Consider the following 60162-nt stretch of genomic DNA (forward strand, 5'->3'; position numbering starts at 1 on the left):
TTTGTTCGTTGAGTGGCCTAATTGCATTTTCAGGTTACGTTCAGTGGCCAATTTGAACCTTATTCCTTAGTTTTTTGATCATTCATAATCGCTAACAAGAATTCATTTCGGTCAATTGAACTTTCTCGAATTCTTTTTCAAAACCAAAAAGATTTGTGTCAAAATACTATTTCTGTGTCCCCCATTAGGATTACTAGTTCAATAGATCCGTATCAACCCCCGATGCATCTGCTATGTTTATCTCATACCCCTTTTTTCTTTTCATATGATTTTGCTTATCTAATCAGTCCAATCATTTATCGTGCAATTTGAAAATTTTGCACTGAACAATAGGTTTACTCCCTATAAATATGCACGGCAACCTCTTCAGAATATCTATGTAGTACAAAAAAAATGAAAATAAAACTATGTCAAACTTTACAATATGAAATATACTTAATTTTTTTTACTGCCAACAATGTGAAATTTCCATCATTTAGTCACCTTTTGAAGGTCTTTAAAATATTATATGACAAAAGTTAATAATTTTAATTATATTTTATCTAAATATAACACTTCCACTATGTCAATGATATTGATAAATCACACCATTTGATATTAAATTAGTGTTGGAGTGTGCTTATTTAATAACCCATATAAATCCACCATTTTTTCTGCGAAAAAGCAATTTTAAGAAAATCCAAAGCAAATCAAAACAGATGAAGCTCATCAATAATGTAAAACAGTATATCATTTTTAACCTTAACATACAAAATTAACTCCATAATCTCTTCAGAAAATTTGAATAGTGACAATCCACTACCAATACAATTCTCAACATAAAGTAGGGGATATGTAAGAAACACAGCTCTATCAAGGCTCAGGAACAACAAATATGGAAAAGAAAGCCTAAGCCTTCCTGGATTTGGTGGTTGCTATTTGTGACTCAGGCTGCAAAAGAAGAAAAAAAAAAAGAAACTGAGTTAAACTGAACACTACCATAAGCAAGAAAATAGATAGAGTTCTATGTTGTAATGACTTGCCTCCTTCTTGACAGGTTCTTCCTTCTCAGAAAGGATTAACTCAATGTGGCAAGGGGAAGACATGTAAGCTGCAAACGAATCAGAAATGGCAATTTAGTAATTTGTATGGAGAGGTGAAAGATGGTGAATCAAAAAGAATGAAGAATGGCACGTACGGTTAATTCTTCCGTGAGCACGGTATGTGCGCCGCCTCTGCTTCTGGGCTTGGTTAACCTGGACGTGGGAGATGTAAAGTGTATCCACATCGAGCCCTTTCACCTGCAAAACAGCTTCACGTGTTAAATAGTGCCAAGGAGAACATGGTATATTGGTTTGAATTACTAATGGGCTAAATGATGACACCTCAGCATTGCTTTCAGCATTCTTGAGCAAATCGAGAATGAACTTGGCAGATTTCACGGGCCACCTTCCCTGTCCATTGGGATGCCTGTTCTTAGCCTGAGCAGTCCTTCCAACACCACGGCAGAAGCGGGTAAAGGGAATGGCCTGCTTGTGGGCCAAAACATCTTCTAGATACCTTTTAGCCTTTACCAAAGGAAGCTTCCTGATAGCATGTGCTGTTTCCCTAGTGTTCTGAAAAAATACAGACAAAACTAGTTTTAAACAAAACCCAGACGTAACCTGTTTACTAACATGCAATTGTGCCTAAGCAACAACGCGAAACATCAAAAAAAAAAAAAGTAATGAATTGGTTCAAAAATAATAATATATATCAAGAAATGGAAGACAGCAAAACAAAAGATGAAGTCCTAAAAGAATTTAAGGAAGATGATTGTTGAAATCTCAACAAGAGGATGAAACACAACTGCCCATCTTCCCCAATATATAGTTTTGCAGAGAACTCTTTCGATCAAAGTACATTTATTAAGAGGCACAAAGTCGATACACACAATCTCTGCTTACAATAGACAAACAATACAAAAAAAAAAAACATATCTATAGCACACCTGAAAATATGCATTTCAAGTATAGCAAAGGAAACTAATGATCATAAATAACACTAAACACACAGTGGAAGAGTTCCAAGCCTTACATCTAGAGACAAGCAACTCTCAAATAATTAAAACTTCTTCACTAATTCAAATGCAAATTTATAACTTGGATGCAAAAAAACACTAAATAGTCAAACAAGCCGTAGAATGGAATAGTACATTAGACAGAAGATTGCTCAAGTAAAATGTAAGGAAGATGATTGTTGAAAGATTTCAACTAAGGATAAAACACAACTGCCCATCTTCCCCAATACACAATTTAGCAGAGAACTCTTTCGGTCAAAGTGCATTACTTAAGTGTCACAAAGCCGATACACACATATCCCTGCGTAACTAAGATAAGCCTACCATAAGCAAAAACAGGAGCGCCAAAATTCCTACTAACTAATAATTTGATTAAAAAAATACAACACAAATATCAGTAAGGGTATTTAAAGAAAAGATGTCAAAATAACATATCATATATAACATGTAACATCATTTACTGAACCATCTATCCTTGTCCACAAAGGACTCCAGAGGTTCACCCAATAACAATGCAAATTTATTTCCCTGGCTTATACGAGAGACCCATTCACAGAAGGCAACAGGTCCCTGCTTTTAAATCAGGTAACCACAACACAATAAATTGATTAAAAAGCCAATCCAACATGGAGAATGCACACTTTGATCTCAGTGCATTTAAAGAAATAATGTCAAAATCAAATAACATATACTACATGTAGCATCATTTACTGAACCATCTATCGTTGTCCACAAAGCACTCCAGAGGTTCACCCAAGAACAATGCAAATTTATTTCCCTGACTTCTACGAGAGACCCATTCACGGATGGCAAAAGGTCCCTGCTTTTTTAATCAGGTAACCCCAACAACCCAAAATCAATTACAGAAACTATACATACACACACTACCATTGACCAAACTAAACTTTAATTTACACCAGTAACTAAACATACATTTAGAGACACCGTAACAGCAAATACTGATATACAAATCCCTACCAAATTGAAATAAAGATGAAAACATAAACATAGTTTACAACTATCGGAATCGAAATATTACCTTGAAATGAACTCTGAGATCTGAGCCCCTAGCTTTGCAGGCTGCATCCAGAAACAACCACATAACAGTTAGAAATCAAACGAAATCATGAACAGAAGAACAATATAGAGTTCAAATGAACAGAAGAGAAAGAAGAAGAGCTTACATTTGGTGGGATTATCGGGCTCCCTCGAGTACTTCACCATGGCGCCTGCTGCTTCGGCTGCTGCTTCAGAAGCGAGATTAGGGTTTGCTCCTTCCTGCTTTCGAGCAAAGAGATGGACGCTCGAGCTTTTATATAATAGCGATAGCGATATAAACCCTACGCCATAGCGGATGGTCCAGTTTATGGATCAGTTGTAGTTCAAGCCCATAACCCATGGGCCTTAGATAATTGGCTTTTGATAGGTAGGATGTTAGCATCGCCAATTATATTTTGGACTGCGGTCCTGATACGGTTAACCGATTGTGTATTTTTTTGTATGTTAATTATCAACTGAAACTATAGTGTATTTAAATTGATGTTGTCTCATGTATTATTTTTATATTATCAAATGAAATTGTAATTGAATTGAAATAAAACTATAGTGTATACAAAATGAAACTAAATAACAATTTCACATATTTGAGTGTATATTGCCCAGCGAAACTGTAATTATATCATAATGATACTGCAATGGTGTTGAATTGAAACTGCAGTGTATATAAAATGAAATTGAATAATATTTCACATATTTGAGTGTATATTGTGCAATGAACATGTAATTATATCGAAATGATAATGTAGCTGTGTTTTAATGAAACCATAGTGTATATAAAATGAAACTAAATAACATTTCACATATTTAAGTGTATAATATCAAATGAAACTGTAGTTATATCAAAATGAAATTGTAGTTGTGTTTAAACGAAAGTGCAGTATATACAAAATGAAACTGAATACCAAAGTTATTTTTTGCGGAACGGCGTGAAACTATGACCATTTATTTTCATTAAACAAAACGACGTCGTTTAGAAGGTCGGTGCTAATCCATTATGCATCGCGGTCCATGATATAATTTGCCATGTTAGTATTGAGACAATTATGAACTTATGTGAACCATAAATATAAAAATATATTATTTGCGTACATAAAGTACATTATAGTTTGTATATTATCAAATAATGTATATTTAGTACATAATAATACATTTGTAATATATTAAAATTGTATCTTATATTTAAAGAAAGTACATTATCTCTGTATTGAATGTATATTATATTATATATATTCAATACACAAATCATATACTATTAATATATTAATTATTTTTTTTTTATGATTTATACATCACTGTGTAAGCTGTGATATCTACTATCTACTATATCTACTATATTAATAAGAGCCCAAGAGAGTTAGGCCTATAATGGGTAGAAAAAATGGCGGTCACAGATTTTAATCAAATGAATGGCTCAGATTGATTAAAAGATTGATAAGATTTAAATTTTACACTAAAATTTCCTAAAATACCCACACACCGTTACTAATTCCGTTAAAATTTTAAGAATTGCCGTTAGTTCACCGTTAACTTACTCATTGATTTAAAAAAAAAAAAAAAAAAAAAAGGTCTTAGGTTCGAACCTCATCTCAATCAAAGTTAGCATAATTAGTACTCTATTTTACTCTTATTAAATTATATATATAAATAATAATTTAGTAGCTACAACAAAAAATTATAGATATGCATTTCTTTAATTTAGAATTATGTGTCCACAATGCCTTTATTCAAAAAAAAATTATTCATTATCAATAAATTAAATAAGAGAAATAATTGTATTAGTTATATTATCTTTATTTTTCTACAATATAAAAATTCTTTATATTCAAATTTATTAATTGATTATATTCGCTACATTGTCCTTACAATGTCTTAATTCAGTGAAAAAAAAATTATTCATTATCAATAAATTAATTAAGAGAAATATTTTCATTAGTTATATTGTCTTTATTTTTATCAAATGTAAAAAATTTTACATTCAAATTCATCAATTGATTATATTCACTACATTGTCTATTATCTTTTTTGTGCACTATTTTTCTAATTAAATATCAAAGTTATAATACAAAATAATGCTATATATTTATTTACCAAATATTTTATTAATACCATGAAAAAATTAAAAAAATATATAATTAATAAAGCCAACCATATTAACTACTTGAGAGATTTTGTGACAAAGAGAGTATTCAAATCACACAACAATTTGAAGTGAGAACTACCCTGCAATGTCCTTGTTTGACAATCAACAGTTAGCGGATTTGACCAACGAATTTATTTAATTATTAACATTGGGTAGAAAAAATGACCGTCAAATTATTAAATCAAATGAATGGTTCAAATTGTTCAGGTTTTAATTTTTTTAAAAATTTTTCTAATTTATCCTTAATTATATGATTATCCATTTAACTTTTCCGTTAAATACTGTTAATTCACCGTTAGTCTAATTCTAATATTAACGTCTAATATAGAATTATAATTACACCATTAATCTAATTCTAATATTAAAGTCTTAATAAAACTTAACCACAAATCCTAATGTCGAAATCTCCTCAAACAATATTAGTATATATTTAATATTTTATGCCCTAATTTTTATTTGTTCTCCCTTATGTCCCGTATTTGGTTTCAACCATACCTATACAATTATTTTATTGACAATTATAATCAATCTTGACTATATTATCTTGCATTTGTAAACTTAGAATTACCTATTTAACCCGCACGGGCTTAGCTCAATGGTTTAGTGGGCAGTATTTGGGAGAAGAGACCAAGGTTTGAACCTCGGCGGCGGCAGTGCGGGAATTATGTCCAAAGTGGGCAGATTCCTTGTTCGCACCGGCATTTGGTCCTGTTTGCTGAACCATTGAGTCACCATGATTTACAACTTCCTACAATGCTCTGTCGGGTCAGAGTGTGGGGGGCCCTTGGGGTAGGGGACTCAGGGAGAAGAATTACCTATTTAAATACGCAAATTCAACCTTCAATTATCTATGCATGAACAATTTCAATATAATATTGCCTTAATATACTTTAAAGTACTTATTTAAAAAAAACATTGGGCATTATTCCAATCGCGCAATGCGCCTAAAAAACTAGTTTATATATATATATATATATATATATATATATATATATATATATATATATATCTACATAATAATTAGCCTCATTGAGATTAATGGGCTCTTGGGTCATATTCAGTGTTCACTAGATCGCTCAACCATGAATGTGTTGGCCCAAATTAAAAACTCAACTATTATGGATAGTGATATAAACCCGGCAAATTATGCTATGCATCCGGCCATGCATGGTGCATACGGATGCAAAAATGACGTCGTTTTAATAAAACTCGTGTCTCTCCTTAAAAAAAAATCAGGTTCGATTCTCAGCAACAACATATGAACCAAAATTCCATAATCAATGAACTATAATTCCATAATCGAGAAAATTTCAATTTTGGTCATACGACTATAGGGGCCTTGTTAATTTCAACACCTAACTTTCAAAAATATCAATTCAGTACTTTGAGTATGTAATTTTTCTCAATTTTGGTCATTCCGACCAATTTACCGGTCAAATTCAACCGGAAAAAATAATAGGCACAAAACTGAGGGGCAAATGAGTCTTTTCATCTCGGCTACTTCATCTTCTCCTCCTCCTCCGCCGTCGCCGACCACGACCGCCCTGACCAGCGGCGGCAAAGTTCCGGCTGGAACAGAAAGGTTTCCTCTTCTTCTTCTTATTCTTCTTAACGCATATAACCACACACCCTATGGACCCAGACAAGATAAAATCTGTTACCTGACTTACATTTTTGTAATTTTCCTGTTGGGCAATATGCTGGATGAATCAGAGTTTGGGGTAACTTTTCCGCTTTCTTTGTCGTGTAGTTTCTTCGATTTCTTGGCCATTACGGATTTTTGGTTCGGAATTGGATAGAGTAAAAATTCACTTTCATGGCCACCGAAAAGCTCGACGGCGTGGACGAAGCGGGCACGAAGGGTGCTGATCCAACGCATTTTGAGGGCCGCATGCTCTGCTTCACAGAAAGCTTAGCGAGAAATGTCGATCTCATCATCATCATCATCATCCCGTGAGAAGCTGTTTCTGCGTCTTGGTCCTTCGTTAAGAGACTCTTCAGCTGCGCCGCCACCCGTCAATCCCGTCGCCGTGTTCCTCCTCTAGATCCCTGACGAAACCCATCGTTATCCCGCTAGCCTCGCCGGACAAGCTCTCCCCTGATCCTCTTTCCGATATCTGCTCCGACCAACCCAACATCCCGCTCCGGAACAATATCTACCCATGTACCCTCTGCGGCGAGATTTTCCTCGCCACCAATCTTCTCGAGCAGCACCAGTTCATAAAGCACGCAATTTCGGAGCTCGTTGATGGAGATTCCGGCAACAACATTGTCCAGATCATATTCAATTAGGAGCAGAGCATGAAAAGACTCATTTGCCCCTGAGTTTTGTGCCTATTATTTTTTCCGGTCGAATTTGACCGGTAAATTGGTCGGAATGACCAAAATTGAGAAAAATTACATACTCAAGGTACTGAATTGATATTTTTGAAAGTTAGGTGTTGAAATTAACAAGGCCCCTATAGTCGTATGACCAAAATTGAAATTTTCTCTTCCATAATTGATGAACTATAATTCCATAATCTAATCTATGAACTAAAAATTCCAGAATGAATGAACTAAAATTCCATAATCTATAAACTAAAATTTCAGAATCGATGAACTACAATTCCATAATCGATGAACTATAATTCAATAATCAATGAACTATAATTCCATAATCTATGAACTAACATTCCAAAATGAATGAATAATATAATGTTGTTGCTGGGAATCGAACCTGAATTTTTTTTAATAGGGAGACGCGCGTTTTTTAATAAAACGACGTCGTTTTGGCATCCGTATGCACCATGGTGCATACTGATGCACAGCATAACGGTTGTATAAACCCGACAAATTTTAGTTTGGATTATGCATCAAAACACGGCAATTTCAGCCTTTGTAGAAACGATAATAAAGGAAAAAAAAATGCTCTTCTATATTATAAATCTAACTAATTTCAGCCTATATAAGCTTCCAACACTATGACCTAAATTTAAACAAATTAATTAAATAAGTAAACACAATATTTACATAATATAATTAATTATAAATAATTTAACACCTTATATTTATATAATCTGTCATATTTTTGGCAGCCGATTTTCTTCCTATCACGCCAATAAATTTGACAGCTTAGCATAAAATGTTATGATTAATTTTTTTAAAAAAATTAAGTCACATATTTTATTTAATTTGTTATGACTTGCGGTAAAAGTTTTAATTTACTCCATTGCGCTATAAAAAGAGCCTCACAAGTCACAATGCAAACCCTACTTCCAAATCCAAATTCCAATTCGCCTCCATTGCGCTTCTTCCTATTGGCAGGTACTGCTCGACATGGAAGCTTCAGCTTCATTGTCGAACATACCTAATCACATCATTCCACATATACTTTTGCACTTGCCGGTGAAATCTCTGATCCGATTTCAATGTGTATGTAAATCGTGGCGTTTGTTGATACAAGACGACTCAGATTTCAAGCTCTCGTATCGTGGACAAGGACGAGTGATCATCCTCTCGCAAGAATCCAAAGTTGGGAAATACAGGAATTCCAAATTCAAAGTTAGATCGACAAGCCATGATCTTCGTCTTCAAAGTCATAAATGGCCGTTCGGAGAGGGTTATCCATTGAGTCGTGATAGCAACCTATCCGATGTTAAATTGTGTTATTGCAATGGGCTTGTACTTCTGGCGGATAAGGGATATTTTTTGTTGTGGAACCCGTCCACCTGTTCGACGAAAGTCTTCCAAGGGCCATATAAATATTTGGATATTGTCCTTGTAGGGCTATGTTATGACTCCTGCACTAGAGATTACAAGGTCGTCCTATTACATTCCCGTGGTTTTGGCCCTGCATCAGTCATCTTTGCCAACCTCAACCACAAAAAGGCCCATAAAAAGTGGCGAACAGTGGAGTTCCCTTATTGCCCGGATGCTATGAGAGGCGGTGTTAACTTTCGCAATACATTTCACTGGTGGGGGGTAAGTGATGACATCAAATATCAACGTAGGAATTTCTTGTTATTGGGTAATAAGATCATATATTTTGATCCCGTGCGTGATGAATTCAGAATTTTGCCCACCCCGATGAGCACGGAAGAGAAAACTTGATAGTTGGGTTGGGGGTTATAGATGACTATTTTTGCATGGCACATCTGGAAGAAGAAGAAGAACCCAATTCAACCAAAACCAACAAGATAAAAGTATTGATTATGAAGGAATATGGCAGGCAAGAATCATGGATGACTGTGTTTGCTTTTCAAATGTGTGAACGTATTGATTTTTTTGGAAGGGATGACCTCACATTAACATTCTATTCTCTAAAAAAGGATGCACAAGAAATAGTATTCATGAGTACTTCGGGTTGTTCTGGGCAAGTATATGTTTATGATCGAAAAAAAGACGAATTGAAGAATGATCAGATAGACTTCTTAACCCCATATCGTAGATACTTGGTTAGTATGTGTTTCTATGTTGAGAGTTTTGCTTTGCCCGGGCCACAATGAATTGTTGTCCCAATGAACATTATATTCCGCTGAAACTATTTGGAGTTTTTACATAACTTAGTTTATCAAGTTTATTCCTAAACACAATGATTAGAATGTTGATTTGCTAATGCATAGTGTATCATTGGTAAATCCGAATGCCTCTATTTTTTCCATCTTTTATTTATAGTGATGTTTTATGTTTTTATCCAATACTAGTATTTTCACCCGTGCGATGCACGGAATGGAATTGTTGTAATATATTAAGAATATTTAAATTGATATATAATTATTTAAGAGTTAATTTCACCAGAGGTTGTTTATCTTTCCTGGCAATTCCAAATTAAATCCTAGACTATAGTTATTAATTATTACAATTTATTCTATGTTACAACTCTTACGTTAATATTCTTACTATTATTATTAACACTTAATTACTTTTAGATATTATTATTATTATTATTAGTTTCTTTTCAAGTACTGTTAGTATATAATGGTAGTGAGGCACAATAATAATATAACCATAATTAAATATTCTTGTATTGTATTCCGGAGTTAATGCCATTTTTGGTCCTAGACTTATTGAGGCATTGACACTTTTCATCCTCCATAATAAAAATTGCCACTTAGTAGACACTGTTATTGGTCGTTGGATAGTTTTGATCCTCCGTCAATGAAGCCGTTTGTTGACCGTGAATTAGAAGGGCTTTTCTGTCTTTTTTTGTCTTATTCTTCTAATCTTGTTTAGACCAGCGATGTTGTGACTCCTGTGAGGCGAGATGGTGAGACTTGGCGGCTAAGTAGTAACCGTCGGTAGTGAGTAGCAGCGAGGTTCTTCTCCGGCGAGTTGTGGGTACGACGGCAAGCATACGAGGCAGTAACTCCTTCCGGCGACGACCAGTAAGGCAGATCTGGCGGTGCAGCAACAGATCCGGCGACAGACCAGTAAGGCAGATCTGGCGGTGCAGCAACAGATCCGGCGAGGTTGGGGCCTTCACCGGTGGTTTTTGGTTCCGGCGAAGCAGAGATGGCAGCAGGTTGGCGAACCTTCCTATGGTAAATAGCAGTTGTAGTTGTAGATGGCGTGATGTAGAATTTGCACCTGTAAGTCCTCCCTTCCATATTGGCCACAAATATCCTTCCCATCTCTCTCTCTCTCTCTCTCTCTCTCTCTCTCTGACCACAACTACTTAGTGCACAACCTCAAAAACTCTGTTATTCTACTTGAAATTCATTGAAGTTTCAAGCTGAAAATGTGGAATCCGCCGCTCCCCAAAAATCGCATTGTCTGAGGTGTTGGAATGGCCGGTGTTGACTTCCTGGCTGCTGTAGCTTCATTCCCCAACCCGGATGATAAAATTCGGAGCACCAGCTTTGAGGTTCAAGGAGGTGGTAACACTGGCAATGCTTTGATAAAACCCGGATGATAAAATTCGCCTTAGTCTTAATCCAAGGATCATATCTAAGGTTGCTGATGACTCGCATGACGAAAGAATGCTTGATGAGCTTGAAAGGGATGGTGTTGATACATCTTTTATGGTGTCCAAAGGAGGAAACTCACCATTCACATATGTCATTGTTGACAACCAAAAAAAAAAAAAAAACTCGCACGTGCATTTTCACTCCAGGATATCCACCCATGATATCTGAGGGTCTACATACCCAAATCAAAATTGTCTTCAGCGCTTGGAGTAAATATTGTCTGCTTAGATGGAAGGCTGCATGAGACTGCTTTGATTGTAGTGAAGGAGGCAAAGAGTAGGGGCATACCTATTATCGTTGATGCAGAAAGGTTAAGGGAGGGGTTGGGTGATATTCCTGACTTTGCTAGTTATGTTGTATGCTCGATAAAATTTCCACAGGCATGGACTAATGCCCTTTCTATTCCAACTGCACTTGTTTCCATTATCTTGAGATTGATGTCAAATGTAAAATTCATGATTGTTAGTTGGGTGAAGATGGTTTCTTAATGTTAGAAAGGACTGAAGCGGATAACCTCAGTTTGAAGAAATGGATGTAGCAGTGACCAATGGATGGAGAAATACAAGGATTAGAACATAAAAAGACAGAAAAACCCTTCTAATTCACGGTTAACAAACGGCGTCATTGACGGAGGATCAAAACTGTCCAACGATCAATAACAGTGGCTACTAAGTGGCAATTTTTATTGTGGAGGATGAAAAGTGTCAATGCCCCAATAAGTCTAGGACCAAAAATGGAATTAACTCTTGTATTCCGTGAGTCACAATAATAATATAACAATAATTAAATATTGTTCAATTCTATATTCTTCTAGGATTTCTATTACCATCATTAATTATTCCCCAATTTACCATAATTAAATAATTTGACCAATTATAAAGAAAGATTATTAAATAATGGACGGGACAATTGTTTAATTAAAAACATTAAAAATTCATTAATAAAACATAAGGTTCTCATAGTTTTTTCTTAGAAACTCTTTAATAAAGTATTTTTTTAAGAAATTGGTGGGCCAAACCGCCTACGGCAGTTTGCGGTGGATAGATCTCGAAAAAATACGCGATTTCAAAAAAACATTTGTCCAAAACGGACAACGGAGTCAAAAGTTATGCCTTGACGAACTTTTCACACTTTACAACTTAAAAAAAAAATAAAAATTTAAAGGCCGGTTCAGCCGGCGAGGCGGCCGCTGAGGAAGCCGATTCCGGCCTTCCTCGCCGCGCCCAGCGACACGATTTTTGCAACACTGACATATAAAATAGATATAGATTAGAATAGGAATAGTATTACACAATTTTATAATATTACAAAAAAAAATTAACCCAGAATTATTATAGAAATCAATATATTTCATTAAGGAAGAGAGATCTTTTAGGAATTGGGCGGGAAGTTAAAATTTCAGGATTTTGTTTTTATATATAGTATAGATTGTATTACACTATTTTATAATATTAGAATAGAATTTTAACGAAGAATTATTGTACGAATGGGAAAGTAAAAATCAATATATTTTATTAGGAAGAGAGATCTTTTAGGAATTGGGCGGGAAGTTAAAATTTCAGGATTTTGTTTTTATATATAGTACAGATTGTATTACACTATTTTATAATATTAGAATAGAATTTTAACGCATAATTATTGTACGAATGGGAAAGTAGAAATCAATATATTTTTTAGGAAGAGAGATCTTTTAGGAATTGGGCGGGAAGTTAAAATTTCAGGATTTTGTTTTTATATATAGTATAGATTGTATTACACTATTTTATAATATTAGAATAGAATTTTAACGAAGAATTATTGTACGAATGGGAAAGTAAAAATCAATATATTTTATTAGGAAGAGAGATCTTTTAGGAATTGGGCGGGAAGTTAAAATTTCAGGATTTTGTTTTTATATATAGTACAGATTGTATTACACTATTTTATAATATTAGAATAGAATTTTAACGCATAATTATTGTACGAATGGGAAAGTAGAAATCAATATATTTTTTAGGAAGAGAGATCTTTTAGGAATTGGGCGGGAAGTTAAAATTTCAGGATTTTGTTTTTATATATAGTATAGATTGTATTACACTATTTTATAATATTAGAATAGAATTTTAACGAAGAATTATTGTACGAATGGGAAAGTAAAAATCAATATATTTTATTAGGAAGAGAGATCTTTTAGGAATTGGGCGGGAAGTTAAAATTTCAGGATTTTGTTTTTATATATAGTATAGATTGTATTACACTATTTTATAATATTAGAATAGAATTTTAACGAAGAATTATTGTACGAATGGGAAAGTAAAAATCAATATATTTTATTAGGAAGAGAGATCTTTTAGGAATTGGACGGGAAGTTAAAATTTCAGGATTTTGTTTTTATATATAGTATAGATTGTATTGCACTATTTTATAATATTAGAATAGAATTTTAATGCAGAATTATTGTACGAATGGTAAGTAGAAATCAATATATTTTATAGGAAGATAGATCTTTTAGGAATTGGGCGGGAAGTTAAAATTTCAGGATTTTGTTTTTATATATATAGTACAGATTGTATTGCACTATTTTATAATATTAGAATAGAATTTTAACGCAGAATTATTGTACGAATTGGAAAGTAGAAATCAATATATTTTATTTTATAGGAAAAGAGATCTTTAAGGAATTGGGCGGGAAGTTAAAATTTCAGGATTTTGTTTTTATATATAGTATAGATTGTATTACACTATTTTATATTATTAGAATAGAATTTTAACGCAGAATTATTGTACGAATTGCAAAGTAGAAATCAATATATTTTATAGGAAGAGAGATCTTTTAGGAATTGGGCGGGAAGTTAAAATTTCAGTATTTTGTTTTTATATATAGTATAGATTGTATTACACTATTTTATAATATTAGAATAGAATTTTAACGAAGAATTATTGTACGAATGGGAAAGTAAAAATCAATATATTTTAGGGAAAATTGTAAAAAATGTCCCTCTATAATATGTCAATTATCAATGTTACCCCTGAATTATGAGTGGTGTAAATGTTGCCCCTCAATTATCAAATGGTGCACATATAGCCCCTCTCGTAACGGACCTGTGGTTCCCCACCGCTGTCCATTGTTGGTACTTCGAATCGAGGGAGGGAAAAAAAAAACTAAATTACATATTTACTCCGACTTAACGGTGTCGTACACTAACGGGGAACCACATGTCCGTTACGGGAGGGGCTATATGTACACCATTTTAATAATTGAGGGGCAACATTTACACCATTCATAATTCAGGGGTGACATTGGTAATTGGCATATTATAGAGGGGCATTTTTTACAATTTTCACTATATTTTATTAGGAAGAGAGATCTTTTAGGAATTGGGCGGGAAGTTAAAATTTCAGGATTTTGTATTTATATATAGTACAGATTGTATTACACTATTTTATAATATTAGAATAGAATTTTAACACAGAATTATTGTACGAATTGGAAAGTAGAAATCAATATATTTTAAATGAAAAGAGATCTTCAAGGAATTAGGCGGGAAGTTAAAATTTCAGGATTTTATTTTTATATATAGTATAGATTGTATTACACTATTTTATATTATTAGAATAGAATTTTAACGCAGAATTATTGTACGAATTGGAAAGTAGAAATCAATATATTTTATAGGAAGAGAGATCTTTTAGGAATTGGGCGGGAAGTTAAAATTTCAGGATTTTGTTTTTATATATAGTATAGATTGTATTACACTATTTTATAATATTAGAATAGAATTTTAACGAAGAATTATTGTACGAATGGGAAAGTAAAAATCAATATATTTTATTAGGAAGAGAGATCTTTTAGGAATTGGACGGGAAGTTAAAATTTCAGGATTTTGTTTTTATATATAGTATAGATTGTATTACACTATTTTATAATATTAGAATAGAATTTTAACGCAGAATTATTGTACGAATGGTAAGTAGAAATCAATATATTTTATAGGAAGAGAGATCTTTTAGGAATTGGGCGGGAAGTTAAAATTTCAGAATTTTGTTTTTATATACACAGTACAGATTGTATTGCACTATTTTATAATATTATAATAGAATTTTAACGCAGAATTATTGTACGAATTGGAAAGTAGAAATCAATATATTTTATAGGAAAAGAGATCTTTAAGGAATTGGGCTGGAAGTTAAAATTTCAGGATTTTGTTTTTATACATAGTATAGATTGTATTACACTATTTTATATTATTAGAATAGAATTTTAACGCAGAATTATTGTACGAATTGGAAAGTAGAAATCAATATATTTTATAGGAAGAGAGATCTTTTAGGAATTGGGCGGGAAGTTAAAATTTCAGGATTTTGTTTTTATATATAGTATAGATTGTATTACACTATTTTATAATATTAGAATAGAATTTGAACGAAGAATTATTGTACGAATGGGAAAGTAAAAATCAATATATTTTATTAGGAAGAGAGATCTTTTAGGAATTGGGCGGGAAGTTAAAATTTCAGGATTTTGTTTTTATATATAGTACAGATTGTATTACACTATTTTATAATATTAGAATAGAATTTTAACGCAGAATTATTGTACGAATGGGAAAGTAGAAATCAATATATTTTTTAGGAAGAGAGATCTTTTAGGAATTTGGCGGGAAGTTAAAATTTCAGGATTTTGTTTTTATATATAGTATAGATAATTCCATCCATACAAATAAAGATTAAATACACAAAATGACTGAGTAATTATATGATACAATTGTAACTTTATATTAATTAAGGCGTGTTTTATAATTTTAGAACTAAAACTATAATTTGATAACCTGACATATTGATATTTTGATATGTATGACCCTATAACGGGAATAAAGGTTTTAAAAAGGCATTTGATCATAATATAATGACGTACCAAAATGATAAAAAAAAATCAAAACAAAAATTTAAAAGCACTAATCTAAACTTAAATATCATATTACTAATAAGATAAAATGATACATTTTTTAAAAAAAAATTAGGGAATGAGTTTTTAATTTAAGAGGTAATCAAATCTCATAGTTGTGTTTTATAAAATTGTCAACCAAACATTGACTATGATTTTAATTATCATTCTTAGTATGTAAACCTACGAACCACACACACCCTAATAGTATATTTTTCTATGTTAAGTCTTGTTTGCCCCTACCACATGATTAATTAATTACATGTCCTAGTAATGAATATTTCGTTTGGAGTTGCTAGAAGCTAATTAATTAGTGTGCTATTTTGTTGATAATCAGCCACAATTTATCATTATGTTGATAACTCGATCTTATATAAATTTATTTTGTTGTTTATGTTTTAAGTTTATTTTTATTAGCGGAATTGACAGATCCGTCGGTCATTGAAAAGAAACTCTAGCTAGCTCATACTAAAAACTGTATCAATTGTATTGAATGAGTTGAATTACGTACAATAGATACAAGAATGAGAATATATACAAAGAGAGAATTATAGAAATACTATGATAGAAAATCATAATCGAACTCAAATACATAGAGTCCTAATAGTAATATATTTTAAACATGACAAGGCCGGGATGAGTGTATATTATAGTTCTATGTAGAGTAATTATTAAAAATATCTTTTTGTGTTACCTTTATATACGATTTTATCTTAAATATTTGAAGTTAATTGGAATTTTTATTTGTAACATTGTGGATTTTTAAATTTAATTTTTTAAAAAAATATTAATATTGAGATAAGTGATTTATAATGTGTTTTCTGATTTGTTTGAACTATTCTATATAATTAATTATATTTCATATCTTGTTTTTAATATTCTTTTAAATCGTGTTTTGATGTATTTCACTATTTTGACTTTTCATTTATAGTCAACAATATTTATGACTCGACATCTAAGTGTTTTATTTTTTAATCACACTCTTTCAATTCTTACAATTTTATTCTAGTAATTTTATTTCAATTAATTATGACTTAGCTTAATGGTGATATTTAACGGCGTTAAGAAAAAACTTTATTGATGAGGGATAAAATTGGAAATTATTTGTATTAGTATAATAGAGAGATTATAATGAACAAGTCTTTAATGCATGCAATCTATTACACTAACACATTTTTATTCTCGTTATATACCTAACATTATCGACTTTTATTATATTTTATTATTTTATTTAAAACTATATAAATGGAAGACACTGGACCAAGATATATTTTGTCATTAAACCCTAGCTAACAAGATGACAATATCAATGCTATTGGGATTAATATATATTTGAGAATGTAATTTTTTTTTTTGAAAAAGAGAATGTAAATTATTATTATTACTATTCGTAATAATCAACACACGTGATCTTTTGTCTATTTAATTCCAAGACTAATTCATTATAATGCAAAATTTGATACAAGGTATCATGCATAATTTATTATAATTAGAGATTGTTAGAATATTATATAATATTTTGATAATTTATTTATTTATTTTGCACTATATAGATTTTATAAATAATATGATTATTGAATATATGTTACGAACTATCCATGCATAAATCGCAAATGACATACTAGTGTGGTAAAATCTTCATAAAATCGATCACAGTACAATATGTTGTGCATGCTTGTTGGAGCTCCCATGGCTCCTTTGAATTTCAACATTGGCAGCTGCCTATAATTTAATGGCCATATTTTTTTGAATAATGAGAAAAATTCTCAGCCATTATTCGATGGTATACACTGAGTATATAATCACAATGTTTAGAGGAAGATTGTAACGTTTAGGAAAGAGAAAAAATTTGTAGATTACAGTTTAGGTATGAAGAAAATATAGGATATGAAGAAAAATAATTTATTAAATTTAAGTATAAGGTTTATAGAGTTTAAATAGGGAGAAAGAAAATATTCAGACTTGGTAAAAAGAAGAAAATTTGAAATCTAGGGGTTGAGGGTTGAATTTCAACAATTTATATTTGAGAATGAAAAGTAAACAAAATTCTAAAAAAAAAATAATTATAAAAGTTCATAACTTTTTTGAAATACTCTCAAAATTTATTTAAAAGTCTTAATCCAATATCATCTGAAAGACTTTTTAAAAATTTTGATTGAAAACTTTCTAAAAGTTTGAATTGAATATCTTTAAAGTTTTAAAAATTCTTTAAAAGTTTATGAAAGTTAAGATTGAATGAACCCTAAATACATATGCCAAATTGATAACTAATTATATGATACTATTACCATTTATATTATTTAGCGATACAAATTACACATGCATTATCATTCAAGAGCCTCACAAACCCTACTTTCAAGATTCCAATACGCCTCGTAACTCTTCTTCAGCTTCTTATTGGCAGGCACGACATGGAAGCTTCAGATTCATTGTCAAACATACCTAATCACATCATTCGACATATACTTTTGCAGTTGTCGGTGAAGTCTGTGATCCGGTGCAAATGCGTATGTAAACAGTGGCGTTCATTGATACAAGACGACTCAGATTTCAAGCTCTTGTATCGTGGACAAAGACGAGTGATCATCCTCGGGCCCGAATTCACCAGATTCTTCGTTAGATCCACAAGCCATGATCTTCGTCTTCAAAGGCATAAATGGCCGTTCGGAGAGGGTTATCCATTGATTCGTGCAAGCAACAAATACTTTGTTAGATTGTGTTCTTGCAATGGGCTTGTGCTTCTGGTGACTGAGAGAAATCTTTTGTTGTGGAACCCGTCCACCAGGTGTTCGACGAAAGTCCTCGAGCTACCATATTGGGGGTCAAGAAGGGTTATCCTTGCAGGACTATGCTACGACTCCTGCACTAGAGATTACAAGGTTGTCCTATTACTTTACTGCAATTTTAACAATTCATTATTAGTCATCTCTGCCAGCCTCAACCACAAAGAGTGGCGACCAGTGGACTTCCCTTATAGTTTCTTGCCGAATTCTATTAGAGGCGGTGTTAACTTCCGCAATACATTTCACTGGTGGGTGGTAAGTGACATCAAATATCAGGGTTGAGATTTCTTGCCGCCGTCGTCGGAGATCATATATTTTGATCCTGTTCGTGATGAATTCAGAAACTTGCTCACTCCAGAACTAAGGCACGGAAGAGAAAACTTGATAGTTGGGTTGGGGGTTATAGATGACTGTTTTTGCATGGCATGTGAAGAAACCAAAACAAACAAGATACAAGTATTGATTATGAAGGAATATGGCAGACAAGAATCATGGATGACTGCGTTTGTTATCCAAAAGCCAGATGCTTTTGGAAGGCATGACAACACAATCACATTCTCTTCTCTAAAAAAGGATGCACAAGAAGTATTATTCCTGAGTACCTCGTGTTTGCGTGGGCAGCAAGTATGTGTTTATGATCGGAAAAGAGACGAACTAAAGGAAGTTTTGATGGACTTTCTGGACTCAGGTTATCGTAGATACATTGTTAGTATGTGTTTCTATGTTGAGAGTCTTGCTTGCCCTAGCCACAATGGATTGTTGTCCCAATGAACATTCTGTTGCAACTAGTTATTGGAGCTTTTACATAACTTAGTTTACAAGTTTATTCCTAAAGAAGCTAGCTGATTAGTATGTTGCTTGACTTGCTAATGCAGAGTATGTATCATTGCTAACCCCAAATGCCTCTATTTTTTTTCCATCTTGTATTTATTTTTAAGTTAATTCTCAGTTACATTATTATAGTTCTATTTAGAGTTTTGTTTTGTTCGTTTTGTTTATTTTTTAACTAAAGATATACAAATATCATTTTAATAAAATAACATATATATATATAGTTGGGTTCAATTTTGGGTATACAATCTATCTATCTATTATATTAATAATCACCATACTGAAACTCGAACCTATCATCTCTCACATAAGATAGCAACCTGATACCATTAAACCACAAGGTATTTGGTTGTTTAGACTTTGTTATTTGACCATTCCAACATTTCTTGATTTTTTTAGCTCAATTAATTATATTCCACGTCATATTTTTTGCAGCAGATTTTCTTCCTATTGCTACGCGAACAAATTTGACAGCTTAACATAAAATGCTATGAATAATTTTTTAAAAAAATTAAGTCACAGATTTTATTTAATTTTTATGGCTTGTGGTGCAAGTTTTAATTTACTCCATTGTCCTATAAAAAGAGCCTCACAAACCCTAGCTACTTCCAAATTTCAATACGCCTCCTACTCTTCTTCAGCTTCTTATTGGCAGGCGACATGGAAACTTCAGCTTCATTGTCAAACATACCTAATGACATCATACGAGATATACTTTTGCAGTTGCCGATGAAGTCTCTGATCCGGTTTCAATGTGTATGTAAATGGTGGCGTTCGTTGATACAAGACGACTCAGATTTCAAGCTCTCGTATCGTGGACAAGAACGACTTCTCATCCTCTCGAATGAATCCAAAGGCCGGAGAAACCGGAATCGCAGATTATTCGTTAGATCCACAAGCCATGATCTTAGTCTTCAAAGTCATAAATGGCCGTTAAAAGAGGGTTGTCCATTGATTCGTCCAAGACACGAATACTTTGTTACATGGTGTTCTTGCAACGGGCTTGTGCTTTTGGTGGTTGAGAGAGATCTTTTGTTGTGGAACCCGTCCACCGGGTGTTCGATGAAAGTCCTCGAGCGGCCATATCGATTTCCAGATCTATATCCTAAGATTATCCTTGCAGGGCTATGTTACGACTCCTGCACTACAGATTACAAGGCCGTCTTATTACTTAATGGCAGTAATTTTGGCCATTCATTAGTCATCTCCAGCCTCAACCACAAAGAGTGGCGACCAGTGGAGTTCCCTTATTGCCCGGACTCTATTAGAGACGGTGTAAACTTCCGCAATACATTTCACTGGTTGGTGGTAAGTGATTACAAATATGACGATGTGGGTTTGGGTTTCTCGTCGTCGGGTAATAAGATCATTTATTTTGATCCTGTGTGTGATGAATTCAGAATCTTGCCCACTCCCGATGAACTAAGGCACTTCATAATCTCCGAACGAAGGTACGGACTAAGGTACGGAAGAGAAAAGTTGATAGTCGGGTTGGGAGTTATAGATGACTGTATTTGCATGGCAGTGCTGGGAGAAGAATACAAAATCAAAACTAACAAGATACAAGTATTGATTATGAAGGAGTATGGAAGACAAGAATCATGGATGACTGCATTTGCTATCCAATTGCCTGAAATTCCAAATAGGCATATCCGCTCCACATTAATATTCTATTCTCTAAAAAAAGATGTACAAGAAGTATTATTCATGCATATCGTGCCGGGTTGGTATGGGCTGCAAGTATCTGTTTATGATATAAAAAAAGATGAACGGAAGGAAGTTCTGACGGACTTCGTGACTACCACAGGTCGTAGATACATTGTTAGTACGTGTTTCTATGTTGAGAGTCTTGCTTGGCCTGGCAACAGTGGATTGTTGTCCCAATAAACATTCTGTTGAATCTATTTGGAGCTTTTAAATAAGTTAGTTTATTCCTAAAGAAGCTATTAGTATGTTGTTTGATTATATTTGCTAATGCACAGAGTATATTATTGGTTACTCAGAATGCCTCTGCAATGTTGAAACTATTTGCACATTTGTTTTACTATGTTAAAAGTGAAAGCATTATGTTTAACATTTTGTATATATAGATGGGTTCAGTTTGAAAAAGTTTGATTTTGACTGACTATCGTTTTGTTCAGACTTTGTTATTTGATCATTTTAACATTTCTTAATTTTCTAGCTTAAATGGCCATTCTTTGGAGGAAAATTCAAAGTTAAGCAATCAGATATTACAGATTAATACAAAAGTGTGTATTTACTATTTAGGCATAAAGAATGTAACTTGAAAGCCTAATCTGCGCTTTTTTTTGGTTTAATTTTTTTTTTTTTTTTTTCATGTGAAAGCACCGGTACCCATTAACGACCATATATAGGTTCATTTTCGGTTCAATTTTAAAATAGTTTAGTTTTCAGTAACAAATCAAAATTGAACAGCACTGAACAACCCACCTTTATTGTTAAAGACGATTCAAAAGTGATTCGGAGATTCATGTAAGTATGCCAAAATAGAAGGAAATAACCAGTTAGACCCATTATATCATACCAGTTAGCCCTTTAAAAAATGTCGGTCAAATTTTTTAATCAAATGAATGACTGAGATTGATCAGATTTAATTTTTTAATCAAATGAATGACTGAGATTGATCAGATTTAATTTTTTAATCAAATGAATGACTGAGATTGATCAGATTTTAATTTTTCCTTAAGATTTTCTAATTTATCTTTAATGAATATGATTATCCGTTAACTTTTCCGTTAAATATTAGTTTTTCCGTTAATTTCTGTTAGTTCACCGTTAACTTACTCATTGATTTTAATAAGAAAGGTCTTAGGTTCGAATCTCATCTCAATCAAAATTGTCATAATTAGTACTCTATTTTATTCTTATTAAATTAAAATAATAATTCAGTAGATACGACAAAAAATAATACATATGCATTTTTTAAATTTAGAATTATGTGTCTACAATATTTTTATTTAAAAAAAAATTATTCATTATCAATAAATTAAATAAGAAAAATAATTTCATTGGTTATATTGTCTTTATTTTTCTCCAATATAAAAATTATTTACATTCAAATTCATCAATTGGTTATATTCACTACATTGTCACTACAATGTCTTTATTAAAAAAATATATTCATTATCAATAAATTAATTAAGAGAAATAATTTTATTAGTTATATTGTCTTTATTTTTCTCCAATGCAAAATTCTTTACATTCAATTGATCAATTGATTATATTCACTACATTGTCTATTATCTTTTTTTGTGCATTATTTTTTTTAAATTAAATATCAAAGTTATAATGCAAAATAATGTTATATATTTATTTACCAAGTATTTTGTTAATACCATGAAAAAATTAAAAAAATAATTAATAAAGTCAATTATATTAACTACTTGAGGAATTTATTGACAAAGAGAGTATTCAAATCACATAACAAATTGAAGTGAGAACTATCTCGTAATGTCATAGTTTGACAATCAACAGTTAGCGGTTAGCGTTAGCGGATTTGACCAGCAAATTATATCAACGGTTGGTAAAAAAGATATTTGAAAAAATTAGATGTTTAGATTAACATGTAAAATGACATAAGGGTATACATATATTTAATAATAATAATAATAATAATAATAATAATAATAATAATAATAATAATAATTTTTAAAAAATAAAAATATTATTTAAGCCAATCATATTAACTACTTGGTGGATTTATTGACAAAAAGAGTATTCAAATCACACAACAAATTGAAGTGGAAAACTACCTCGCAATGTCCTTGTTTGACAATCAATAGTTAGCTCTTCAATATTAGTGTATATTTAATATTTTATGCCCTAATTTTTATTTTCTCTCCTTTATGTCCCATATTTGGTTTCAACCATACCTATACAATTATTTTATTGACAATTATAATCAATCTTGACTATATTATCTTGCATTTGTAAACTTAGAATTACTTATTTAAATACGCAAATTCAACATTCAATTATCTATGCATGAACAATTCCAATATAATTTTGTCTTGATATACTTTAAAGTACTTATTAAAAAAAAATATTGGGCATTATCTCAATCGCGCAATGCGCGTAAAAAACTAGTTATTTTATAAATAATAACTCAGGTTTTCCACTTTGCCAAACTATAATGTAGTCTATATTAATTCTCTCCCAATATATTTGCAAGACTTAACACCAAACTTGATACTTATGCACACATGCAAGAAGTTCCACAGTCCCACCCAAACTCAAACACCAAATTTTTGTGACAGGAATTACATCGCACCCTATAACTAAAAGCAAATTTTAAGTGAAAATTCTCATCATTAAACCTATTTCACCTCACCAATCTATGCACAACGTGTGTTGAAGATATACTTTTTGAGAGTGAGATTCATACTCTATATTAAAAATTACAATTTTATTTAATTTTTATGACTTGCGGTAAAAGTTTTACGTACTTCATTGCCCTATAAATAGAGCCTCACAATGCAAGCACTATTTTATAATATTAGAATATGAATTTTAACCTAGAATTATAGTACGAATAGAAAAGTAGAAAACAATATATTTTTATCTGAAAGAGAGATTTTTTAGGAATTGGGCTGGAAGTTAAAGTTCAGGATTTTGTTTTTATATATAGTATAGAAGTATAGATTAGAATAGGATATTAGACTATTTTATAATATTAGAATATGAATTTTAACCTAGAATTATAGTACGAATAGGAAAATAGAAAACGATATATTTTTATCAGAAAGAGAGATTTTTTAGAAATCGGGCTGGAAGTAAAAGTTCAGGATTTTGTTTTTATATATATAGTATAGATTAGAATATGAATTTTAACGTAGAATTATACTACGAATAGGAAAGCAGAAAACAATATATTTTATTAGAAAGAGATTTTTTAAGGAATTAAGCGAAAAGTTAAAATTAAGGATTTTATTTTTATATATAGTATATATATAGAAGTATAGATTCTTTGCTTGTACGTTTAAAATAAAAAATAACAATACATACACCAAATTGATAACTAATTATATGCATGATACTATTACCATTTATATTACTAGTAATTCACCCGCGCGATGCACGGGAAAAAATTATGTTATTATAAATATAAATAAAAATATAAAAACTAAAATATTTTAAATTGTTTAATATAATAATATTTTTGAGCTTCCATTAGTCAAGTATTTATTATTTTTTTAGAATACAAAATTACAATTAAAATTAAAATTAAAATTAAAATTTTGTGTGTTAATATAATCTCTAATTATGTACATATTTAAATAAACTTATAGAGAGAATTTACATAATTACATTTATTTATTCTAAATTGTATTTCATCTATATTATAATTTTCACGTACAATACGAATAATAACTAAGATAATTACATTTGGAAAGCAAATTTCAAATTTTGTATGAGTAAATTTAAACTCTAATTGAACACATTTTTTATATGATTATATAATATATAACTATTTTATTTTTCAAAATTACATTTTTATATGATTATATAATATATAGCTATTTTATTTTTCAAATTTTATACTTTTTTTTTAATAAAAGATGTTGTGGCATTAATTGTAACATTAATTACTTCCCAACCATATAGCTTTATTATAGTTAAGATTTAGCGATAAAAAGTACACATGCATTATCAATTTATCATTCAAGAGTTAAAACTATAATTAATTTGACAGCCTACCATAAAATGCAATTATTAATTTTTAAAAAAATTAAGTCACAGATTTTATTTAATTTTTATGACTTGTCGCAAAAGTTATGACTTGTCGCAAAAGTTATGACTTGTCGTAAAAGTTTTACTTACTCCATTTCCGTATAAAAAGAGACCCACAATGCAAATCCAATACGCCTCCTACTCTTCTTCATCTTCTTATTGGCAGGCGACATGGAAGCTTCAGCTTCCTTGTCAAACATACCTAATCACATCATTCAGCATATACTTTTGCAGTTGCCGGTGAAGTTTGTGATTCGATGCCAATGCGTATGCAAACGGTGGCGTTCGTTGATACAAGACGACAATTTCAAGCTCTCGTATCGTGGACAAGGACGACTGCTCATCCTCACGCACGAATCCAGAGGCCGGAACTACAGGAATTCCAGATTCTTCGTTAGATCCACAGGCAATGATCTTCGTCTTCAAAGGCATAAATGGCCGTTCGGAGAGGGTTATCCATTGATTCGTGAAAGCAACATATACGGTGTTAAATTGTGTTATTGTAACGGGCTTGTGCTTGTGGTGGCTGAGAGAGATCTTTTGTGGTGGAACCCATCAACCAGGTGTTCGACGAAAGTCCTCGAGGGGCCATATGCGGAGCCAAGAAGTGTTATCCTTGCCGGGCTATGTTTCAACTCCTGCACTAGAGATTACAAGGCTGTCCTATTACTTTCCCGCGGTTTTGGCCAGTCATTAGTCATTTCTGCTAGCCTTACCCACAAAGAGTGGCGACCAGTGGAGTTCCCTTATTGCTCGGATGCTATTAGAGACGGTGTTAACTTTCGCAATACATTTCACTGGTGGGTGATAAGTGACACCAAATATCATCAGGATTGGGATTTCTTGCCATCGTGTGATAAGATTATATATTTTGATCCAATCCGTGATGAATTCAGAAACTTACCCACCCCCAAACTAAGGCACGGACAAGAATACTTGATAGTCGGGTTGGGGGTTATAAATGACTATTTTTGCATGGCACATGAAGAAGTCAACCCAAACAAGATACAAGTATTGATTATGAAAGAATATGGAAGACAAGAATCATGGATGACTGCATTTGCTATCCAAACGTCTGAATTTATAGATACTTTTGGAGGGTATGACGACAACTCAATAACATTCTATTCTCTAAAAAAGGATGCGCATGAAATATTGTTCCTGAGTACATCGGGTTGGCCTAGGAAAAAAGTATGTGTTTATGATCGAAAAAAGGACGAACTAAAGGAAGTTTTGATGGACATCCTAACCTCACATAAATACATTGTTAGTATGTGCTTTTATGTTGAGAGTCTTGTTTGCCATGGCCACACTGGATTGTTGTCCCAATGAACATTATATTCTGTTGAAACTATTTGGAGCTTTTACGTAACTTAGTTTATCAAGTTTATTCCTAAAGAGTCTAGCTGATTAGTATATATGTTGCTTGATTTGCTAATGCACAGTGTATATTATTGGTACTCTATTTTTTCCATCTTGTATTTATTTTCAAGTTAATTCTTATTTACATTATTATAGTTCTATTTAGAGTTTTTTTTTTTTTTTTTTTTTTTTAACTACAAATATACAAATATCATTTTAATAAAATAACAATTAAAAACTACAACATTTTTTTATTACTATTTTTAGGATTAGGCATTGTGCCGTACTTGCACCGGATAATTTTTGAAAACGGAAACCATTCTTTTTATCTTGAAAATGTTTGGTTTTGACTCAGATTCAGTTTTGTTGGGACTTTGTTATTTGACCATTCCAATATTTCTGGATTTTTCAAGTTCAAATGGTCATTACTTGGAGGAAATTAAAGTTCAAAGTTGACCAATATAATTATATACTATGTATTAAAGATATCCTATCATTATTTGTCACATTATGAAATAAAAGTAAGTATAATTTAGGAATACATGTAGTAGAACTCTAATACAAAAGTTTGTGTATTTACTATTTAGACATAAATTAAAGAATGTAACTTGAAAGCCTAAGCTTTTTTCTTTTTTCTTTTTTCTTTTTTTCATGTGAAAGAAGCTTATATTACCAGTCCATATTGACGACCATAATTCTAATAATATATCGGAACCCAAGCCTTAAAAGCAGAGTAAATGACAGCCATTCTCAGAAGCCAATAATGCTCCAATACATATACAAATGTGTAAGTTTCAAAGTTACCCTCTCTGAACCCAATGCTCCAATACATACAAATGTGTAAGTTTCTAATTTTTTTTAAAGGAGCCATAACGCATTTATTCAAAATAAGCCGAAATAGAGTATGGCGGGGCAGAGTCCCAATACATAGTAGTAGTTGTGTAAAAGCAGTAGAGGCTCAAGTATGAGCATACTATAAAATTATCTGATCTAGAAACAAACTTAACAGAACAATAATCAAACGAGGTCATACGAGTTCTGCAGCTATCAGTTAGGTATATCCGCTCCACATTTGCTATCCAATTGCCTGAAATTACAAATAGGTATATCCGCTCCACATTAATATTCTATTCTCTAAAAAAAGATGAAAAAAAGAAGTATTATTCCTGCATATCGTGCCGGGTTTATATATGCTGCAAGTATTTGTTTATGATATAAAAAAAGATGAACGGAAGAAAGTTTTGACGGACTTCCTGACTACCACAAGTCGGAGATACATTGTTAGTACGTGTTTCTATGTTGAGAGTCTTGCCTGGCCTGGCCACAGTGGATTGTTGTCCCAATAAACATTCTGTTGAAACTATTTGGAGCTTTTAAATAAGTTAGTTTGTTCCTAAAGAAGCTAGCTAGTTAGCTGATTAGTATGTTGCTTGATATATTTGTTAATGCACAGAGTATATTATTGGTTACGCCGAATGCCTCTGCAATAAACATTATGTTGAAACTATTTGCACATTTTTTTTACTATATATGTTAAAAGTGAAACCATTATGTATATATAGTTCGGTTCAGTTTGTGTTCAGACTTTGTTATTTGACCATTCCAACATTTCTTAATTTTCTAGCTTAAATGGCCATTCTTTGGAGGAAGGTTCAAAGTTAAGCAATCAGATATTACAGATTAATACAAAAGTGTGTGTATTTACTATTTAGGCATGCATAAAGAATGTAACTTGAAAGCCTAGCTAATCTGCGCTGTTTTTTGGTTTAATTTCTTTTTTGCATGTGAAAGCAGCTTAGATTACTGATTACCCGTACCCATTAACGACCATAATTCTAGTAATATATCAAAACCTAAGCCTTAAAAGGCAGGGTAAATGTAAGTGCTTTGAATTTTGATAATGAAATCTAGTTTGTTTTGCTGGCCTGGCAAAAAAAAAAAAAAAAAGGCAGGGTAAATGACAACCATTCTAAATCTCTGAAGCCAATGCTCCAATACATACAGATGTGTAAGTTTCAAAGTTACACCAATTATGATCATTACAAAATCTAAATTATGTCTACAAGCAAGGTTTCAACAATTTATAGTTGAGAAGGAAAAGTTTATAAAAATTTTAAAATAAAATAAAAAATCTATAAAAGTTCGTAACTTTTTTAATATCGCATGACTCTTTAAAACTATTTAAAAGTCTTAATCAAATATCACTTGAAAAACTCTTTAAAAAAATTGATTGATAACTTTCTAAAAAATTTGAATTGAATATCTCCAAACTTTTTAAAGTACACCAAATTCTGTAAAAGTCTATCTATTTTATCATGTATTGAACATTTAATTTGATAAATTCTCCGTGTACGTTTAAAATAAAAAATAAAAATACACACACTATTTACATTATTTAGCAATACAAATTACACATGCATTATCATTCAAGAGTTAAAACTATAATTAATTTGACAGCCTAACATAAAATGCTATTATTAATTATAAAAAATTAAGTAACAGATTTTATTTAATTTTGATGACTTGTGGTAAAAGTTTTACGTACTCCATTGCCCTATAAAAAGAGCCTCACAATGAAAACCCTACTTCCAAATTCCAATACGCCTCCTACTCTTCTTCATCTTCTTATTGGCAGGTGGCAGGCGACATGGAAGCTTCAGCTTCATTGTCAAACATACCTAATCACATCATACGAGATATACTTTTGCAGTTGCCGATGAAGTCTCTGATCCGGTTTCAATGTGTATGTAAATCGTGGCGTTCGTTGATACAAGACGACTCAGATTTCAAGCTCTCGTATCGTGGACAAGGACGAGTGATCATCCTCTCGCACGAATCAGAGGCCGGCCGAAGTACATGAATTCCAGATTCTTCGTTAGATCCACAGGCCATGATCTTCGTCTTCAAAGGCATAAATGGCCGTTCGGAGAGGGTTATCCACTGATTCGTGAAAGCCACAAATACGATATTAAATTGTGTTATTGCAACGGGCTTGTGCTTCTGGTGACCGAGAGAGATCTTTTGTTGTGGAACCCGTCCACCAGGTGTTCGACAAAAGTCCTCGAGCAGCCCTATGCGGAGTCAAGATGAGTTATTCTTGCAGGGCTATGTTACGACTCCTGCACTAGAGATTACATGGCTGTCTTATTATTTTCTGGCGGTTCTGGCCATTCAATAGTCTTCTCTGCCAGCCTTACCCGCGAAGAGTGGCGACCAGTGGAGTCCCCTTATTGCTCAAATGCTTTTAGAGACACTGTTAACTTCCGCAATACATTTCACTGGTGGGTGGTAAGTGACAAAGGTTCCCGATTTTCTGGCGGTTCTGGCCATTCAATAGTCTTCTCTGCCAGCCTTACCCGCGAAGAGTGGCGACCAGTGGAGTCCCCTTATTGCTCGAATGCTTTTAGAGACACTGTTAACTTCCGCAATACATTTCACTGGTGGGTGGTAAGTGACAAAGGTTCCCGTGCGGATGTGCGGTGGATTAATGTGCGTGAGATTTGTACTCAATGTGCGTGAGTGTTGTGTTTAATGTGCCTGAGATTTGTACTTAATGTGCGTGAATGTGTAATGCAGCAGAAAATATGAAAATATTGATGTCAGCTTCTTCTTCTTCCCTATCCCCAGTAGCCATTTGCCCCTCCCTGATGATGCGGAGATGAGCTATGGTGGTTAAGAATTATGGGAATAATACAACAGAAATCACACTTTGCTGCTGTGCAAATTTTACTGTGCATGCGTCATTTATATAAACATTCAACTGCATTCAGCCAAATTGAAGGAAGAAGTAACAAGAAGCTTGAGCGTTAATGTGCGTGAGTTTCTGTGGTTTCTGTTGAGTTTCTGTTCTGCTTCCTTCTGAGCTCGTAATTTTGAAATACTCATGCACAAGCACAAATCTCACGCACATTAAACACAATACTCAGGCACATTAAGTACAAAACTCACGCATATTAACATGACGCACATTAAGTCGAAAACGATGTCGTTTTGTACCCCTTTCAACTCTTAAAAAAATCTCATATTTCGAATGTACATAATTGTATAATAGAATGTACATAATTGTATAACAGAATACACATAATTCTCCGTCACGTCAACTTCCCACACAACTTAACAAAACGACGTTGTTTTGGACCAGGTAGGGAACGACGTTGTTTTGGACCAGGTAGGGCGCACAATACCTTGTACACCCTGGTGCACAATATAACAATTGGAGTTAAATTGTTTTTGGTAATTAAAAGTAAAATTTTTAGTTTTTCTTTTAAAGAGTAAAAGTCTACAAATCAAAAAAATGTTAATAAATGGTTTGGGAAAAACTTGATATCACCCATTTATTGCGCCATTCTATTTATTGCATTCAATGCCAATTATGTAATTGTTCATAGTATTTCGTGACAAATAAAGCAATTGACATCACTTCAGGCCTTGATTTGTTTTTATTTCTATTTTATTTTACTCCGTATCATTTTACAAAATTTTACCTAGTTAACTCGGGAACTAATTTACAAACAATGATGGTATACGAACCTTTTTTTTTTTTTTTTTTTTTTTTTTTACCCCCCAACATAACATGATTGCATTCAATTTATGAATAGAAAAATGAATATAAAAAGTTCCGATAATTCAAAATAATGCAACAAATAAGTAAATCGTTAATGCAATTGTAAGGTCGGGGTAAAGATTAGAGTAAATACCCAAAATGGTCCCTCGACTATAGTTAAATTCACAAATTGGTCCTTAACTTTCAATTTCACTCAATTAAGTCCTTAACTTTGTAGTTTTAACACAATTTGGTCCTCTGTCTATTTGACCGTTTGTTGACTGTGATTTTTGAGGATATATATGTAATTTCATGGTTCATCGTCGGTTTTTTAAGGTTCCGGTTGTATTTCCAGACCGCACTGTTACATTTGAATCCACTGTCGAAAGCAATCTACCAAACCCGGTCACCTTCTGCATCCTCCCATTTGATTCAATGTAGTTCAATTCGTACCAGAGCGAAGAAGACGACGTGTTTCCGAACCGGTGCAACGTCATCCTGGAGGCCTCCACGTGCTCCGACGAGAGCTGAAGGTTCTTCTGGAGATCGTCGATCACGGTCAACAAACGGTCAATTAGATAGAGGACCAAATCGTGTCAAAATTGTAAAGTTAAGGACTTAATTGGGTGAAATTGAAAGTTGATGACCAATTTGTGAATTTAGCTATAATCGAGGGACAATTTGGGTATTTACTCTAAAGATTACATTGGTCCTCATTGGTAACATAGTTTATTAGTTAATTTTTATTTATTTAACCAGTATTTATTGTTTGACTTGGTTAAACAATTAATATGAATGTTTGATTAATTAGCTTTTTGTAACAATATGCTCCAAAATGTTAAAATTCAAAAAATTAATAAAAACAGCCTTTTCAATAACTTTTTATGAGAAAAAATTCATTTTGTATGTAATCAGATATCAATTAAATCAGAAAATCAGCTAATGATATTAACTTTCTAAACCCATTAACCAATCGGCTAACAACTATTTACCAAACACCACATTATGTTAAAAGAGTTTTGGAGCATATTTTTATTTGAGTAAGAGTCAAACTCTATGGACATAGTGATATTGAATGACGTATTAAAAAAAGATAAGAAGCCAGTATTAATAATTTTTATATTTATAAACAGTAAAAGACATAACAAAAATTGTGATATACTTATGATATATCTTATCAAATATTGAGTGATTTAGTATTGATTTGGATAATATTTGTTTACTTTTATTGTATTTGAAATAAAACTGTAACAAATGAAACAATGGATTTTATAGTAACTTTCTTCTTTTGACCATTGCTTCTAGCATAAATAATCGTTCATTTTGAAAAGAGTGGCGTTAAAATATAATTCAGAAATAAAATTTTAATTGCTTTTCTTAAAAGAAAAAGAAAAAGAATTAAAAATTATCTGTCCGTTAGGAGGGAAAACAATTTCCATAAAACTGCGGAATTTCAAAAATTTTAAAGATCTCCACTCAGATTCACTCTTAAAATCTTAAAAACCCTAATTTTTGTTTCCCTCTCTCTCCCTCCTTCCCTCCCTCCTCTGTCACCGAGCGCACTGTTCTTACTTCGAGGCACGGATTCTGAAGTTACGGAGCTGTGATTCTTCAAGTTTCGAGTTCAGGTACCAATTTCTGAACTTCACGTTAGCTCAAATTCGTTTATTTGTGTGTGTATGAGTGTGTTTGTTCCAGGTTTGTTTGGCTGTGTTGATATTCTTCATCTGCATTGATCTTATCATCTTAGGGTTTTGAATTTCGTTCGCGTCTAGGTCTTTCTATCTGAAATTTATTTATTAGATGATGTTTGATATGCTCTGCAGATCCCTTTATGAAAATGGCGAGTTTGATATTTTGTCCTGTGAAACTCTGATATTCGTGTGTTTTTTGTGTACTTTAGCTGCTAGATTGTGGAGAGTGATAGTGAGCTCTTCCAGTTAGCTTCTTTTTTATAAAATTGCTCCGAAAATTGAAAAAATTGAACTTTTTCTGGAATGGCAAGCACAGTTTTTTTAAGCTTACACTTCAGCTGCTTAAGTGTGGTCGGTGATAGAGAGCTCTTTTTTTTTTTTTTTTTTTTTTTTTTTCTCCATTCTTACTGTGTCCTGAAAGTTTAAAGTACAGTTCTTGATATTTATTCAATGTGTAACTACGCCTGCTTGCAAATGAACCTTATCTGAGAAATCTCTCATCTCATAGTTAAGGAAATCTGTCATCTGGTAATTAGATTCATGTCAACATTATGTCATTCTAACGTATTGTCTTTTAGTAATTGTGAATCTAATGAACAGTGTGGGATACATCATATTATTACCTAGGGCTACTTCTCCTTGAGTCCTATTTTCCTGCCAGTATTGCCTTTGTTTTTATTATTTATTATTGTTTCCAGTCAACAACTCTGTTGCATCTATTGGATGGGATTTGTTTTACTGAATATTAATTATCTTATTTGTGTTTTTCCAACTATCAGCTCCTTTTTAATTTGTTCAGGCTTAATCCAACTATCTAATCTATTACTATAACCTGAGTACCTGACCACATTCAGTGTTACTATGATTTTGAGTAAATTCCACTTTTGGTCCCTTGACTATTGTGTTTTTCCACATTTAGTCCCTGACTTTTAAACGTTTGCTAGATTTTGTCTTCCATTAGTCAAATTGTTAGCAACTTCCTAAATCATAGGGGAAATAAGGATATTTTCTTATAGTCATGCCTTTTTACCCTGCTGGCAGTAACATTCGTCAGTTAAAATTATCAATTAAAACGTAAACGGGGAGAACAGTGTACTCAAAATTCTATAATTCCTAATTCTCTGCAGTCATCATTCTCATGAAATTATAAACTGGAAGTTAAGAATTGGTGCAAGCTAAAAAGCACCAAAAGCTTAAAACTGCATGACTATAAGGAAATTCCTTATGCCCTAGGATTTATTGCCACAACAGTTTCACTGACGGGGGACAAAATCTTGCAAGATTTTAAAAGTCAAGGAGTAAATGTGATCAAAACTGGACTAGGATTGCCGTTCGGGAAGGGCGTGATTGGATTGAGTTTGGTGCTCCACCCGGCGATGCTCGTGGGTGTTATGAGGAGGACAGGCTCGGTGCCTTGGCTCATAGTGTTTGTTTTAGCAGAAAATAATCTGTGGGGCTTCATCCCCTTCCTCCTGATAAAAAAAAAAAATAATAAAAGTCAAGGAGTAAATGTGATCAACTTTGAAGCCAATGACTAAATGTCAGAAAACTCAATCGTCGAGGGACCAAAACTGGAATTAACTCCTATGATTTATTATTGTACCTTTTAAGTATTTTGGCTATGGTACTTTTTAGGAAACTAATATTTGTTGGTATAACATTCACAGGGAATGATTAACTCATAAATTCTGTTGGAGCTCAAACAATTCATTGTGGGATCAGATTTCTATTACCCAAGGTAGCTATGCAAACCAGGAAAAAGGTTGATGGAAAAAATGCTCCAGAGCTCGGGAGTCCAAGGATTTCTAGACACCAGAAGAAATTGTCTGAAAACAGCCAAAACCAGTCAAAAAGAGTTTCAGACCTAATAACCTCTTCAGCAAGGAAGCAAAAATCAGGTTAGTTGGATATGGATATTGGAACTCGTATTATAATTATAGGGCTTGTGTTATGTACCAGTGCCCATGAATTTTGATTCATTGAGCCATTACCGATTGTTTTACAAAGGGATCTATAGCTGAAAATTCAATAAATGCTATAGGAGTGCGATGTATTAGTGTATCCCTTTGTATTGTAGTGCACAGACTTTAGTGGAATGCGTTTTTATCTTAAGTCATTTACTTTGGTGCTCTCTCTGGTTGAACAGATAGTATATGTTGATCAGATGCCTATAGTTTTGATTTTCTCAATTTTTTGGGATTTGCATCTCTTTACTTCAAAAGTCAACCTATAGCCCAGTTATATTTGGCTTATTGTGGTGTGTTGATATAGCTCTTAAACTTAAATTCATGGCTTTCTTACTTTCTTGGAGTTTGAACTATAAAATCTGTTTTCTCCGATTTCATGTAGAAGGGGATAAAGTTGTTGCATCCACACCTTGTTAGAATTTGAATATTTGATATCCACTATGATTTTCAATGTCTTGGTAATTTTATCCAGACCTCATTCACATTTTATCCTACCATACACAATATGTGAATGCTAACAAATAAATGAGATGATTGCAATCATTATGTAAGAAAATAGTCAGCAACTCAATAAGCTGATATCAGAGTTATATTCAGACTTCTCAGTTGATCTTTAACCTTTGTTTCTAAATTCCACATTGATCATTTGATTGTAAAGTCTAATAGTCTATTATTTTATTTGACATGGTTTTGCATAAACTATTTGTACAGACTGGAAACTTACTGTCAGATCTACTCTTCTTACACTTGTAAACTATTTGTACTGATTGGGAACTTACAGTTGGGCCTACTCTTCTTCCTATTGATACTTTTAGGCAACACCTTTTCAAAGAAGGATGAGAACTCTGCTACCGGTACAGAATTGGATTCAAGATTTAGATTGGTGGATAATGATGCCGCCGACATTTGTTGGGGTCAGGATGTTGGTTACGAAACTAATTATGCTTCTGTTGAAAACAAGGTAGCGTGACATCTCTTCTGCATGTTTTCACTCGATTTCTACTTGAAATTTTCTTGTTATTCTCAATTTGTTTTGAAACTAGTTTATTGTGAAAGTTCCTGGAAGCAGAATCTTTCTGAAGGAATTCTTATTGAGGAGTTAACTAATGTCTGTCATTTTGTAGGGATATGAAGATGGAACTGCTAATTGCCAAACTGATGCAATTTTTTCTCCTGCCTTTCGTACTACTAGAAGTATTGCAGGAGAAATTTCAACTAATGGTATATAATGAATTGTGTGATTTCATAATGATGTGAACAGTTATTTTCAGTATTGTGACATGTATCTGCCTAGTTTTGTTGAATAATTTTATCAACAATTTTCTCCAGTGGAGTTGATTAAGCCCTTCCAACATGGAGACCAGCCACTTGATGACCGAGGCAAAGAGAACATGGGGGCTGATATTCTGAATGGGCATGTGCAAGAAATTTCATCAAGTAAGGATGCCATGACTAGATGTCATATTCTAGACAGGATCCACTCTTCTGATAATAATTTATATCAATATTTGGATTCTTCTTTTCTTATGTTAATGTCTTGACATCTGCTGTTGTGCAGATTTAGGGAGTAAAAATCCCACACCTGAAGTTTTCTCCACGTATCATACTTTAAGAAATTCAAGGTTGGAATGTGTAGATGAGTTTAATCAAGACCAAGTGCAAACTGACATTAGTATGGAGGAAACTGAAAGTGAAGAGTTTGATGATTTTGATCCATATTTTTTCATCAAGAATTTGCCAGATTTGTCGGCAGTTGTTCCAACATTTAGGCCTCTGCTCTTGCCTAAGCAGACACGGAGTTGCCCTTCGACCACTCTGGCGTTGGACTTGGATGGTACACATCTTTTAATTTGCACAGCATGTGTATAGGCTGTATTCACACACACTTCATGTTTACTGACTATTTAATTGGTTTATATTGAGATGAATTACTTCTAAACTGCTATTATATTTTACCTGGATATAATGGAATGGTGAGTTTGGATGTGATAACAACCTATTACTCACTGAACAAAATATAAGTGCATATTCTAGTGTTTATGTGCAGAGATATTAAATGCATCTTTGAAGTTCATTAAGCTTAAAAAATGATGAGTTTTGTACGGACTAGAAATTATTTGCTACTTTGCTTTTTCATACAACCGAAGTTCCATTTCACATCTTTCTAATTGTGTTTCATGATTATTAACTGATGTTCATGAATTGTTAAATTTGACAGAGACCTTGGTGCACTCTACACTTGAACCTTGTGATGATGCTGATTTCACATTTTCAGTAAATTTCAACTTGAAGGACCATACAGTATATGTACGATGCCGCCCACATCTCAAATACTTTTTGGAGAGGGTATCAAGCCTTTTTGAGATAATCATATTTACAGCCAGCCAAAGTATTTATGCTGAGCGGGTTTTGAATGTACTAGATCCAAAGAGAAAGTTGTTTCGCCATCGTGTTTACCGTGACTCCTGTGTATTTGTTGATGGAAATTACCTTAAAGACTTATCAATTCTTGGCCGTGATTTAGCACATGTCATTATTGTTGACAACTCTCCTCAGGTATTCTTACAGACTCTACCAATTCTTCCTTCATTATCTTTCTGCCATTTTGTTAACTTGGACATCATTTTAGTTGCACTTTGTTGTTTCACTTAATTTAGTATGCTGTATGCATAGGCAAAATCTAAACCACAAGGAATGACCTCAATGATGGGAAAAAGTAATAAAATTCCTGTTTTGCAACACAATCTGAAGCATAAAGGATCAACTAATTAAGTTGTGCCTTCCATTCTACTTGAATACTTGAATCTTAGCCTAGCGGTGATAGGGCTCTGTTATGGACTGAAGTGCGAATCTTAAACTCGACCGTGGTTTAATTTTCAGGCATTTGGATTCCAAGTGGACAACGGTATACCGATTGAGAGCTGGTTTGATGATCCCTGTGACCAAGAACTGCTTGTGTTGCTCCCGTTTTTGGAGGGTTTAGTTGGAGTTGAAGATGTTAGACCAATCATAGCAGAAAAATTCAATTTGAAAGGGAGAATCAATGCAGCTATTTCTCCTTACAGTTCTGTCAATGGGAATTCATTTGATAGGTAAACTTGTTTTCTTAATTTGCATGTCTTTGTGTTGGTTCCATAGTCTTTGACTGCTGGTTTGTTACAAAACCATGTTATTCCTTGTAAGACACCCAACCTATGCAGCATCCTTGTAATAAATGGATTCCTTATTTATTGATATTCTACATTTACTCTTTGAATTTCTACCTAATGATCATCTTGATAGGTTAGATTTGTGGATCAATGTTCTTAGTAACATTTCTCATTCTGTTGACATATATAAGATTCAAAATTAGAAAGACAATATTGTTGGGGTATACCCAATTGAGTTGGTTTGGTAATCATAAAGTTTAGTTTACCTCAATCTTTGTATCTAGTACAATGTGGACATGTCCCTTAAAATTTTTCAAATTGTACTTGGTGTTGGTTGGTATTGTAGACTTTCTTTATGATTTTAACTACACAATCGGCTTGACTTGAAATTCAAAGTTTGAAGTTTTGATTATGCGTTTATTTTAATTTCTTTGTATTTTATTTCCCAAAAAAAAATCTTGAAGTTTCAAGCCCAAAAATGTGAGGAATCGGAATTCCATGGGGTCTTTTGGCATTTTAAATTCCTCATTATTTGGGAAGATATTTTTTTTCTTAACTACAAGTGCACACCAAAATTAATTCTATTTGTGTTGAGTAGTTTATGTTTGAACCTAAGACTTTTGGTCAAGTTTGAAGAGAATTTTACCATTTTATCCACACTTAATGACTAAAGATGATGTTGCTTTATACTGAAGAAAAAGAATTGGTGGTGTATTGCTTTCTTTAACTTTAGTCAAATGGCAATTTCTTTTGCTTCCAAAAGTAGATGTGCACTTCAATTATGCTCACATTTGACTAATTCAAAGAATTAGAGGACATAAAGGGTATTGTTTCTAGGGACAGTTATCATGATAAAATCTCTTAATTTCATTACAAAAACTTTGGTACAATATACAATAGTTTTTCAAAGTTTGAGATTGTCAGCTTAAGTTAGTTTATCTCATTGTAGATTTTTGTCAGTTTTTCATTTGCATTTTCAGATAGCAGATGTGAACTTTTTCATAAATAATTTTTTTTTTTTTCAAAGATTACAATAAACATGCATATACTAGACAAGTCATTTATTGATGTCCAATAAATTTAAACCTCCATAGTCAAGTGGTATGCAACGTCTACTTCATGAAATAAAGTTCATGGAAGAATTTTTATTGTTATTGACAGGGACATACCTTAGAGTTTGATACTAGAGGTGTCAAATCAATGAATTCAATTTGGCTAATTTAATACAACTATTTTAAAATATAGAAAATGTAAATAATTTTATTAATAAAAGTTACTCATTTTATGCAAAAGATGGATACTTTGTTTGGTAGAAACCGGTATTTTGAAAAGCATTGAGAGAGAAATGAAATGGAAATATGTACTTTTATGAAAGATTTTAGATATTTACTTTCCTATGTATATAATTATATTTTTGTATTTATATATTGAACCCTCCAATTTATTTTATTATTTTTTTAAAATTTTAATGGAGTCAATATTGAAATTTTGCAAAATATATATGTACATACCTAATTAGTGACATTTAAAAAAAAAAAAAATTGAGTGGCATTGATTGATACTACTTTCATTAGGGTGTATTTGGTTCATGGGTTTACTATACAATTATACATCAAGAATAAGAATCAAAATCATAGTTAGTGTTTGATTGGTAACTTTTCAAAACATAACTATCATTCCATCTTATTGAGAATCTAATTTTAAGTTGGTAGTATTTGTTTTATATTTTTTCAAACATTTTCGGTCTTAAGAATTTAAACCCCACCATTAGGGTTCGAACTTATGACTACTCATTTGGATTGAAACATTAGGCAGGGTCAAATACTGATGCGCATAAGGAATCTGTCCACTTGAGTATAATTCTCACACTATCGATACTGAGGTTCAAACTTTAGTATATTCTCTCAAATATACCGAACTAGTTACTCTCATATCCAATTATATGCTTTGAGGAGATTAGACACCAACTTGTGAGTGGCATTCAATGATGACTCGCAACTTCTTCAAATTCAAGCTCGATCAATTCTTGATGAACTCATTAAAGTCACTACCCAAAGCCAATTTACATATGATGTTGCAGCATTTCCGTTCTCAAATAATAATTAATGAAAAATTATTTTGCGTTGCTGCCTATAGTTTTTATTTTTATTTATTTATTTATTTTTTTTTTAAAGAAGAAAGAGGAAAATGGTATCTTTGTTTGGTGACAATAGAAACTTGTAGTCATTATTTGAGGGTGTACACTAGATAAACTCCGCTATTATGTATTAGCATGCAAACCACACATAAGTGATAAATTGCATTAGGTATTTTAATTATATCAAAATAATTCGAAAGAGAAGGAAAAACAATTTCTTCTAATGATTTTCTTATTCATTTTTACGTATACGACATTAAAAATAGTGACACATAAAATTCGTTAACATAATAAAGTAATAGACTAAACAAATATACAAAAATAAGTATATTATCCGTCTGCAGCCTATCTCTCAAGCATCAAAGGATAACATCATGATCATATTTTTTTTTTTTTGAATGACAAGAAAAATATGTAACCAGTGTAACTTTACTTTTGTGTAATAATAAATCATTGAATCATGGCAGTATTATTAGTACCTTTTCGTATAAATAAATAAATCATGAAAAACGGCAATAATAAGTCAAAGTTCCAACTAATTCCTATGACCAATACCAAAAGCTGTCACAATTCCTCCAACTCATATTAATGCCAATTTTGAATACTTTATTTCTTTCTAAAACAGGTAAGTTAATTTAATTATAATAAAAATATAAAATATTATTGTTATAATAACAATAGATAAATATCAAAATTTTAAATGAACGATCATAAGATGAAAACAATTAGACAAATTTAATTACCAGGACTATGTGGTCCAATGGTACCTGGGTTGGACTTCCATTTGGAAGGTTGTAAGTTCGAGCCTTAATGGAGGCGTTATTAGCTCTTTGTGTTTCAGTACAGATACTACAATGTAATAGAGCTATTAGCATTCAAAAAAAAAAAAAAAAGACAAATTTAATTAAAAAAAATTATACTCCACTTATTTGATTATCAGGAAAATGACATTTTTTCCCCCTGAATTATATACATATAGAACTTTTTCCCCCTCAATTATTTAGGTAAGCACATTAGCCCCTTTAATTATTCTAAAAGTGGTGGTTTTTCCTCCTAATATATTAAATTGACATTTATACCCTTAAAATAAACATTTTATTTATTTTACTTCTCCAACAAATTATTGCGTATACGTAGGGATGACCACGATTCGGTTCGAACTGAATCGGACACTATATCAATCGAATTAAAAGTTTTCGGTTATGATTCAGATGTAGAATCCAATATTTGCATTTCAATTTATTAAAATTATGAATCAAAAAAATTGGATCCTGAACCGTGAACCGGCGGTTCCGGACCCGATTCGCGATTTTGAACCGTTTTTATTTTAAAATTTTATTTTTATTTTAAAAATAGTCTAAATTCAACAATAAATGTATTTTATTTTTCAGTTCGGAACATGAACCGTCCGTTCCGGGATTTTAATAAACTCTAAATATCGAGTTTCGATTCTAAATTGTAATTGGAATATTTCGGTTGATTGCTATAGTGTTTATTTGGTTTAAACCAAATTATTGTCATAATTTGTTGGAGAAGAAAAATAAATAAAATATTTATTTTAAGGGTAAATATGTCCATTTAACATTTTAGGGAAAAAAACAGCCACTTGAATAATTGATTAGGAAAAAGTGCTATAAGTATATAACTTAGGTGGAAAAAGTGTCATTTTCCCTTGATTATCTCTTTCGAAGCATATTATATTGAATACTCCGTATTATTATGGATACAAATGTGAATCGGACTTACTACAATTGGCTATATTTAGGCGTTTATATCAGGTAAAGGGAAAAAGGTTGCATTTATAAACGGCTACTATATTAAATGTTAAAATTTGTTATATTATACTATATATGTATATATATGTATATGTATATGCTCATCCTTATTACAGTTGCAGAGAAAAGGCTACTGATGAAAGAGACAAATTATGTATACGTAGACTCGGGAGAGAGAAAGGAGAGAGAGAGAGAGAGGAGAGAAGAAAAACGGCGAACACCATAAAAGATGATAAGAGTATTAAATTGCTTGCATATTCAGTTGAGTTGAGTTGTTTTCTCCAGATTTTCCTCATCTCTGTCGTTGTCTCCATTCAATTATCATCTGTTTCCGCTCTCTCCTCGGCAATTCGGAAGAGGGGATTTCTGGGTTTTGCTCGGGGGGAGAAATGGGTAACGGGTTTATGTGCATGGCGAAGAAGGATTCGCGGGGGGAGAATGGGAGAAGCGGCGGGGGCGCGGTAGGGTCGCGGAGCAAGAGAGCGGAGAGGTCGAGGCGGAGGTCGGCGATGGAAGAGGAGTTGCTGCAGAGGCAAGCTTTGGCGATGGCGATTCAGCAGCACCAGTTGTCTCAGCGGTTCGAGGGGTCCATGTCGCGCCGGATTGGGCCCACCGCTTCTCGCCGCCGCAACGACTTGCCGGAATCTCTCAACGATTCTAAACAGGTCACCATTTTGGCTTTTCGTTACTGTTTCTTACTCCATTATAGTTCGTGGTGATTTTTAGACCTATAATCTTCTTAGCTGAACCCTCTTTAGTTTTGCTGCTATTTCCTTTGATGAACTCTTTCCCCCTTTTGGAGATGCCTAAAAAAAAAGTTTTAGGAGGGATAGGAATTAGGAAAAGATGAAAAAGGAGAAGGCTAATCAAGTTCAGATATTTATTGTAGATGCTAGGTGGCTTTTTTCTATTCCTATAGCCATTAATTTTACTGTCTTTTTATGCAATGATTGAAGATTAAAACAACAGTCTTCACTATGCCCAATGCAAGTAATACTAGAAATAGTAATATTTGCTCACAAAAGTCGAAATTCCCTTTCACAAGACAGTGGAGGGTTAAATTACGGTGATTTAGCGGCCCATTAAGTGAGATGAAGAGTGCTAGGTATAACTCTCACACTACGGCTAAGACTCGATTCTGTATCATTGCCTACTATCTTCCACTCAAGAACCTATTAGCTGCCCGTGCAGGCTAGAAATAACAATACTTCTATGGAGATTGGCTGTGCTACTTAACTATGTGTCAAGAGAGAGCGATAAAAAGGGCATTCAAGATTTCTAGCTATTTAAATAGTGATTAGTGAATCTTGACTTTGAAGGCAAGAACAGTCTATCGATATCTCTCTTTAATGTGCAAATCATTGTTGATGTCTGAATTTCGCATTATATTCAATTATTCATGCATAGATACATATTTGGTTGCCATTGTTGCATAATAGGTGGCCTGGAACTAGGGAGGTGGTTGATGTTGAACTGATGAATGGTCTATCTCTGTATACTTCTTTATGCAGTTTATTATGTTTTAGTTTCAGATGCTAATTATCATTTGTATTCTGGATTGACTTAGAATTTTATAGTTTTTTCTCTTTTATAATCCGTTTTAATGTTTTATAGCCAATGTTTTTGTCCTGAGCTTTCTACCTTGGGTGGTTCCCCTATGGAACCTTATAATCACACATTAACGTCTTTTCTTCATCAATATAAGTATCCTGGAAATCGAACTCCAATTAAAATATATTTGCAGAGGAACTGAATTAATCAAAAGGAGAAAACATGATAGGAAACAGTTGATTTGAATGAAAACCATCAAACAAGTGTGAAGTTGAACTAATGAGAAATATCTGCCGCAGTCAATGGAAATCTTGGAGAAAATTAAAACGAAGAAGTTTGTTTTGATACATGGAGAGGGATTTGGAGCTTGGTGTTGGTACAAAACTGTTGCTTTACTGGAGGAAACGGGATTGCATCCTACGGCTTTGGACCTCACAGGATCTGGCATCGATCTGACAGATACGAACAGTATAACAACACTGGTAGAATACTCGAAGCCTTTGATTGATTATCTCCAGAACTTACCAGATGATGAAAAAGTAAGCGACTTTTTGCAAGATTGGTTCATTTCCTCTTCCTTTGTTCTAGCGGAGATCATCTTGATATTTCAGCAGAAATAAGTATATTTATGCATTCTTCTTCTAGGTGATTTTGGTCGGTCATAGTACCGGAGGTGCTTGCATTTCATACGCATTGGAACATTTTTCCCAAAGAATCGCAAAAGCAGTTTTCCTTTGTGCTACAATGATATCTGATGGGCAGAGACCTTTCGACGTGTTTGCTGAAGAGGTATATATAACATATTCAAAATTTTGTTATATGCAAGATAATCGTGCTTTGGCTGCGGGTGAAGTTTTTTCGATGGTTTGTTAGAACTTAGAAACAAGAAAATAATTGTCTTATAAACCGGAGTTTTAACATGTCAAGACAATATCTGCTCTTGTCTAAAATTGACATGGTTCATACCTAAGTATGTCGATGTTTTTCAATCCCGAACAGATTGGACATGATTCATAATTTTTCTACTAGTCATTTTCATTCTTAAATTTGCTCAAAACGAATCCCCTCTGCAGCTTGGTTCTGCAGAACTTTTATTGCAGGATTCCAAGTTTCTGGTCTATGGCAATGGTAAAGACAAGCCCGCTACTAGCTTCATGTTTGAGAAGGAGCAGATGCGGGGGTTATATTTCAATCAATCTCCAACGAAGGTACTCTCATCAGTTAAGCGTAACTCTAAAAGCATTCTTCTATTAATTTATCTCGAGTTTGTAATCAACCATCGGGATAAGTATATTCTACTTAAATTTTGTTCTAATGCACCAGAAAATGAGTTCAATATACACATAAATCGCAGAGGGGTTTGCATCATTTACATACCATTAAGCAACTAATTCGTGTATCTGGTTTATTATTGAAGTGATAATGTCCTTACACAATCCATGAAACTAAAGTTTTTGGATAAAAAACGCCCTTCCCCAAGCAACAGACGAGAAATATGAATACACTAACTGAAAATTCGAGGAAAGACAGCTTTGTTGAGCTAGCATTGGTCTCGTTTGATGGTTTCAGGATATGGCTCTGGCAATGGCTTCAATGAGACCCATACCTCTCGGCCCGATGATGGAGAAGCTGTCATTGACACCCGAGAACTATGGGACCAGCCGGAGATTCTATGTCCAAACATTGGATGACAACGCGCTCTCTCCCGATGCCCAAGAAAAGATTGTCAGGGAAAACCCTCCTGAAGGAGTCTTCAAGATCAAGGGCAGTGATCATTGCCCTTTCTTCTCAAAGCCACAGTCACTGCACAAAATTTTGCTTGAGATTGCTCAGATTCAGTAGAGGGTTCAACATCTTCAAGAAGCAGCACAGATGGATTCTTTTTCAGAAAGTGAAAATAGCTTTTTTTCCCCCCTTTTTTATGAAACCCAAAGATGTGTAATAACTCAAAGTTTTCTTGTGCAGAAATCAGTTTGCCAGTGAATATGAGATATGGAAGCTCCAAAGTGTGACTAGCAGCATTTTCAAGCATAATATATACATAAATAATAATGTGCATATTAGCCTTGGGGCATTGGTTTAGTGGATGAAGAAGACTTGCTTATGATAGAAATGTACAATTTAATGTTGAGTTTTGAAGCAAAATTGGTTTGATTTACTTCATCATAGGTTTGAATCTGGTTCATGGGATTCAGGATATAATTGACGGTAACAAATCCTTCCATTTGGTAGAGTGGCTCTCATGCATCATTGGTAAAGCTTAAGAAGTCATGAAATAGGTAAACCAAAGTTGTCGAATTTGTCAAAAAAGAGGTGATTGAGTGGATAAAATATAATTTTCGTATAGAAGGTTATGATATAGTTTGTCGGCTATTATAACATCTTTGAATAGTAATTGTGAGAAACAATAAAACATTAAAGAGCATATGTGGTCAAGAGAAAAACATCAAAAAGCATCTAGCCGGATGCTTAAATGAGTTGAGACTTGAGAAGTAATGAGTATATTTTAATGTGAATTTCATTAAGGCTATGTTTGACAAACCTAGCTGAAAACTAAAAAGTTATAAATTAGAAACTGAAAACTAAAAAGCTATTAAACTAGCTGATTATGTTAAAATTAACTTTTTGATAAGATGATAAATGTAAAAAGAAAAATTAAAAAAGATATCTTCATAAAATTTAAATTGGTTTATTCGCATATTAAAATTTACCATTTTGAAATTAAACTATTAGTATAATCATATGATCTAGCTTTCCATAATTATTGCGAATCTCATTCATCTCAATAGAGATCTCACTTAAATTTTCGATGATAGAGATATTACTACTTGAATCTTGAAATTAATCGGACAGTATGTAATCCCGATGTTGTTCAAGCACATTAAACATCATGTCATCTTGCGAATTCTTTAAAAATTTAAAATAAATTATAAATACTTAAATAAGCTCTAAATCTGAGTTTAAAAAGTCGCATAAGCTCTGAACAACAAACAGTATGTATAAAAAAAGCAGCATGTATACCATCTTTGGCCATGTTGATGCACTTAACAAACAGACCCTAAGAAAGATACTTTAATAATAAAATGTACCCTTAATTACTAAGGTATTTTTTTTAAATGTTTAATTTAATGCAACTAAAAAAGTTGTCACATCAAACAAACGAGTCATCAAGCAATCAAACATTCTATAAAAAATTGGTAAATTAAACATTCTATAAAAAAATTGGTAAATTAAATTATGGTATCATATTTTACGTGCGTTAGAGAAAAATTAGGATTAGCAGATACCTAAATGTCAAGACTGCCCTTGCAGCTCTATTATTGTCGGCAAACAGTGGAGGGCTATTTTGTCATTTGATATGAAGTATCCTTATGTATCTTCACCACCACTGTGTAAGTCGTCGTTTCTTTTTCCTGCAAGCAAAGTCATCCCTTTCTCCTCTACAGACTACAGCAAAAACCATCACTCACGGTTAGCCAATTCCTTTATCTATCTTAAATTCATTTGTTTTCTAATTGTTGGGCGTGTTTTCAATTGTTTTGTGATTCTGGGTTCGCTTCAAAATTTGATTTTTTGTTTGTTTGCCATCGATTCATGCCTAACATAAAGGTTGGGTTTTTGGCCGTGAAGGGATTTCTTCTGGCTACCCTTTTGTTGAAATTTGAATGCTAGTGCTCCGTAATTGCGTGTTTTTTAGTGTTCATTGATCAACCTTAATTGTGTGTAAGCATGTTGTTGATTTAGTACTTTTGGATTTGTAGTTTGTTGGATGTTTGCCATGTTCTTTGGGTGATGAGGTAAACCTGCATTCACTATCCGAGTTTATGTATTGAGTAAACCCCGCCTCCCCTTAGAACTGTAGGGTAAGCCAGCTTAGGTTGCCGAGCTGACCCGCTCGAACCAATAAGGTGGATAGGCTGTTTCTATTGGGAGTCGAACTTGTAACATTGTCGGCTTGGATGGGGTTGCCCCTTTTTGCCATGTTTTTGTTCATATGTGTACCATTCATTGATGATGTTCTTTGTTGCTCCACTTTGATTAGTGAATTGATTGAATGTTGTTTGTGGATTCCTGGAAATCATGATGTGATTTTGGTTTTGGTCTCAGATCATGGGTGGAAGTGTGGGTGGAAGTGAGGTTTATGATGATTGGGAGTCGGATGATGGAAGAACTTTGGTTTTAGTTGGAAGGACGGGGAATGGTAAAAGTGCTACTGGTAACAGTATTCTTGGAAGGAGAGCATTCAAGTCGCAGACTAACTCGGCTGGTGTAACCAGTACTTGTGAGTTCCAGAGAACTGTATTGGACGATGGGCAGATTATCAATGTCATTGACACTCCTGGTATGTTCATGCTATTAATCTTCCAAATATGGATTATATGATGTTATTATTACTGTTTGAGGTGTTTACCTTTAAGTCGATTTGAAGTTTTCTCATTTATGGTAAATGGTTTTAGTTGTTTTGAGTGTGGCTTGTATTGGAACGTTTACTGGTTGTTGCAGGGTTGTTTGATTTTTCTGGTGAATCTGAGTTTATTGGGAAAGAAATTGTTAAATGCATCAACATGGCCAAAGATGGTATACATGCTGTTCTTGTAGTTTTCTCGGTTAGAACCCGATTTTCAAGAGAAGAAGAAGCTGCTGTCCAGAGTTTGTGCGACTTTTTTGGAAGCAAATTGGCTGATTACATGATTGTTGTTTTCACGGGTGGGGATGATCTCGAAGATAATGAAGAAACTTTGGATGGTTATTTAGGTCGTAACTGTCCTGAGCCTTTGAAGGTATAATATAATCTGCGTGCAGCTTCTTCATATTCATAGTTTAGTGTATTCTAATTTGACGGTCTACTAGTTTTTGATTGTCTTATGTGTGATATTTTTTGGATTTATGGTGTCCTTCTATTTCAGGAAATTCTTAAGAAGTGTGGAAATAGGAAAGTTCTTTTTGATAATAAGACGAGAGATGAATCGAAGAAATCTAAACAAATGAGAGAACTACTTAGCCTCGTAAACATGGTGCTAGAACGGAACTGTGGGGTACCATACACTGATGAGATATTCTCGGACTTGAGGGTATGTCGTTCTTTGTGCTCATTGTTTATGTTCTTTTGATTGTAATATGACTAATATCACCCGGGATGTTAATTCTGTTATTCAACAGGATGGAGCAGTTAGACTTCGCAATCAAGCCGCAGAAGTTGAGTCCTCCAACGGATACACCAAACAAGAGATATCTTCATTGAAGGATCAAATGCAAAAATCGTATGGAGAGCAACTTAAGCGCATCACTGAAATGGTATGTTAATTGAAGTCGTTTATTTTAACATGCTGAACTGACATTACTGAGGTCTAAACCAAAGGGAATATGGTTCTTTAAAGCCAAACCTGACTAGTTTGAGATCAAGTCTTTATTGCGTTGTGCTAACATTAGTGACTAGAACCCAACAGGGTAGCTCAAGGGGCAAATGAGCTCTCTTTGTGGGGAGAATTCCGGGATAACCCGGGTTTAATTCCCACAAGTGACGATTCCCTCTGGACCAGCTTTTGTGCCTCTCGGAGCGAACCGGGTGGACTTGGACCGTTAAACGGATAGAGAAAGACCCAGACCACATTGTGGTTTACATAAAAAAAAAAAAAACATTAGTGACTAGTCAATATGTGTATACTCTCCACGATATCCATTCTTGTGAAATAGAACTATTCCCCGTTTTAGTGAAGTTGGCCTTTGCCCTTTTGAGATCATCTATGTGTGTCAAAGGGTGGAATAATCCATGATAGTTAGCTAGGGAAGCAACGGGTGCCATTGTTATACTCGCCATTTATGAAACTTATGCATTGGCAGGTGGAGTCTAAGCTGAAGGAGACGACCCATAGGCTCGAGGAGCAATTGGCAAAAGAGCACAACGCCCGCTTGCAGGCTGAGGCGAATGCGAGAGAAGCCCAAGAAAGATCCAACGATGAGATTCGTAAGCTGAGGGAGAATCTCGAGAGAGCGCAAAGGGAGACTGAGGAGCTCCGCAGGCAAGCTGCAAATGGCGGGTGCCATATTCTTTGACAAACTTCTTGATGTTCATATCATATCTGTTAAAACAATTTAGTTTGGAAACAATTTAGTTTAGAAAGCTTGACTGCATTGATCATCCTACTTGGTGCCACTTTAATAATTTAATGCATTCTCTATTTATTTGCTTCGATGTGCTATCCTATTCTTGTAAAGTATATTTTAAGGGTCGGTTTGAAATATATTTTATAAAAAATAACTCATTTTTTAAAAAGTGTTTTCATTTTTTGGTCTGGTGTTTAGTCGAAAGTCATAATTTTTTGTTCTATTTTGTTTAATTTTCAAAAAGAATAAAAATATATTATAGAGTTTATTTTCAGGGTTATTTTATAAAATGACTCATTTTACGCAAAACATGGTATTTGGCTAACATATTATAGAGTTAATTTGCAAGAGTTGTTTTCACCAAAAATATTTTTACTTTTTGGTGTTTGGCTGAAAGTCTAGATTTTTTTTTCTATTTGTTTTAATTTTCAAGAAAATAATAGAATTATATTAAAGAGTTATTTTTATAAGATATTAATTATTTTAAATTGATAAAATTAATAATTCTGAACTAAAGTTTGACACCACTTGGGGGATAGGGGAGAAAACAACTTCTGAAGGTTATCTAGAGTTTAAAATAATATTTTTAAAATTTTTTCTGTCGGTCAGATTAGTATATTAAAAAAATTTTCTTATTTAGAAAGGTTGTATAGACTTTATAAAATTATTTTTTAAAATTTTTCAGGGGGTAAATTTAGTATATAAAATTATTTTCCTTATTTTGAAAGGTATCTAGAGTTTAAAAAATTATTATTTAAATTTTTTTCTGTGGGTCAATTTAGTATATTAAACAATTTTTCATATTTAGAAAGATTGTATAGAGTTTATAAAATTATTTTTCAAAATTTTTCAGGGGGTAAATTTAGTATATGAAATTATTTTCCTTATTTTGAAAGGTTATCTAGAGTTTATAAAATTATTTTTCTATATTTTTTAGGGGGTCAATTTAGTATATGAAATTATTTTCCTTATTTTGAAAGGTTGTCTAGAGTTTATAAAATTATTTTTCAAAATTTTTCAGGGGGTCAATTTAGTATATAAAATTATTTTTCATATTTAAAAAGGTTTTATAGAGTTTATAAAAATATTTATTAAAATTTTTCTGGGTGTCAATTTAGTATATGAAATAATTTTTCATATTTAGAAAGGTTGTCTAGAGTTTATTAAATCAATTTTCAAATTTTGTCTGTGGGTCAATTTAGTATATAAAATTATTTTCCATATTTAAAAAGGTTGTGTAGAGTTTATAAAAATATTTATTAAAATTTTTCTGGGTGTTAATTCAGTATATGAAATAATTTTCCATATTTAGAAAGATTACTCGTTAATTTCTCATTGTATTACAAAACTTGCATAGCAGCAGCCACCTATAACCGAATCTTCTCCCACCACCGCCATTAAAATGACTACTAATCCAAACCAATATAATGCCAAACTCAGATTTGTGAAAAAAAAAAGAGTAACAATCCCAAAATCATCTTGGAGGTGTATATGCTCACTGGTCACACATCATCTCCTAAAACTCCCTCTCGACCATCATTTTCTCCGCAGGTGTATATGCTCACAGGTCAATCATCTTCAATGGGATATGCATGCATGTCAACTGTTCAAGAAACATTTCAATTCCCACCAATACCGGAAGTCGAACCATTGATATTTTGTAATTAATTATGGTCAGCACAATAAACAAAGTATTGTGCTGCCCAATTTATTGATATTTGATCTGCAGGCTGCACCAATGAATGCTGGCGTGTTGGTTGTTTTAGATAGAATAATAAAGAATAATGATATGCCAGCAACTTTCTAAATTCCAAAACATTTAAATCACATCTTCTTTGCTCCCAAAAAAAAGTATCTTCACCACTAGTTTCTTTCTCCTGCAAGCAAAGTATCACTTTCTCCCTCTACAGCAAAAACCATCACTCAAGGTTAGCCAATTCCTTCATCTATCTACCTTAATTGTGTTTAAGCATGTTGTTGATTTGGTGCTTTTGGATTTCTAGTCTGTTGGATGTTTGCCATGATCTTTGGGTCACGAGATAAACTTGCACTCACAATCCGAGTGTATGTACTGGGTAAACCAGCTTAGGTTGCTGAGCTGACTGGCTCAAACCAGCAGGCCAAGAGTCTGACCAACTTGGCCGGAATTGTCCCTTTTTGCCATGTTTTTGTCTTTACAAGATAGTAATTCATACATCTCCATTCATTGATGATGTTCTTTGTTGTTCCACTTTGATTAGTGATTAGTGAATTGATTTAATGTTGTTTGTGGATTTCTGGAAATCATGATGTGTTTTTTGGCAGATAATGGGTGGAAGTGAGATTTGTGAGGATTGGGAGTCGGCTTATGGAAGAACTTTGGTTTTAGTTGGAAGGACTGGAAACGGGAAAAGTGCTACGGGTAACAGTATTCTTGGAAGGAGAAAATTCAACTCGATGATGAGCTCGGCTGGTGTCACGAGCACCTGTGAGTTCCAGAGAACTGTGTTGGACGATGGGCAGATTATCAATGTCATTGACACTCCTGGTATGTTAATGTTATTAATCTTCCAAATATATTTATATGAAGTCCATTTGAAGTTTTCTCTTTTATGGTAAAAATGGTTTTAGTTGTATTGGAACGTTTACTGGTTCTTGCAGGGTTGTTTGGTTTTTCTGGTGAATCTGAGTTTATCGGGAAAGAAATTGTTAAGTGCATCAACATGGCCAAGGATGGAATACATGCTGTTCTTCTAGTTTTCTCAGTTAGAACTCGGTTTTCAAGTATCTGTTCATAACAGGGCCTAAGTCTTATTATGCATTGGCAGGTGGAGACTAAGCTGAAGGAGACGACTCATAGGCTCGAGGAGCAATTGGCAAAAGAGCACAGTGCCCGTATTCAGGCTGAGGCAAGTGCGAGAGAAGCCCAGGAAAGATCCAACGATGAGATTCGTAAGCTGAGGGAGAATCTCGACAAAGCGCAAAGGGAGACTAAGGAGCTCCACAGGCAAGCTGCAAATAACGGGTGCCATATTCTTTGATGTTTATATCCTATCTGTTTGAGATTGCTGTGTTTAAACTCCATTGTCACTTTTTAACTTAGCGACCTTGGTCCAATCCAAATAGTAACTGAATAGATGGTGGGTTGACCCACTTATTTGACACCACTTGAATTGGAGATTTGGAGCTCTAAATGCAAAATGTGTGTAATGGCAGAAGATGATAATAAGATTTTAGTAACTAAGTTTAGCTTTTGGATGGTTTTGGTTGCACACAAACAAACAAACACAGTACTAACACAGTCTTAGCAGAAGTCTGGAGTAGTTGCAATAGTACACAAATGAAAAACACACCAACAGCCAAATGTATCCTCCCTCTCATCTGCACAACACACCTGCATCAACCAACCTGCATAACACAACCCCCAACATCAAAATCACGCCCGCACAGTTAACTCAGTTAGTTCTTCGGTGACAAATTATGGGCAAGAACGAGTCCAGTTAACTCAATTAGTTCTTGGGTGACAAATTGTGAGCAAGAACGAGTCCTGCTAGCCGTAGTGTGGGGGTGACTCTTTGTGGGTACCAGACATTGGTTCTTTACCCTCCACAATCCTTTTGACCCAGGGTGTGGGGACCCCTTGGGACGAGGGATTTTGCCTTGTGGGCAAGAAAACACAGACAAAACCACCCACCACTGAAGGGAAAACAGACAAGATAACATGAACAGAAGTAGCAGGGTTAAGGTTAAGGTGGGAGAAGATGTATAGTACTTGTGTTGTTCATTAGTCGAGGTGGAGGGTCTTCTTGTCTGGAACAGGGTAGGAAGCTTGCACGCCTTCCATCACATTGAGTTGCAGCATGTTGCGAGCAAGGTAGTGCTGGATGGCATGGTACTCTTGCCCTGCACCAGGCATCATGCTTAGCTGCTGCAGCCTCTCATTTTCAGCTATCTGTTCAAACGGAAAAAGCTAAGGCCTAATTAATATCACCCATTTCATTTTCAACACAAGAATTCGTACATCCAAGACACCCCGAACTTTGAGTGACACCTCAACTAAGTTCGTCAAGTTATTGACTTTATAATCAGATTACAAGTTCAACTTTCTGCGGGAGTGGTCTATTGGTCTTCTTGGGACTTGATTACAAGATTGTTTGACTTTGGGGGCAACCCCAGTCAAATTGTTCAAGTTGTTGATCTACTTAATAACTACAAGGTTACAAGTGACCTTCCCGCAGGAGTGACCTGACCTATTGGCTATAGGCACAACCTAGACCGGTTTACTTCATTGTTATCTTTTGCCGATTAGGGTTACATGCAAGATGAGATCTGCCCAGTGCATAACATCAACCATACACACAAAGTTTAGGTAGGTACCTTGGCGCGAAGGAAAGCGTTTTCTTGTTCAAGGTGTACCTCCTGTTGGTTGATCACAAGAGATAGATTTTATTGCAATTTGGTGATCGAAGAAAGTTTTTGAAAATCTTAAAGCATATTGAAGTGTAGTAGTAAAAAAGATGGCATATATAAATGAGCAGTAGATATATAAGATAATGTATGTTACCCTCTTTTGCAAGTTCTCAGTTTCAGCAATAATTAGATCATGCTGTTCAACACATAATAACATGAAATCATCAGATAAATTGATCTTAGTTGTTGATTTGAAGAAGATTAATCCTTCTAAAGCAAGGGAATATGTAAAAAAAAAATATAGTGCCATTATATTAAACTTGCCTTTTTGGACCTAATTTTTGAAATGCCTCTTTCAAGCCTGCTTTCTAGTTGCTTCAACTCCCTCACATTCGAAGACCCTAAGCCTTCTCCCACCAGATGCCTACAATATAATATGCACATCAACATCAGCTATTCAAAAAGAAAATCCCGAATCGCTACAACGTCCAAAAAGACACAATGTCTATTATTATTATTATAAATAGATCGAGATGGCTAATAATATTTTTGTAAATAATTATAATTTTATTTACAATAATGTCACTTTCATTGTACCTTTTTCGAAAAAGTAAAATCAAATATGCACATATACATATACATATATATATATATACATATACATATATATATATATATATATATATATATATATATATATATATATATATATATATGCATGCATATATAGGTGTTTGTGTGTTGTGAATTGAGGTTACCTATTGGAATTCTGGAGCATATGTATCTGTTGACGCAGCTTCTTTGATTCTTGTTGATAGAACTACATCCACATCAAACAACATATATGATAATCAAATGAATATTATGGATTTCTCAACAAAATAATCTTTTTAATTTTTCCCTTTTTAAAACATAGTATTAGGGATATGAATAGATACTATAACGTAATAGTGTCAGTAAAACTATAACAAAAAAAAAAAAAAAATAGTACTAGGGTTGTCAACGTGGGCCGCCTCATCTCGCCCAACAATGGGCTAACCGTTGTAGCACACTGGTCAAATTTCTTTGGCCTTAACCCACCTCATACCGAATCACAAGCTAACTTTAAAAAAAAAAAAAAACTTTTTTTTTAAATAAAATACTTACAACGCGCGTGCGCGCGCAAACACACACACACACACACACACATATATATATATATATATATATATATATATATATATATATATATTATGATTTGATAGATAATGATGTTTTAATCATAAATACTAGGCAATTTTTTATACAAAAGTATTAATTTATATTGTATAATGAGCAATAATGTATACTATGATTTTACAATAAAAGTATGATTGTTTTAGAAATATTTGAATGTAAGAATGAGTTACAACAAATTAGTTTTTTTTTTAAAAAAAAAAATCATTTTTTTCGTTATTAGATGTTTTAAAAGCATATAAACTAAAGAGTTCAGTTAATTAAATAAGAAAATATATACCTGGGCATTAAGCTCTTGAGGGGTGCAGATATTTGAAGCATCAGAAGTTGCCTTCTTGTATCGGTCTATTGTGCCCTTAATGCTGGAGAAATGAAAACACAAAATACATTTACTTGTATGTTTAAAAAACAAAAATACATGAAATAGAAAACTTGAAAAAGGAAAACAAAGAATTTAATTTAACATTAATTATAGATTTTTATTTTTATTTTTGAAAAAAAAAAATAGAACTCTAAATTTCTAAGAGATTTTTTTTTTTTTTTTGTCTGATGACCAGGAAAATTGCAGCCATTATCGGAAGGGTGTAACCACACAAGAGAGGTAAGGCGCACTATAAAGACTTTATGTAACGATTTGAACTGATAAAGTGTTGACAAGAATGGATCGAAGTCGTGACATTTTGATACGAGAATCACATTCTTCCCATTTGGGGTGAGACCATCTACTCTCTTTATAGTTTGTGGGGGGTGGGGAAAGGTTTCATAGGAAAAGAAAATCATTGGGACTTAAAACTTTAATTTCCTAGATGTGAAGGGAGGCAAAAAACCTAGTAATGATTAAGATTGTCTTCAGATGGTTGTTTGTTCAAAAGGATGCAAGCAATAAAACCCCAAAGCTGAAAAGGGAAGCAAGGAACAAAGATCACAGTACAATGAGATAACACAAAACAGGAAACCAGATCATCAAACCTTAAACTGGACTGCCTGGGTGGATCTATTTTCATAAAGCTATGATCACATCCAAAAGGGGGGTTTGGATTCTCTCAAAACACAACATATATATATATATATATATATATATATATATATATATATATATATATATAAAATAAACATGAGATCAGACTGCATACATTTGCATGTGAGAGGTGGAACTAGAAATTAAGCCACAGGGAGAGATTCTAGTCTTGTGGGGTGCTTTTTGGTGCAAATTCTGCATGAGAACTTATGAGCCAATTAATGAGACATGGACTGACACTTTTAGTTTTTTTTTTTTTCCTTTTTTTTTTTTTGGGAGAAGAGATGACAAGTGGACAATGTAGTCACGATCTAAGGGTGTGTATTGGATAATCTTTGTTCCTGTGTAATAGCTTAGAAAGGTAAATCGCACTAGAAAGACGGGTTATGTGCCATGAATTCGATCAACCAGGAGAATGTTGACAAGAATTGAACTCGTAACTTTTCAAGTAAAAGAAACTAACACCTAATTTCTTATGTATGCTGCTGGCCTTCACTTATTATTTTTAAAAAACTTTATTTATATGTTATTATTGTTGTTATAGAGTGTTTTTCTTCTTTTTTATTTTATTTTATTTCTAATCCAACAACAATTGTTGTCACACCATATTTGTTTTTTTACTTTAAAAAATTGTAATTTTAGTGCTTGACATTCAATTTAATAATAACTAGTCTATCAATATAAGAATGAATGAGCTAGAGATCCACAAATGAAGAATCAAATAGCAGAAGGAAGTGACAAGCTTATACACATATATAGTAGCTATCCCCCCCGCCCCCCTCCACCCCATCCCCCACCCACCAAAAGTTGTGTCATACATTATAGAGGAAAAAATATTTCACTCATTCATCTCTACTATCCAGCATGCTTCATCAACTCATCCCAATTCAATGAAACAATCCCAAAAGAAAGGAGGAAACACTCCAAGTTCATGAAAGTGGGGTGAGAAAAGTACAAGAATAATGTGCAATTTGTAAAGTTACCATGTTAAATTTTACTAAGAATGTAAAAGAGGAAAAACTCAACCATATTGCTAGTTGCTACTCAAGAAACTTCTAGCTTCTTTTTTTTTTTTTTTTTTTGAAGGGGGAGGGGTGAGTGGGGTTATAGCATATGAGATCCTCCGATCCCTGATACTAAGTCGGATTCAGTTCAAGTTGTATCCAGAGTTTGACTCTGATCTACTTGTATGTTTTTCGATCTCTCCCCCCTCTCTCTCATATATATAGGTCATTGTTAATTCCCACTATCCACCCTTTCCCATCGATCTGGCCATTGAATACTTGAGATTAATGGTTTAGATTTTGTCAAACTATGTAGGTGCAAGTTTAACCAATTGTCGCGTTGCACAGTTGGCGAAATATAAACCATTGATTTCAAACATTCAATGGTCCAAATTTATCCACACAAACTCATATAACAGGATGGACTCGCTTGAGACATGAGAAAGTGAAAAGGTTGCAGACATGGGACAACATAGAACTTGTCCAGACAGCAGAATATGCATTAATGAAGCTAAGCTATATATTAACATAAGGGAATGGAAGAGCAGAGAAGAGGAGAATTAAAGAAAGATTATTACTTGTTGTTGGAGTATTCATAAACGCGGCCACGACTAGAGAAAACAATGAGTGCAATTTCTGCATCACAAAGAACTGAGAGCTCATAAGCTTTCTTCAGCAGCCCATTCCTCCTCTTGCAGAAGGTCACCTGGCGATTCGTGTTGTTTTCGATTCTCTTTATCTCAATTTTCCCCCTCCCCATCTCACCTTCCACTCCTAGCTAGCTAGCTATGGCAATCACATATATGAAACAATTTAGATTTAATGATCCAAGAACAAACATTAATTACATCCTCTAATCTTCACAAATCACAGAATTGTGGGAAAACCCATCTAGCCTGGTTGGTCGTGCTGTTAGCCTATTAGTTTTCTTAGTTTGAATCGATCAGATATGAACTACATAGACTGGTTTCCCAGCTAGGGTCACAAGGGCAGATTTTACCCGATAGGATTTTCTCGTCATCCAAAAAAATTGTGGGACAACTATTAAGATATCCAATAATGTTGTAATCAAATCCCCAGAAATGAATTTCATGAAAAGAGAGAAGAAACATATATAATCAAGAAAATAAGGATCAAAGAAAGAATCTTTCTTTAATTTGATCCAAACCCCAAAAACAATGAAACAAAAAGGAAGAAAAATCAAATCTTCTTGGAACTATATATCTGATTGATGATGCTTATATATATATATATATATATATATAGAATCTGATCAGATCAGACTCACACTTTTTGTGAGTCTATGCTGACAGACAAAAAACACATTAAACATAAATTCAAGAACAAAAATAGCATCTCATCTTTAATATTTAAAGCTGAAAAGACAACTAAAAAACTGAAAAATTTCCAGCAGATCTAACCTAGCATGATGACTATGTATGTATATATATGCATATATATTTTTGTATATAATGAAAATCTGGAAGGTTGCTATGATAATCACTTTTCTGCAAATGCATGAAGGGAAGATAAAACACATATTTGTTCTTGACTTTGCTAATTTACTTATAATAATACTAATAATGATTGTTATTATTTTTGGATGTGTTTTGTTTGGAAGAAAAAATAAGCAGGTGGCTGTAATATTATCCTATGTTAAACTACTTTAATCTACCACAGACCTGATCGAGTAGCTTCAACTCAAAAGATTGCTATTTTCTGGCAACTTCAAACCCTTTTCCAAAGCTTCAAACAAAATCCCAAACAATCCCTTAGCTCCTCTCTCCCTCCTTTAACTCCCACAAAACCAAGAAACCCCAATTATTTATCTCTTTCTTTCTTTGTACTTGCAACTATAGAGATAGATATAGATACAGATAGAGAGAGAGAGAGAGAGAGAGAGAGAGAGAGAGAGAGAGAGAGAGCTGGCAGAGAAAATGACTTGGAATTGAAATGGCTTTTTACCAGATATGAACCCTACGTGATATTATGGAGTTGGCCAATTTAAGAGCTTTGCAGTGCCATTTCTTACCAAGAACAGCAAAGAGTTTCTACCTTTTCAACTTTACCAAACTGCCCTTCCCAACATGCACACATCTAAGCTGGCCTTGGTTGGTCTCATTGGGGTGTGGTGAGGGCAGACATGGCATGAAAATTTAAATTTTTGGGGGGATGGGGGGAGAATTAGGGTTTTTAATTTGGTGCTCTCCACCTAAATGTCACCTAAGAAAATTTTTGGGTACTTTCTCTCTTTTCTTTGTGTTTTGAGATTTTCTCTTTGATTCCGTCCTCTCATGTGGAATACTTTTCCAACTTTCGTTACAGCATATCGTAAATTTAGGATAAAGTGACAGTGACATTCTACCGACAACATTATTGAATATTAATGTAAATAGTTTTCTTACAAGCCATCAATGGGTTCAATTCATTGTATTTATAATAATAATAATAATAATAATAATAATAATAATAATAATAATAATAATAATAATTATTATTATTATTATTATTATTATTATTATTATTATTATTATTATTATTATTATTATTATTATTATTATTATTATTATTATTATTATTATTAAATCCATCTATAGATTGAGCATATACACAATATTTGATTTTTCATTATTTTAAAATTCATTTAAATCAAATATTTTGTTTAAATCACGATGACTTAATGACTAGATCAAATGCCGGTACACACAAGGGATCTGCCCACTTTGGGCATAATCCCACACTGCCGTTGCCATAAACATTATTAATCTATTTAAATGTG

At 33.1% G+C, this 60162-nt stretch overlaps 9 protein-coding genes across 14 annotated transcripts; 7 read left to right on the forward strand and 2 right to left on the reverse strand.

Annotated features, from left to right (window-relative positions):
• Nucleotides 1-687: 687 nt before the first annotated feature.
• On the reverse strand, nt 688-3343 carry LOC109171791 (60S ribosomal protein L17-2-like). The gene is made up of 6 exons (XM_019320864.1): nt 3223-3343; nt 3078-3118; nt 1365-1595; nt 1178-1280; nt 1023-1090; nt 688-930 (listed from the first exon to the last, which is right to left on the reverse strand). Exons 1-6 carry the CDS (start codon nt 3260-3262, stop codon nt 889-891), a joined length of 525 nt encoding a protein of 174 aa, XP_019176409.1. The 5' UTR covers nt 3263-3343; the 3' UTR covers nt 688-888.
• Nucleotides 3344-18520: 15177 nt separating this feature from the next.
• On the forward strand, nt 18521-19174 carry LOC109171855 (putative F-box protein At3g10240). The gene has a single exon (XM_019320929.1). The coding sequence runs from the start codon at nt 18521-18523 to the stop codon at nt 19172-19174; it is 654 nt and encodes a 217-aa protein (XP_019176474.1).
• A 1209-nt stretch (nt 19175-20383) lies between these two features.
• LOC109171856 (F-box/kelch-repeat protein At3g23880-like) lies at nt 20384-21610 on the forward strand. The gene has a single exon (XM_019320930.1). It carries the CDS (start codon nt 20384-20386, stop codon nt 21608-21610), a length of 1227 nt encoding a protein of 408 aa, XP_019176475.1.
• A 4035-nt stretch (nt 21611-25645) lies between these two features.
• Nucleotides 25646-26806, forward strand: LOC109171857 (putative F-box protein At3g16210). The gene has a single exon (XM_019320932.1). The coding sequence runs from the start codon at nt 25646-25648 to the stop codon at nt 26804-26806; it is 1161 nt and encodes a 386-aa protein (XP_019176477.1).
• A 6024-nt stretch (nt 26807-32830) lies between these two features.
• Nucleotides 32831-38300, forward strand: LOC109171789 (CTD small phosphatase-like protein 2). Of its 2 annotated transcripts, XM_019320860.1 has the most exons (9): nt 32831-33007; nt 33206-33424; nt 34741-34971; nt 35856-36001; nt 36165-36261; nt 36370-36477; nt 36599-36874; nt 37259-37596; nt 37921-38300. In XM_019320860.1, the coding sequence occupies exons 3-9, from the start codon at nt 34818-34820 to the stop codon at nt 38134-38136; spliced, it is 1335 nt and encodes a 444-aa protein (XP_019176405.1). In that variant the 5' UTR covers nt 32831-33007; nt 33206-33424; nt 34741-34817; the 3' UTR covers nt 38137-38300. The 2 variants fall into 2 exon arrangements, with proteins under 2 accessions (XP_019176405.1, XP_019176404.1); XM_019320859.1 differs by lacking the exon at nt 33206-33424 and having other exon boundaries at nt 32832-33007.
• A 3903-nt stretch (nt 38301-42203) lies between these two features.
• LOC109171798 (putative methylesterase 12, chloroplastic) lies at nt 42204-45791 on the forward strand. 2 transcript variants are annotated; one of them, XM_019320873.1, is made up of 6 exons: nt 42204-42766; nt 43952-44191; nt 44298-44441; nt 44726-44860; nt 45222-45543; nt 45618-45791. In XM_019320873.1, exons 1-5 carry the CDS (start codon nt 42491-42493, stop codon nt 45492-45494), a joined length of 1068 nt encoding a protein of 355 aa, XP_019176418.1. In that variant the 5' UTR covers nt 42204-42490; the 3' UTR covers nt 45495-45543; nt 45618-45791. The 2 variants fall into 2 exon arrangements, with proteins under 2 accessions (XP_019176418.1, XP_019176417.1); XM_019320872.1 differs by having other exon boundaries at nt 45222-45791.
• A 1227-nt stretch (nt 45792-47018) lies between these two features.
• LOC109172084 (immune-associated nucleotide-binding protein 9-like) lies at nt 47019-52841 on the forward strand. Of its 2 annotated transcripts, XM_019321252.1 has the most exons (7): nt 47019-47123; nt 47760-47994; nt 48156-48433; nt 48560-48724; nt 48813-48947; nt 49494-49728; nt 52789-52841. In XM_019321252.1, exons 2-6 carry the CDS (start codon nt 47763-47765, stop codon nt 49704-49706), a joined length of 1023 nt encoding a protein of 340 aa, XP_019176797.1. In that variant the 5' UTR covers nt 47019-47123; nt 47760-47762; the 3' UTR covers nt 49707-49728; nt 52789-52841. The 2 variants fall into 2 exon arrangements, with proteins under 2 accessions (XP_019176797.1, XP_019176796.1); XM_019321251.1 differs by lacking the exon at nt 52789-52841 and having other exon boundaries at nt 49494-49841.
• On the forward strand, nt 47167-52777 carry LOC109171858 (immune-associated nucleotide-binding protein 9-like). The gene is made up of 4 exons (XM_019320933.1): nt 47167-47261; nt 52062-52284; nt 52398-52522; nt 52565-52777. Exons 1-4 carry the CDS (start codon nt 47247-47249, stop codon nt 52775-52777), a joined length of 576 nt encoding a protein of 191 aa, XP_019176478.1. The 5' UTR covers nt 47167-47246.
• Nucleotides 52842-52943: 102 nt separating the features above from the next.
• Nucleotides 52944-59334, reverse strand: LOC109172085 (agamous-like MADS-box protein AGL11). 3 transcript variants are annotated; one of them, XM_019321254.1, is made up of 9 exons: nt 59066-59334; nt 57962-58165; nt 55642-55723; nt 54905-54966; nt 54471-54570; nt 54301-54342; nt 54114-54155; nt 53509-53706; nt 52944-53144 (listed from the first exon to the last, which is right to left on the reverse strand). In XM_019321254.1, exons 2-8 carry the CDS (start codon nt 58141-58143, stop codon nt 53521-53523), a joined length of 696 nt encoding a protein of 231 aa, XP_019176799.1. In that variant the 5' UTR covers nt 58144-58165; nt 59066-59334; the 3' UTR covers nt 52944-53144; nt 53509-53520. The 3 variants fall into 3 exon arrangements, with proteins under 3 accessions (XP_019176799.1, XP_019176798.1, XP_019176800.1); XM_019321253.1 differs by having other exon boundaries at nt 57962-58169; nt 59066-59332; XM_019321255.1 differs by having other exon boundaries at nt 53509-53688; nt 57962-58169; nt 59066-59325.
• Between the last annotated feature and the right edge of the window lie 828 nt (nt 59335-60162).

Source organism: Ipomoea nil, unplaced genomic scaffold, assembly GCF_001879475.1.
Source record: "Ipomoea nil cultivar Tokyo-kokei standard unplaced genomic scaffold, Asagao_1.1 scaffold0382, whole genome shotgun sequence".
Lineage (NCBI taxonomy): Eukaryota > Viridiplantae > Streptophyta > Magnoliopsida > Solanales > Convolvulaceae > Ipomoea > Ipomoea nil.

Bases quoted from the DNA above. Each gene is read 5' to 3' on its own strand.
- LOC109171858 (XM_019320933.1), top strand. The intron at 52,285-52,397 runs GTATGTTAATGT...TGGTTCTTGCAG, and splicing joins CAATGTCATTGACACTCCTG to GGTTGTTTGGTTTTTCTGGT. The intron at 52,523-52,564 runs ATCTGTTCATAA...ATGCATTGGCAG, and splicing joins TTAGAACTCGGTTTTCAAGT to GTGGAGACTAAGCTGAAGGA.
- LOC109171857 (XM_019320932.1), top strand. From the start codon at position 25,646: ATGGAAGCTTCAGCTTCCTTGTCAAACATACCTAATCACATCATTCAG.
- LOC109171856 (XM_019320930.1), top strand. From the start codon at position 20,384: ATGGAAACTTCAGCTTCATTGTCAAACATACCTAATGACATCATACGA.
- LOC109171855 (XM_019320929.1), top strand. From the start codon at position 18,521: ATGGAAGCTTCAGATTCATTGTCAAACATACCTAATCACATCATTCGA.
- LOC109171791 (XM_019320864.1), bottom strand. From the start codon at position 3,262: ATGGTGAAGTACTCGAGGGAGCCCGATAATCCCACCAAAT. The intron at 3,119-3,222 runs GTAAGCTCTTCT...TTCTGGATGCAG, and splicing joins GCCCGATAATCCCACCAAAT to CCTGCAAAGCTAGGGGCTCA. The intron at 1,091-1,177 runs GTACGTGCCATT...ATTCGTTTGCAG, and splicing joins TGCTCACGGAAGAATTAACC to CTTACATGTCTTCCCCTTGC.
- LOC109171798 (XM_019320872.1), top strand. From the start codon at position 42,491: ATGGGTAACGGGTTTATGTGCATGGCGAAGAAGGATTCGCGGGGGGAG. The intron at 44,192-44,297 runs GTAAGCGACTTT...TTCTTCTTCTAG, and splicing joins ACTTACCAGATGATGAAAAA to GTGATTTTGGTCGGTCATAG. The intron at 44,442-44,725 runs GTATATATAACA...TCCCCTCTGCAG, and splicing joins TCGACGTGTTTGCTGAAGAG to CTTGGTTCTGCAGAACTTTT.
- LOC109172084 (XM_019321252.1), top strand. From the start codon at position 47,763: ATGGGTGGAAGTGTGGGTGGAAGTGAGGTTTATGATGATTGGGAGTCG. The intron at 48,725-48,812 runs GTATGTCGTTCT...GTTATTCAACAG, and splicing joins AGATATTCTCGGACTTGAGG to GATGGAGCAGTTAGACTTCG. The intron at 48,948-49,493 runs GTATGTTAATTG...ATGCATTGGCAG, and splicing joins TTAAGCGCATCACTGAAATG to GTGGAGTCTAAGCTGAAGGA.
- LOC109171789 (XM_019320860.1), top strand. From the start codon at position 34,818: ATGCAAACCAGGAAAAAGGTTGATGGAAAAAATGCTCCAGAGCTCGGG. The intron at 34,972-35,855 runs GTTAGTTGGATA...TGATACTTTTAG, and splicing joins AGCAAGGAAGCAAAAATCAG to GCAACACCTTTTCAAAGAAG. The intron at 36,478-36,598 runs GTAAGGATGCCA...GCTGTTGTGCAG, and splicing joins TGTGCAAGAAATTTCATCAA to ATTTAGGGAGTAAAAATCCC.
- LOC109172085 (XM_019321254.1), bottom strand. From the start codon at position 58,143: ATGGGGAGGGGGAAAATTGAGATAAAGAGAATCGAAAACAACACGAAT. The intron at 55,724-57,961 runs GTAATAATCTTT...TCATTTCTCCAG, and splicing joins TATGAATACTCCAACAACAA to CATTAAGGGCACAATAGACC. The intron at 54,571-54,904 runs GTAACCTCAATT...ATTATATTGTAG, and splicing joins ATGCTCCAGAATTCCAATAG to GCATCTGGTGGGAGAAGGCT.